The sequence below is a fragment of the Phyllostomus discolor genome, chromosome 12 (assembly GCF_004126475.2).
Source record: "Phyllostomus discolor isolate MPI-MPIP mPhyDis1 chromosome 12, mPhyDis1.pri.v3, whole genome shotgun sequence".
NCBI classification, from domain to species: domain Eukaryota; kingdom Metazoa; phylum Chordata; class Mammalia; order Chiroptera; family Phyllostomidae; genus Phyllostomus; species Phyllostomus discolor.
In genome coordinates, this window is record NC_040914.2 from 11517830 (window position 1) to 11589918 (window position 72089).

A 72089-nucleotide genomic window follows, 5' to 3' on the forward strand; every position below is an offset into this window, starting at 1 on the left:
ATCTTTCTATGTGTCTTTTCTTATGCTGGTACCAGAGCTTTTGATTACAATGGCCAATTTGATTTCAGGTATTGTGATCCCTCCCACTTTGTTCTTTCTTCTCAAAATTACTGAGGCCATTCAGGGCTATTTATGACTCCATGTAAATTCTTGAAACATTTGTTCTCTATCTGTGAAATATGTCATTGGTATTTTCATATGAATTGCATTAAATCTATAGATTGCCTTTAGTAGTATGAACATTTAATGATGATAATTATTCCAGTCCATAAACATGGTGTATGCTTCCAGTTGTGTCTTCCTTAATTTCTTTCTTCAGTGTTGTATAGACCTCTGAGTACTGGTTTTTACTTCTCTGGTTAACTTTATTCCTTAGTATGTTATTTTTCTTATTGCTCTAGTAAATGGAATAATTTTCCTGATTTCTATTTCTGATATTTCATTGTTGTACAAAAATGCCTTTGATTTCTGAATGTTGACTTTGCATCCTGATATTCCGATGAATTTGTTTATTAGATATAGTAATTTATTGGTAAAGTTCAAATGATTTTCTATGTAAACTATGAGGCTATCTGCAAACAGTGACAGATTTATTCCCTCCTTTCCTACATGGATGCTTTTTATTTCTTCTTCTTGTATGAACACTGTGGCTAGAATTCCAACACTTTGTTGGATAAAAATATTTAAAACATACTCCCTGGTCCCTGATCTTAGTGGGAAAGCTTTTGTCCATTGTATTTTCATATGACTCTCTGTATTCCTGTATTGGCTGTAATTTCACCAGTTTTATTTCTGGTTTTATTTATTTGGGGCATATGTCTTTTTTTGTTGATGAGCCTGGTTAAAGGCTTGTTGAAATTGTTTGTATTTTGAAAGAACCAGCTTCTGGATTTATTGATCCTTTGGACTGGTCTTTTAGTTTCTATGCCATTTAATTTTGCTCGGATCTTTATTATTTTCTTCCTTCTGCTTGCTTAGGGATAGGATGGGAATTTGAACAGCCACTAGATGTTAGGAAGCTTCAGCGTCATACCACACCTGCATTCTCCCTAGGTTTGCGTGGTTTTCTGTTCCACTTTGTTGCTGGACTTCCATAGACTCTGATTTTTTGGCAGTTCTGGTTGTTTTTTGTTTTGTTTTGTTTTTGGATTGCTTGTTACCCTTCTAATGTTTGTGTGAGGAGACAACATGAGACTATCTACATATCCCTCTTGGCCAGAAGCCAAAACGGAAGCTTTTTAATAAGATTGGCTAAAAAGTTTAGTGATGGGAGATACAACTGCCCTTCCATCTTTTTAAAAGTTTTTTGTCCTGGCAAATACAAACTTTAAAATTCTTCTCTAAAAACTAATGAAAAGTTTACTGCTTGAATGAATAAATTTATTACAACAGTTATATTAATAGTTTTTTTCATTTTTATATCCATATCATTGGAAAATTTTTATTTATTTAAAATATATTATTATGGTTTATTTAATGAAATATCCTCTGCATCAAGCTATGGTTTAAAAGCAGGTAGTTACATGTGTGTGATTTGAGAAAAATGATGTGCATTCAATAAGACACCCCTGAAACATTTTTTTCATGGACTTTCCCTGTCTTTCTGCTTAGCAATACAAGACAGTTTTTAGTTTACATGAAAAGCATCTTCACAACTGTGTAAACAGAAAGTTAATATATAAATAGTGCTAGGCATTTACTAAATAAGTCACAGGGCAGTAAGTTCAATTGTGTAGTTGTAAAATATAATGTGAAAGAGGTTTTGAAAGACTGGGTAATTTGATGTGTTTCCAACATGTCTTTTGACTGCCTTAAGAGAGTGTTTGGTTTCCTTCTTACCTGCAAAATGGTAGGCTGTGCTTATTTTACTAGATGTCCAATTAGCATATTTTACAATGTACCTTTTGCTTTTGCACTTGCTTTTAAATTAGGAGCAATATGGCTTGCCTGTATGTGAAGTCCAAACAAAGTCCTCAGATTACTGTTGTTCAGTTTTAATGTTTGTGAAAAATACTTTCTTAAAAGTTTAATGTTTCTGAGTCCACCTAGGGTATATTTAACCTCATTACACTGCTAACAGTATAAGTGGTTGTGCCCAAAATTCATCATAAGCTTCTGTAAACAAAAGGTTGTTTTAACAGAGTCACATTCAGTAATATAAAGCCCTGCAAGTTCATGCTAGGCTTCTTGTTCTCCAACAAATTGTCCCAGACCCTTATTCAGTTGCTGACTGGTCTCCAGTCTTTTCCCCCAATCATTTCAAATAGCAATTTAAAGTCTTTTTTTTTTCCAACCATGTTAGTTTGATTTTCAAGAACAATTTGGCCCTGTAGCTGTACAGTTTCAACTTATCTTTCCATTTTCTGAAATTCATGCCACTTGGTTAGTTGACTTGGGGCTTCCAGAGAACTCTGTTCTCAAATCCTGCACACAAAAGAATGCTAAATTATCCAGACACAGATTGAGCCTACAATTACCACTTATCCATATGTGATCCAAGCTTAGCCACATATTCCTAAATTGATTTCTTAATGGCTTTCACAATTTGCTCACTATTTCATGAAATTTCTTTTCTCTATATTTTAACTTTTTCTTGAATTTTTTTCCTGAGACATTGAAAAGCCCTGAAACCTTCCTAATATTTTTAGAATGTTAATTAGTTTTACAATGCAACAATCAGGTCATTGGTTCTGTCTCTCTGTACACATGTCTGTATGTCCACACTGTCTGGAAATAATTAGAAATGGTTTAAAATAATTCCTCTGCTCAATTGGTTCATATAAATTAAAATATGACAAAAACTAACCCAATTTCTAGTCCATTAATGGGCAATATTTTTTCAAGAATAAAATTGTGCTAAATTTGTTAATAACATACCTAAAGGATGAGTCAATGACATACACAATATTTCTGTGCACATATATGATTGGAGTACTTGTATGTTTCTAATGAGAATGATTTTGGCCGCCTTGGAATACACTTTATTGTTCACTTGGTAAAAATATCAAATACACCCCTGGCTGGCATACCTCAGTGAATTGAGTGTGGGCTGTGAACCAAAGAGTCACAGGTTCAATTCCCAGTCAGGGCACATGCCTGGGTTGCGGGCCAGGTCCCCAATAGGGAACACATGAGAGGCAACCACACATTGATGTTACCCTCTCTCTCTTTCTCCCTCCCTCCCCCTCTCTAAAAATAAAAAAAAAATAAATATATATATAAAATACCAAGTACTTCTTTAAGAAGAAGAAGCTTGGTGAACCAAGTGTGGACATGTGGTTTATAAAAAATAAATATGCATAATTGATGAATGCTTGCCTTTCTCCATATTAATTGATGGAAATACCTTTATATATTCAAATATTTATATTTCAAAAATAATTTCTTCACACAGTCTATTTACATAGCATCCAATGCAGTAGATAGATGAATAAATAAGAACATAAAATTAAAAAAATATATCTTCAAAGCCACAGTAGTCCACCACCTGTTTCTCTGAAGAAGTCTGTGTGAAGTCCTGCCCAGGGTCTGTGCTCTGGGCCCTACAGGATAGCTAGGGTGGTTGAAGAAAGCCCACCAAATGTAGTGGAATTGGGAAGAGGATCTCCCTGCAATAGAATAGTTACCTGGCCAGGCACTCTAGTTTGCATTGATATTAGAGTAGGGGAAGGGTGGGTGAAAGTACATGTCAAAGGCTAAAATTGTAAAGTTAAGAGCTTGAGTGGCTTTGCTGACCACATGCCATGATAAGACAAGCTCCGGAGAGGTTGAGTCCTCACTGTGAATGGTTTGAGGGGACAATGACTCACCTGAAGGAGGGACATGAAAAGAAATCAGAGTAGAAATGAGAGTATAGTGGCTAAAGCAGTTGAATGATTAAATCCAAGAAAGTCCTCCCAAAGCTTCCCTGATGGTGGTAAGCCCTCTAAAGAAGAACAATTTGGGATGTAGTAGAGAAAGTGGATGGGTTGGGGAGGTTACTTTCTTATGGTCAGGGGAAACATCCATGTCTCTGTGACATTTGAGTGAGACCTAGAAAGGAGCAAATGGAGTTATGGAGGACTTGGCTGGTGACACCTGATTTCACCTGATTAGGTACCTAAGTGCAGAACTGACTTTCACCACATATTTTTCTCTGATGGAGTTTTTTTTTTTTTTCTATAAAACATAAGATGAAAGTTTTAACAATCACCTTAGGTTAGAAAGCTTCATCCTGAGAATTCACCTGCATTCTCTCTAGCTCTGGGTTGTGTCCTTTTCTCCAAGAGATACCAAAGACTAAGAAGATCAGGCTTAGCTTCAGAAGGCATGAGTTCATTTCTAATTCCATGGTCATTGATCTGAACTAGGGCATATGAGCTAAAGTGTTGGTTTTATTACCAAAGATTCTAAATAGATATTACTAACAACAACAACAACAACAAAACAGAAATGTGTTGAAGTTATCAAAATAATTTTATTTATATAAACATAAGAATACTCAAGGTTTTGGAAGTCTTTTGAAAGAAAGATAAAGACAAAAGTCAGTGGTGTTACTCACAAGATTGTCCTGTTGTTCATTCCCATTGTCTACAACAGTGTCAAGGTAAACTCCACGTTTACGTGGAGAAGGACAGAGCTCAGATTCTATGAGCTCATCACCTGTTCCCACTGATTATCACAGCACTAGTGCTCATCCTCTTAAGGACACAATGTCACCTCCAAAGTGGACATGGAACAAATGACCAACCCAAGATGAGAGTTGTTTGGAATATGACCTTAATTCAGCAATAATGACAATGTCTGTTCACATTTTTGAGTATTTATTGATTCAATGCAAATATTTCAAGAACTATACAATTTACAAAAATCTATTATAATGCTGCAAAATATTTTACTTAGAATTTAATAACTTATGTCAGCAAATGGCTGTCACCCAGTTTGCACATGCAACACTACTGACAAACTTGCAGTAGACCGGATGAGGTTGGAAACTTCACACTGGTAAATCCCGGCATCTTCCCTCTTCACAGGGTCTATGGTGAGGCTTTGGTGGACCGTTGACACATTCATGCGCTCATTGAGCTGCAGATTCATGCCATTGAACAACCACTGAATGAAGAGTGCATTTGTGTTGCAGGTGAAGACCACAGTATTCTTATTCTCTGTGACTGTGCTGTTACTGACATTGAGGGAGACCACTAATTCAGGTTCTATGGAAAAACAGGAAATGTGACTGATTAAGAATGAACATGAGATATGGAATCATGCTACTTACTCAGATCTCCACCACTTACAGCCCACAGTGAGCTATGTAAGGGTTACCAGAGTATGTTCCCTATATTTGCAGAAGGATAACTGTCTAAGTTCAGGTGAAATTATGTAAGGGGACAGCTGCAGCTCCACTCTGACCATATATAACCCCAAGGTTATTTCATTCATATTCCATCAGTCATCTGATTTAACAACTCATAAAATCTATTCCCAGCCCATAGGTCCTCATCATCAGATAGAACTTTTCTCTCTTGAGCTTTTACAGACCTTTTACTAAGACTTTTTTATTCCACAAAACATTAGATCCCACTCATTATGTAAACTTTTATCAATGTTGTGAAAAGCAGGCTTACACTTTTGTCCATCTCTGGAGCCAGGGAAGTTTACAGTAAGCAGGAAAGCATTTAGCTTTTGTTAAATAATTTATTAGGCAGTAAAGACTGTTCAATGGAGAAAAGACAGTCTTTTCAACAAGTGGTGTTGCACAGTGATAGTCACATGCAGACAGGTGACATGAGTCATTGTCTGATTCCACAGACAAAAATTCAGTCAAACAGATCAAATTCTAAAGGTTAGACCCCAAACCATAAAATACTTAGAAAAGTATAGAGAGAAGTCCTATGACATTGGTTTGGCAATGATTTTATGACTATAACACTAAGAACAAAGGTAAGAAAAGGACAATTTGGATTTTGTTAAAATGAAAAATTCCCCTTTGCCAAAAAACACAACAGGTTGTAAGGTGACCTATAAAATGTGAGAAAATGCTTTGCAAATTATATGGAAAATAAAAGGTTAATATCTAGAATACACAAAAACAGCCACAACAAAACCACATGCAAACTGACTTAAAAATGAATAAAACACTTGAATAGACATTTCTCCAGAGAATATATGCAACAGTCCAAAAGTCACAGAAAAAAAAATGCTCAACACCAGTATTATTTACAAAAGTGAAAGTCAAAACCCTCCAGATTGACTTAGTTGTATGGGATGTTGGGTGTGGTTGACTTTACTGTGCAGGGAAGAAAATAAAACTTGCCCTGTATATTACCTTTCCTTTCTCCAAAAGCTTCTTCAACTAGATTTGGCACCTCTCACATCTCAGTCAACCTGAGTCTTTGAAAGAAACCAGAAGATCTGCACATCACTAGAAAATGCATGGGAATCTGGTTGCTCAGAGAATTTATGGCCTCCAGCTATGTGTGTGGTGGAAAGTACAGACTTTCTCAGGTGTCCTTTACATATCAGTGTTCAGTTATGGAAAGACATAAGATTGGGAGTCAGATATACCTCTGCAATTTTGGTTCTTCACTGACCATCTTACTGCCTGGTTAACAAGAAATGTTTCCTTGCAGCTATACAGACTTCTATCACCCAGCTGATTTGTGTTTCTATAAGCCACAATTTCCTGGGACATTCTAGAGTATGGGGTTTGTGCAGAAATAACACATAGAGTCCAGGGGCAAGCCAGTGGTAAATTAACTATTAACTTAAATGTGGGTTAGGTCTTTTGAGTTGAGTGAGACCCAAATTAGTCAGTGAGCCAAAAATGATAGAGCAAAATCCAAGAAGTGATTTAGGAAAGACGAAAAAGTACAGGCAGAATTTTATTAAGGCAGCAGAACCAAGTGCTCTGTGTTTGACCATTAAAAACATTTTCTCTACCCTGAGGGCAGGTAAGGACTGGTACAAATGTAGAACAAGTGTCTTATATAGCAAATGGTGTCATAGACTTGCTGAAGTTCTGGACGATGTGGGCAATTTGTGTTGGATGTCTATGACAAAGAAATTTGGGAAAAACTTAGAATTCTTCTGTATTTGAAAGTTATTAACAGCCCAGGCCCTAAGAGCAATTGCAGAAAGAATTTTATTAGAAAACAGAAACTGATTTGAAATGATGGTATGGTTCCTGCAAGCAAAGAAAGCCTGTCCCATATGGCATGAATTGAAAGGATTCTGAACCTAGGATCCAGGCTCAGAAATGATTTTGGATCATTCATTCATTCATTTATTCATTCACCATTTCTTTCTTCCTAATTGATCAAAACAGTGGATTATTTTTTAATATTGGTCCCTGAGTTTGTTTCAGGCAGAGTGGGGAGTGAGAAGTCATAGTCCTTCCTTTATAAAGGCTTGGGATGATTCTATCAAAAACAAGGATCAAATAAGTAAGTGATGTGAAGTCCACTGCCCAGAGGTGTGGATAGGCCATTTGACGGGAAGGTTGTACAATGATTCTGATTGTTACTGCAGATAAGTTGTTCTAGAGTGAAAATACATTATTTCTCCTTTTTGTCATTATACAGGCCAAAAGGAATTCCTGTGAGATGAGCATGCCTAAGACAAAAGAATCTGCACCAATTTGTTGGTTTAAAAATCCAAGGACACCATCCTATCATCTGTAAAGTAGAAGAATTAAATCTAAGGCTACAGACCTTAAGAGGCTCTGATCAGTTTCTCGTGGTCTATGTGACTCTGCTGTAGTGACTGTATGTTTAGGAGCCACAATTTATTCTCAAGGAGTATTTGGCTGCTAAGTTGTGAGTGTACAAACTGTACAACATTTAAAGCATCAGAGCTTACCCAGGGACAGAAAAGCTGTTCATATAAGGGCCTTCTGTTATTGATCAACTCCAAGAGAGAATCCCCTAGGCTGATACCTGGTGAATAAGGAGCTTCCAAGAGCACCTCTTTTTCTGTTTCTTTTTGGGGATGCTAACCTTCTTCTGAAACCTCCAGAACAGGTGGTTACACACAAATACATTGTTTAACTGTGCTCTTCACACACAGTCTCAGGTGATACCAAACTCCATTTTTTACAAAATGTGGTTCTTGGGCCTGAGTCCTGACTGGTAATGAGCTCAGGATCTTTGTGTCTTGGGCACCCATTGAACTGTTTCACACTCAGCTTTTCCCAGGAGCTCAAACACAACTTGTCACAGGTCCACCACTGTCCCTGGACTCAAGATGCCTGGGAAAATTTTCTGGGGAGGAATTTCTGAGCTGAGCTCTATTAGAATTGCAGGGGGCCTCCCAGAGCATGATGTGAGCTAGAACATTAAAGTCATTCTCAAGGTCAAGTTCATAGGTAGGTGCTCATGAGGCTGAATTGAGATGGCATTAGCTCTGCAGAGTAACTTCCATCACAGTGATCCTTCTGTCTACAGTGACAGTCCACGGGGGTGCAAGTTGGGAAGGGAACTGATAGCTTAGGAAATTTGTCTACACAAAATCTAACCTTAAAATGTAGAGAGAAATGGAAGCAGAATTCACGTATGTCTTTCCTGTGTATGAAGTAGAATCCACCCCACCCAGCACCCAGTGGTCAGAAAGCAATCACTCACCGTATACGATAAGCCGCACCAATCCATTTTTTTTAATTACATTTGTAATGTAGAATACCACGGTGTACATTCCTGTATCATTCATTGTCACATTGTCTATCAGCAAAGATCCATCAGGGTTTATTTTCTCTCGTCCACTGTATTCAGGACCTTTTATATCATCTCTTAAGTGTGGTGGTATAAGAAATGCAATCATACAATTTCTGTCAGTGCTTTGCCCCCTGTACCATACAATGGCTAAAACATCATTAGACGTATTGTGGAGACGTAGAAGTGCAGCCTCCCCTTCAGCAGTATAGGTGGACACAACAAGTTGAGCTGTGGTGGGCTGGCACCAGAAGTTGAAGAGTGAGACTGGGAAAGAAGGAAAAAAAAAAGATCTATGTTTATAGGTATATATTGTGATGGAAAGATGAGGCTCTGAATCCTGAGAAGGTCTCTTTATTTCTCAGCCTTGGTCTACAGGTGAGTGTGTGTCTCCCACAGTCAAGGTCCACAGCATGGCCCCCATTATTTCAGCAACCCTGAAACTGTTACTTTTTCGGTTCCAAGCAATCTTCTCTAGGTGTTATCTTGCCCACTACTGTATTATGCTCAGACTTCTTACACTCAGAGACATTTTTTGGAAGACACTTTGCTGACCACCTTCTCTAAAGATTCTCTGTCTTGAATTCTTTTTTCCAAAGGGCCTTGTTCATACCTCATATAGCATCTAGTTCTTTACTTTTCTTTCTCTCCTCCTGAACATGGGCTCAAATAAAGCAGGGCCTTGTTGGGCATTGTACCTCCAGGGACTTCAGCAGGCTAGAAGTACATGGAGCAGAATGAATGAGTATTCCCAGGGCTATATCACATAGGGTACATTTCAGCATTTCTCAGGGTGGTGGTAAAGACAATGCCTAGTACCCCTTGTTAATTTTTTCTAGTGTTTCTAGAAAATAATGATATACATCATTATTATTATTACCAGAATTTGTCATTCATACTCAATGATGAATAACAGGAAAAGAGCACCAATTGAGGTTTTCCTACCTCTCACCACTTCCAGTTTATGAGATTTTCCTTTTTCTGGCCCATTTCCTGATCCTACTCTGTTACTTTCTCCTTCACCCTCAGGTCCAAACAGAAGCCTTCCCTCTTTTCTCAAAGCACTGGTCTCTTCAGAAGATCCCAGCCAGTCTCTGTGCCAGATCCTTAGTCTACCCCAAGGAAATGTCTCCTACTTACCAGCCACCAGGAGCTTTTGCCAGTGGACAAGTCCTCTCTGGGTAGTGATTGACAGGGATCCCATGGCATATGTTGTCAGCTCTGTGGTGGCCACTTTAAAGAAAGTCTGAGGTTCTGTAAGACTCACAGGTATCTCTTTACTGAATGATGGAATCTGCTGTATGTCCTCCCTGTGTGCTGAGCTGTATTCTGGGGAATTGTTACTATTCTTCTCATATGGACTGGGGGTGGAGTCAATGCCCAGACCCTCCCACTCCCTGCCCTCATTCTGCCACATCAGTCCCTACTGACCAGTAATTCTCTCCTACATTTTGGTTCCCTGGTAATTCCTGAAGTTTCTTAACACCAGACACATGCACACATGCATGTAAACACACACACAAACATACACTCTCATGCTGTGTTTGGAAAGCACTAGACAGAGTTGTCTGGATTTCAGACATTCCCAAGAACTTCCTGTCAGTGGCACACTAGCCTTTCCCACAGCCCTCTCTCTGTTACATTTGAACTTTTCCTACAGAGCAGGTGAAGCCAAGTCAGAGAAACCTGTCACAAGGATATCAACCCAGCTGTGCATCAGTTCACCTGTAAAACTTAGTTAATATCTCAATGCCAGGTGAAACCTAAAAAATAAATCTTCAGCAGCTGTCCTGTTAATGTGGTTGTCCATTCAAAATGAGATATCTTGATGTGAAGTTTGAACCAAGGAAAATTCTCCAGATTCTGTTAAATTGCAGATTCTGAAGGGCCTACAGTGGGTCAGAGACAGTGCATCTCACAAGTTCTCAGGAGAAGTAAACCTTCCTGCCCTGTAGGATGCACTTGTATTAGCAAGGCTAATGGAGGCACATTTACCCCTGAGAGGAGGACCCACTTAGGCCAACATTGACCTGTACTGTGTCTTGGTCTGTGGTCTCTCTGCAGAGCACAGGGAGTCCTGGCTGCCCTCACAATATGGGGATCATTTCTGTTTGTGACACAGAAACTCAAGAGGGAGCCCAGTCTTCTTCATGTTTTCAAATACTCTGAGAAGGCTTTATTCCCATCCAGCAGGAAGGTCACAGAGATGAATGTGGCAGTGAAAGGGGCCAAGCATTCTGATACTTGCACAGAGGACCCTTCCTCTATCTCACGTTGTCACCAGACTAAAGCTTGCTTCCAGGGACAAAGATTCAAAGCCAGAAGTGTCAGTAGTCCTGCTGTTTTATGGTGTGAAGTGGGATGTTTCCTGTGTGTCCCAGGAAGGAAGGACTTTGGGGAAAGGTTAAGTGCCTGTGGGTTTCCTGGTCGTCCAAGGAGTTCCATGTGTCCCTATGTCTGTTTATTGGACCTGATCTTGTGATTCTGACTGTGGGACAACCTCTGATTTCTTCCTGAGAGGCTTTCTTGTGGTCACTAGACTTGCCCATGGATGATGCCAGACAGAGGGTAGAGAGCAGCACTGAAACCCCTGAGGTTGGAGGTGCTCCCATGTCCTGTCAAAGTAAGAAACTTTCAAACCTGAAAGCAATGCAATAAGTTTATCTGAGCTAACCTGACCCCATATGCGTGGGAGAAAGGACCCATATCCTTTGAAGAAAGGCAATTTTGCAGCTTGTTTTATGTATGATAATCAAAGTGCAAAGTGAAAATATTGCACAGAATCCATTAGAAGGTGAGAGATAAAATAGCAGGGAAATCTCCAGGATCAGAAAAAAAGACAAAAGGGACAAACATACTTTCTACATCGATGGGTACAGGATTACTCAGATTTACAAGATAAAGAGAAGGTGTTCAGAGGACCAGATAACATAAAGGGTTCTGTGTTATTATACACTAGCCCCAGATTCTGTGCATTCAGTTGGTCCAGCAAAATAAATCATTGTGATCTGTCAAAGTTATCCTCTCCAAGATGCAGAAAAAAAGGGATCAGGGCTCACTCAAGCAGAAAATGGAACTTTCCTAAAGAAAATATAGTCCTGAGATGTGGCAACCAGCCATCACCTGCCCAGCTAGGAATTTCTCATCAGAACATCCTGAGAGGCTTGTCAGGCCTGCCATGTGGCCCCCTAAGCTTCTCATGGTTGCTGCACAGCCCCCTTTTGTTAACAGTCTCTAGAAGTAGCAGGTGGGACAGAGCTGTCAAGAGGGAGTGCCTAAGAGAAGCCCACTGAAGGAGGGGATGAAAATCCAGCTTCTTCTACATCTTAACCAAAGCCAGGTTCCTCTATTTATTTCCTTTGTGTCTCAATGTTGTCCCCTAGAGGGCATAAGTAGAACTGCAGTCAATGTCAGAGGCTTTCCTGTGACCCTGACCAGTGAACCTTGAGCTCAGTGAAAAGGCAGGCATTATTGAGTCTACTGTGAGCCCAGTGTCAGCAGAACTGTCCCACCAGGGGAATGTGCTGTTTCAGACAAAGCTCTCTGTTTTGAAGTGTTCAAAGAAAGGTCCTGGTGACAGTTCACCTAAGACCTTTTGAGAGGGTGATGGCCTGGAGGGTTGAGCAAAAAATGTGCTGTGTGTCCTCCATCACTACATTGGGATGTTGCATGTGAGTCGTTTCTGTGTCTCTGCCTTTCTGCAGGGCCTAGGAACTGGAGCACCTCAATGTGAATGCTCAGCTGTGGCCCCGTGTGTTGTTTTGTTAGGAGAAGAGAGGTTCTTGTAGAACCCCCAGCCCCTCTGAGATGGAAGCAAGCACAGATTCAGGGTCCTCCTGTCCTATTATGTACGGGAAGTTTTTCTCATTCCCTGGGACATCATGACACAGACAGATGTTTTCAGGAACAACAGACAGGTGCCCCACAGACAAGAATTTTGGGAACGAAAAGTCTTCCCTGATTCTTATAAGATCCGTGTATGTTCTTCCATCCACTGGCAGTAACAATTCCAGGAGTAGAGGATCCTGAGTTTCTGTCAGGTCAGGTATCTGTGAAAACAGGAAAAACACAGTCCCTGGGTGATGAGACAAGTTCTCCCACTTGTCCCAGTGTCAGCAAACTACTCTGAGTTTTCAAAACATTATCCTTTTTCCCAGTTGTGTCTTACACTCATGCTCATCATAGTCTGGGAGAATGGCACCCTCACTTCACTGCAGGAGCTCCAGTGGCTCCTCCCTCAACAGGTAGGTCAGACCCTCACTCATATTATTCACCTTTATCCTGAGCCTCCAAAACAAACCCTCCCATATGGCACCAGTAGGGTCCCTTAAAACATAAATGCCTAACATCCTCTCACCTCCCAGACTTCACAATTTCTTATGTGACTTTGGGCAGACTCCATTTTTCCATGAATTCGCTCTGTGTTCACCTCTGCTTATGCACAATCCACCTCTGGACAGGTTCCCAAGGATCTCGGTACAACACACCAGAGGTAACAGGGAGTAGAAAATGAATAGAACCAGTGCAGAGATTTATTTACTATTTCCTAATTCTGGATGCAGGCTCTTTAAGGACAGGCATGTGGAAATTGAAAAAAAGAACACAGAAAACAAAGAATGAGGACAGTAATGTTTGCCCAGAGCTGCACCTTTAAGAGGGCTTGAGAGAGGCTCATTCAGTACATGCCTATGGGTGGCTGACGTCACAGAGACCTGCATATTTACTAGAGTTGTTGAGGTTAAATGACAGAATATCTTTTATAGTCTCTGTGATCTTGTTTCTTGATGATGCAGGGAAAATATATGTGTGTTGGGAACCACCCTGACTGGTTTCAGAAGCCGTAACCCCTGCCAAGGCTAAGGCTGAGGGAGTGACCTTGAACCACCTTAAGCCACCAAGGAGACAAAAGCTTATCTCCCTGGCAGGAGCCTTGCTTCTGCTCCTTTTACTTCACCCATAACTGGCCACTGATGCTTGGTCGGTTAGCCAATGATGGGTAAGATTCCCCAAGGGGGAAATAACATAAGACAGTCAGGGTCACCTGGAAGGTCCCCGAGGACAGACTTTGAGGGGTACAGCAAAAAGCGGTGATGGGCCCTTGCCCCTTGGCTTTGACAAAGCCTGAGTCCTCATTCTGTTTGTGAGAAATCTCCTGATTTCCTGGCTGCCTTACTTCCCTTGCTCCACCTAAGCCTGATACAATGACAGAGGGTGGTGCAGCCCTGTGCTGGAAAGGGCAGGTTCCCCGGGCAATCAGGCCTAAGAAAGAAGATGTAAAATCTTGTGAAACCTGCTTTGTTTAGAATGCTCTCAATTAAATAAGGATTGAAGCAAGAAGTAAGTTTGTTCCTCAAAGTCTTATAGCTCTTCAGCTATCTGACTCTGTCTCAAAATAGGCCCTCAGAGTTCTTTGTTACCTATTGTTTGATCCTTACTTTCTGGCAATGATTAATGAGGTTAACCTGAATTCCTATGCAAATGAACCCAATAAAAGCCCATTGAGGAACAAGCACTTGGTCCTTCTCCTTTGAGAGATTGGTCGCCTTTCCTCCCCAAGCAGATCATGTCTTGGGAGACTTATTCTTATCCATGGGAGCCAGGGGGCCCTGTGGGTGGAGCCCCCCACATATGTGAAATGAGTACACTGGTGATGGTCAGTGTGCTGTTGAAATGTGCCCTTGCATGCTGGTATGTTTTCATGAAACATTGTTTATCAAAACTCTCAATATGGAAAGGTAGCTGTAGAAGGGAGTTTTTAGAGCCCCACCATAGCCGATATGCTCCAATTAACACCCCTTGATGACTCTTCCCCTGACCATGGGATCCTGTGTATAAAAGTGGTTCTTGTGTTTCCAAAGTATTACATGAAACTAATTTTTAATGTGAGATTATTGTTTATTTTCTCATGTTATGAGGTTTTTAAGTAAGAATTCAGGTAAAAAAAATATAATAAGGTTTTTGTAAGAACCTTCTCCCCACCCCCATTTTCAGCTCTGAGAGAGAACCGAGCTGCCACCCAGCAAAGCCATTACTCTGTCTTGGCTGGAACTCCCCTCCCCCCCCAACAATTTCTCACTTTTATGCATTATGTATACAAGTTCATCCTTCTTGAAAGATGAGGACTCAGCTACTTTCATTTCCATCATCAACACACACACACAGATGTGTGCACACACACACACCAAATTTCTCCTCTCATCTTTCTAGTATTTTTCTAAAAAAACAATTTTTAGACATCCAGCCAAGGTAGAGGCATAGGTGGACACACTGTGCCTCCTCACACAACCAAAAGAAGGGGAACAACAATTTAAAAACAAAAACAACCAGAACTGACAGAAAATCAAACTGTATGGGAGTCTGACGACCAAGGAGTTAAAGGAGAACCATCTATCCAGACTGGTAGGAGGGGCATAGATGAGGTGCCAGGCACAGAGTAGTGGTGACAAAGCATCCTTGAAGGACCTAGGTGAGCAAGGTGGCTACTGGCAGACCAAGTGAAGCCCGAAGCTCCTGGAGCTAGCAGTCCCACATTCACAAGCTGATAAACTGGGAGGAACACCCAGGGAGCAAGTCAAAAGTCACAACCTGGGGACCTAAAGCGGAGAAATAAAGCCTCAAGCCACTGATTGAAAATACCAGTGGGGGTTGCAGCTGTGGGAGTAACTCCCAGCTTCACAGGAGAGTTTCATTGGAGAGTTCCACAGAGTCCTGGAACATACACAAACCAACCTACCTGGGAATCAGCACCAGAAGGGCTCACATGGCTTGTAGATAGTGGAAGAAGTGACTAAAATCTGGCAGAGAGCAAAGCAAGCACCATTGTTCCCTCTTGGATCACTTTCCCACATACAGCCTCACAAAGCAGTGATGTGGGTTGACCCACATTGGTGAAAAACTAAGGCTCTGCCCATTATACATAGCAGGAACTCCAAGACCAAAAATAATGGCCCAAATGAAAGAACAGATCAGAGCTCCAGAAAAAATACAACTAAGTGACAAAAAGGTAGCTAACTTATTTGATGCACAGTTCAAAACACTGGTAATCAGGATGCTCACAGAATTGGTTGAATTTGGTTACAAATTGGATGAAAAAATGAAGACAATGCTAAGGGAAATATAGGAAAATGTACAGGGAACCAATAGTGATGTGAAGGAAACTGGGAATCAAATGAACTGTGTGGACCAGAAGGAAGAAAGAAATATTCCACCAGAACAGAATGAAGAAACAAGAATTCAGAAAACTTAGGTGAAGCTTAGGAACCTCCAGGTCATCTTTAAATGTTTCAACATCTGAATTATAGGAGTACCAGAAGGAGAAGAGGAAGAGCAACAAAGTGAAAACTTATTTGAACAAATAGTGAAGGAGAACTTTCCCAATCTGGCAAAGGAAATAGACGTCCAGAAGTCCAGGAAGCTCAGAGAGTCCCAAATAAGTTGGACTTAAGGAGGAAAACACCAAGGCACATCATAATTACATTACCCAAGATTACAAATAAGGAGAGAATCTTAGAAGCAGCAAGAGAATAGAAGACAGTTACCTACAAAGGAGTTCCCATAAGTCTCTGAGCTCATTTCTCAAAAGAGACCTTGTAGGGGAGAAGGGGCTGGAAAGAAGTATCAAAGTCATGAAAGGCAAGGACCTATATTTAAGATTACTCTATCCAGCAAAGCTTTCATTTAGAATGGAAGGGCAGATAGGTGCTTCTCAGATGTGATAAAGTTAAAGGAGTTCATCATCACCAAGCCCTTATTATATGAAATGTTAAAAGGATTTATCTAAGAAAAAGAAGACAAAAAAATACAACAGTAAAATGACAGCAAACTCACAGTTATTAACAACCACACCTAAAAAAAAAAAAAAAAAAAAAAAAAAAAAAAACAAAACCACGAGCAAACCAAGCAAACAACTAGAAGAGGAATGGAACTACAGAAATGGAGATCACATGGAAGGCTATCAACAGTGGAGTGGGAGGGGGAGAAAGGGGGAAAAGGCTCAGAAAATAAGTAGCATAAAAGGTAGGTAGAAAATAGAAAGGGGAGGTTAAGAATAGTATAGGAAATGTAGAAGCCAAAGAACTTATAGGTATGACCCATGGACATGAACTAAAGGGGAGGAATGTGGGTGAGAGGGGGTGTTAAGGGCAGAGGGGAATAAAAGGGTGAAATGAGACTACTGAAATAGCATAATCAATAAAATATATATTTTTAAAAGACCACTATTTAGCGTAGACTTTATTATGTCTGTTTAATTTTATTCACATTTGAGCCACCAACATAATTTTCTTTAAATTTGAATCTTGAAATATATCAGAGATGAAGAACTTACTTTCTGGGAGCAGGAGAGGTGAGGGTGAAATAGTTCTGCTCATTAGACACTTGTAGTGGCACAAATAGTGTAGATAAAGCCCCAAATTCCTCTGATCCCTCCATAGCCCCTCCTGGTTACATAGCATTGGTGCTGTCCTCTGGTGATCACATTTCAAATGGCAACCCTCAAGGGGTCAAACTACTTTTTTCCAACCCTAGGTCATGCCTAGGAGCCAAACCAGAAAAAAAAAAAAAATAAGTGTCAAGTGAATATGGAGCTCCTTGTTGAAAAGTCAATAAGTTTTTCAGGATGGTGAAGGCAGAGTATTAAACCTACATGCAGCCCTTAGTGACTGCACAAAGTGGGGACCCATGAAGCTTAACATCCCTAGCAGGGCAAATGAATGTGTTCATTCTCCAAGTCAATTTCACACCAAACTCAAGGGATAAAAAACATACAGACTCACTACTAGTGTCATCCTTAATGGTTTGAACTACAGGCTTTCTTGCTAGAAATGATCCAAAGGGCAAGTTTTCTAAATGCCTCAGTAGACCCCTGGGCTTTGAAGGGTGGAAGTGAATGCCTACCACGGTTGATACTTTTCAGACAATGACATTAGTGATACCAGTGACACCAGGGAAAAGATCACCTATAAGGATGGGCAGTTTAGGCAAAGCATTGCATCCACATCTGTGACCATTCAGGGATCTGCCACACATTCTGGGCTATGCTGGACATACCCTCCAGAGTAAAAGACACGTTGTTGTGTTTCTACCTCCATTTAGTTAATGTTAGAAGAAAGAAAGGCAATTTATGAACCCTCTGGTTTGATCTAATAAGATAATGACATTCAGAATTCTAGTCTTCAGGGCAAGGCCATACCTTCTACAGCAATACTGCAATAGCTCCTGATTGGCTTTTTACCTCCCAGAGGAATCAGATTGTCTAAATATGGGTTGTATTGTGAAAAGGTAACCAGTCCTCCTCAGATTTGGGTTCTATTGCATGCATAGATGGTAAGGTCAAGTAGAAAGAGCAGCATCCATCACAAATAGAAGTGATAGATCCGGATTAGACAAGAGCAGGTAACCCAGACCATTAGCACCTACTGTTTCAGCAAGTGGCCTGTCACATAGCTCTGGCCATGGAATCAGAGGAAGTTGACTGTCTTTTTTTAGAAAGAAGTCAACAACTCCAATCTGAGTTCATTTTTGCCTTCAATTACCACTCGTAACCACACACATCATCAGCCACTATTTTTGCCTCTCCCCAGGCACCTAGTCAAACTATTTACACACAAATCCCGTAAAACATACCTAACTTGTTGACTCAGCTGAGGCACGTCTCATGTTTTGGGATTGAGTTTTAGTTATTCTCAGTTTTCCAAGGCCATGGGGAAACGGTGGGCCTCAGACCACACTTTGAGAGCCTGCTCCACATGTTTCCACTGGGTTGAAAGAGAGACTGGGCACCATTGGCCTTCAATCTTGTCCTCACCTTCTAGCCTGCCCTGCATTCCACACCTTTGCGAGTCTCCATTGCAACTCCTTTGATAGTCTGATTACCACACACTCCAAAACCCCTCCTGACTAAAATTTCTGTACTCATGATGTCCCCAGTCTTACAAACTTTCATGGCTCCTTAGAATCCTAGTCCCCAACAGGATTCTAATCTCATCTCTCCCTTGATTCTCATCCTATGTCTCCAGTTTCATAATATTTGTTGCCTAGTACATCTGGTTTTCCCTCTTATACTAATCTTAGAACACTAATCTGAGTCTTCAAAATCTCACTCTTTCTGCCAACTCTGTGTTTCTCCCCACATACCCATTCCAGTTTGGGAGAATGGCTCCCCTCTCTTAACTGCACCAGCTCCAGCAGTCCCTCCCTCATCACTAGGTCAGACCCTTAGTTGTATGCCTCAGCCCCATCCTGAGCTTCCTTAACAAAACCCTCCTCCGTTACCTTCTTATGTCCTCTTTAATCCACACAATGACTAATACTGAAATCCCATATGTTTTATTCTTTCTCATCAGGAGTCTGAGCTGATCCTGTTTCTTTTACACCCTCTGTATGCAAACCTGTGCCTACCCACAATCCACATCTGACCAGAGGATTCAGCCAAATGCCACAGAGGACCCAAGTAAGATTAAAAAGTAGATCAGAAAAGAGATTTATTTCCCATTTCCCAAGTTCTGAGTGTAGACACTAAATGTAGACAAGTGGACTTTGTAAATGTAGCAGAAATCAAAGAAAAATTGATTTGTACCCTGAGGTCCAGGTCACAGGAAGCACAAAACAGGGTCTCCCAGTGCAGGCCTATGGGAGCTGATGTCACAGGTACATGCACATTTACTAGACTTTCTAGGGTTTATGACAGAATAATTTTCAAACTTCTGTAATCTTTTACTTGAAGGTGAGTGAAAATGTATGTACAATGCAAACACTGTTAATGGGTAGACCACTGCAAAGGTGAAAAGACTCACACCTGCACTTTCTATCAGATTCTAAGACAAAGGCCACTTGAAGGCAAACTCATCCTGAGAGAAATCTGGGCAGTCAGGTCATCTTTGGTTGTGGACACCAATTCAGAAGGAAGGCAGGGCAACTGAGAACAGTTACTTGGAAAATTGCGGCCAGAGTTTTAAAAAATTGGATGATTTGAAAATAAGGTAAGGATGGGCACTGGAGGAGAGGTGAAAAAATCTGCTAATTAGAAGGAGATGCTGTCAGAGTGGAAGATGAATCAAACAAATTTAACGAAGCAAGAGAGACTTTCTTAAAGACCATGTGTTAGTTTAGTGAGTCAGAATGCAACACCCTTGAAAGAGAAGGCTGAAAAGATTTTAAGAACAAGAGAAAGGATCAAAGAAACCTGTGTTTGCTATTTGGCTTTACACAAAAGAAATGTAAAGACAAACATTTTATGAAATCTTCCCAGTTTGTCTTTTTACCTCATGCTTTCAAAGGTCCTCACACAAGTTAATCTTCTACCCTCTTAGAGAGATGAAATGCAGACACTAGGAGGATTAAATTTAAAGTCAGGAGCTGATGAGGTCCTGGTCAGCATAATCCAGGTGTGTTGTGGCTGCCATGAACAAATACACATGGACTATAGAAATCCTATGGAGAAAAAGGATGGCATGATTGTTCTCTAAGTGAGAGAGAGGGCCCTGAAACCCCACCTGGACAGACTTTTATTGCTTTTCTGGGTACATTGCATTGAGGATGGTCCTTAATTACTATGCACAGGTTTGCTGTAGGTGATTACCTTTTACATATAAGAAAGAAAAGAATGTTGTTAGTTACTTGGAAGAGAAGGATGTTACAGATCAGAGGGAAAAGTGGTTGAAAAGGTTATACTCTATACTTGGGAAGTTTAGCTCAGATTTTAGGAAGTTACAGTAAGCACTTTCTGCCTCAATTCAGGGTGAGGGATTTTTAGCAAAAACAAGTCTCATAGTGGCCTAGGTACAATGCAGGCCTGATTCCCCACTTAGGGAACCTATCTGTGGGCTTCCATGTGCCTGACCTCACTTTCTACTGGCCTTTCTGTGTGTGAGCTGGGCTACATTCCCATGCCAAGTAAAACAGCTCCCTACAAGGGGCATATACCTTTTGTGACATATGCAGTGTGAATAATAAAAGTGACAAGAAGATTTTAAGGAGAGTAATGTGTATTTCAAATGGGCAATAAAAGAATCTGAAATTACAAATTGCAATTCGGTTTCAGAAGAAAACGCTCTACAAGTGTGAAGATCAGAGGCCTGAAGTGAGGAAGACACTGTGTAAGGGTCAGTGATTCTGAGGAACAGGAAGGCCTCTGGTTCATAACAAAACTGCTTTCTGCACAATGGAGGGGAACACAATTACATCTCTTTCAGCCAAGACCCTGTTTTCATCTCCGTAAGTTATTGCAATTTATAGAGGTGCAAAACTACTGAGAGTTCCTGAACAGATCCAGAATCTGATCTCCCAGAAGGCTGTGCTTGTTGAGATTTCCATTTAGACACTACATATTTCTCTACAGTAACATCCCCTCTCTTCAAAACTACTCCCTATGGGAAAAGTGTGTACTTGATCCTACAACATGGATGGAGTCACATGATTTGACCTCACTGGCTACCCAAGAGCAGAGGAACTGACTTTCACCACTTGGTTTTCTCTGATGAAGGTTTTTCTACAGAACACTTGGTAGTTTTGTCACTTGAGGTTAAGGAGCTTCACCCTTACACTTCACCTGCAGTTTCTCTAGCACTGTGTGATATACCCTTCTCCAGGAGATACCAAAAGACCAAGAAATCAAATTTAGCTTCATAAACTATGGGTTCTTTCCTAATTCCATGGGCATTGGTCTGAACTAAGACAATTGAGCTAAAGTCCTCACTTTATTGGCAAAGTTTCCAATTACATCTTATTAACAGAAAGAACAGAAATGGACTAATCAGATAGTTTTATTGACATATAAATAACAATAGTGGTGACTTTAGAAATCTTTTGAAAGCTATCTAAAAGAAAGACTAAGATCAGTGTCGCTACTCACAGCAGTGTCCTCTTGTCCATTCCTGTTGTCTACAATTGTGACCAGGTGCATTCTCATCTTGGTGTGGAAAAGTGACAGAGCTCAGATTCTGTGAGCTCATCACCTGCTCCCATTGGTTATCACAGGACCAGTGTTCATCCTCTGATACACACAATGTTAACTCCACTGTGGGCATGGTACCAATGAGACTAAACCAAGGCAGGGATTGGTTTGAAATGTGACCTTAAGTCAACAACAATGACAATGACAGCTCACATTTTTGAGTGTTTATTGACTTAATGTAAATTTTTTAAGAACTATTCACTTGCAGACAAATGTTTATAATAATGCAAAAAGACTTAATTTAGAGATCAATAACAATGGGGAAGAAAGGAAGGTCACGTATATCCCACACACAGTTCAACAGGTGGACTTTCAACCCTCATGACGGGGTTTGATGCTATACACTTGTAAACTCCAGCATCTTCCCTCTTGACTGGGTCTATGGTGAGTCTTCTGCCATTTGCGGTCAGCTCATGTCTGTTTGTGAATTTCAGATTCATGTCATTTAACAGCCACTGGATGGAGAGTCCATTTGTGTAGCAGGTCAAGACCACATCATCATCATTCTCTATGACCAAATAGCTGCTCAATCGGAGGACGGGCACTCTCAGAAGCTCTGTAAAGAAGCAGTGAATGTTACTCTTTGAGACTGTGCTTGAGACATGGAGCCATGCTGCTTCCTCAGAGATCTCCACCTCTCACAGTCCACAGAGAGCTTTGAATATATAACCATGGTATGCTTTTGACTTTTGCAGGAAGAAAATTGTCTAAGTTCAGAAGACAGTATATAAAGTGAAAGATGCACCTCCTCTCTGAGTCCATATAACCTCAGGGAGATTCTATACCTGTTCTCTCACTCTTCTCTGTAGTAGCAGCACACAAAACCCCTTCCCAGTGCATAAGGCTCATAACCTCATTATCAGGTACAATTTGTCTCTCATGAGTTTTATTGATCTGGCCCTTGAACTTTTTCTTTGACTTCACAAAACTTCAGGTCACACTCCTTGTGAAAACATTTATATACTTTGGGGAATGCAAGGTTAGCACCATAGACCATCTCTGGAGTCAAGGGAAGTTTACAGGAAGTGGAAAAATTATTAAGTTTTTGTTAAAAAAAATTATTAGGCATTAAGGATGGTCCAAGCCAGTGTTCATGACTTCCACCTTGAGGATTTCTATCTAAAAGGCTTCTCACTCTGAACAAGACTTTATTTCCTTGTCAACTGAGTCAATATCATGGTATAATTAATCTCTAGAGGAAAGTAGTTAAGGTTTTAACAAAAGACATTAACTTGAGGAATAGAAGAAAACTACTCATATAAAAAAGGACATACATAACAGCCCAGAGCTAACACAATATTCCCCAGACCCCCTGACTTCCTGGTTGACTAGAAGCCTGTCCTTGCAGCTGCACAGACTTCTGTCACCCAGCTGGGGTCTGTTTCCATGGGGCACCATTTCCCAGGACATCCTACAGACTGGGGTTAGAGAGAAACAACAAATAAAGTCCAGAAGCAAGTAAGCAGTAAGTTGACCACTCAGGCATGTGACCCAAGACGTGGGTCAGTTTTTCCCAGGTAGTGTGACTGAAATGAGCCATTGAGGCAATGAGTGATAGAGCAGGGTCCAAGAAATGATTTAGCAAAGAAAAAAAAACAGGACAGGCACAAGCTGATAATGGAAGCAGAATCATGTACTCTGCCCTTGACCATTAAAGTTTTTCTCTCTCCCCTGATAGCAGGTGAGGACTTGTGTAAATGGAAAATGAGTGACTTACAGCTAATGGGGAGCACTGACTTCCTCAAATTCTGGTGCTTGTTCAATTTGTGTTAGGTGGACATGAGACAGAAATGTGGGAAAACTTAAAATTATTCTGTTTGTAAAATGATGATTAATGGCCTAGGGCCTTAAACTAATTGCAAGAAAGACTATTTTCTTAGAAAAAGAAGAAAAGAATCTGAGATGATGATCTTAGTTCCTGGAAGCACAGAAAGCCTGTCCCTTATGGCCAGAATTAGAAGAACTCTGTGTCCAGATTCCAGATTCAGAAGTGATTTTGGATTATTTATTCATTTCATTCATTCCCCATTTATTTCTTCCTAATTCATCAACAGCAACTCAGTGTTTGTTAGTTATTGGTTCATGAGCTGGTTTCAGGGGTAGAGTGAGGAAAGAAAAGACAAAGTCCTTTCATTTATATATGCTGGGAGAGACTGCACCAAAATAGGAAGCAAATAAGTGATGTCAAATCCAGTGTAGAGAGGTGTGAACAGGCCCCCTGAGGGAGATGCATGGGTAATCTACCCAGTGAATCTGATTGTTACTGCAGATACTTTGGTTCTACAGTGAGAATAGACTATGTCTTCATTTTTTCACTCCACAGAGCAAAAAGTGCTCCAATGAGCTGAGGACATGTATTAAGAAATGTCTCTGAACCAGCTTTATTGTTTAGAATCCAACTATCTTCTTCTATATTCCCCAAGGTAGAGAAATTCAGCCTATGGTTACAGAGAGCCCAAAAGTGACTCTGATGTGTTGTTTTTTATTCTGTGTGATTCTGCTGCAGTTACTGTATCTATCTGTTCCTTAGTTTATTCTCATGGAAGAAGGCTGTCAGTGTGTTAACTGTAAAATACTGTCAGTGAGTGACCTAAATCCTGAAGTAGAAGATCTGCTCACACAAAGAATCTCTTATTGATTGACTCTGAGATCTCTTATTGGTCTGGACCGATCCCTGGTGAATGAGGACCTTCCAGGGGCATCTGTTATTCTCAGTTTCTTTCTGGAGATCCTTACATTTTACTGAACCTTCCTAAGCCCCCCAGGACAGTCTGCTATATCCACAGACATTGTCTGACTGTGCCTCCACACACAGACTCAGGTGATATCAAACTTCATTTTTACCAAGAAGTGACTCTTGGGCCTGAGCCAGGACTGGTGACTGCCTCAGGAACCTTGTGATTCAGGGGCCCATTAAACTGTTACACACTAAGCCCTTCGAGGACACCGAACCAAAAATGGCACAAGCTGCCTAGTGTCCCTGGAGTCACGAATCCTGGCACAGGGTTCTTGGGATGAGTTCTAAGCTGAGATCTGTATGAATATCAAGAGGCCAATCAGACCATGCTCTAACCTAGTATAGCAGGGTCAGCTTGTGGTCAAGGTCATAGGAACATGCTCAGGGTGCTGAACTGAGATGGGTTTCCCTTTGCTGAGTTACTCTCATCAGGCTGACCCTTCTGTGTGCAGTGACTGTCTGCAGGGCTTCAAGTTGGGAAGGGAACTGAGATCTTAAGAAATTTGTCTACACTCTGTGTATCCTGCATTAAATATCAAAACCAAACCTGAAACAAAATGCAGAGGGGAATGGAGATAGTGCCCAGATCTGTCAGTCCTGTGTGTGAAGTAGCAGTCACTGCACCAAACCCCCAGTCATCAGAAAATAATCACTCACCACATACATGAAGCAACCCAGATCCTATCTCTATTTTTGAACCTGGAAGCTCAACCGCTACACTGTACGGTCCTTCGTCCTCCTTGGTGGCGTACTTCAAAACCAAGGATCCATCATTGAATGCCTGAGCTCTTCCATTGTCATCAGGACCAGTTATAAGGGCAGTTGATGTCTTCACAGCATATGCAACTATAATATTGTCCAAGCCATCCCCCTTGAACCATATGATGCCTCTAGCATCAGGGGGCATATTGCGGATACGCAGAATCGCATGTTTCCCTTCAGGAACATAGGCTGATACAACACTGATTTTAGCTGTGATGGGCAGGCTCCAGAAGGTTAAGAGTGAAACTAGGAAATAAGAAAAAAATGCATCAATATTTGCATATTTGCATGTATGTACTGGGACAAAAAGATGAGGCCCTGAATCCTGAGTGGGTCTCTTTATCACTCAGTCTTGGTCTGCAGGTGAGTGTGTGTATCCTATGGTCAAGGTCAACTGCATGGCCCCCATTACATCAGCACATCTGAAGCTGTTATTTTTTCTGTTTCAAATACTATTCTCTAGGTGTTTGTCTTGGTTACCTCATCACTGTGCTTAGATCACTGCTGACACTCAAGGGCAGTTATAAAAGACACATTTGCTGACCAACTTCTCTAAAGAGTCACTGCCTTCACTTTCTGACCTGTCCTGCTCTGTTTTTTTTTTTTTCATGGCACTTCTGACCTCACATCTACACCTTTCCTTGTTCCTCTCTCCTCCATAGAACGTGGACTTTCTGAGAGCAGGTCTTGTCTAATCTTTTATCTCCAGTGACTGCAATAGCTTGAAAATTGATGGGGATGAATGAATGACTGCTGTACCTCCTGGGGTTTATTTGCCCATTTCTGGGTTTTGTGGTGATGACAATGTTTAGCACCCCAGGTTAAATTTTCCTGGTGTTTTCTGGCATAAATCATCATTATTATTACCAGTTTTCATAATTCAATACTCAGTGATGAATAACAGGAAATGAACAGTAATCCACATTTACCTGCCTTCCAGCACTTCCAGATTATATTTTCCTTTTGTTGAGCTCCCTTCCTGATAATACTCTGCTTCTTATCCTTCACCCTCAGGTCCAAACAGCAGCTTTCCCTCCTTTCTCAGAGCTCTGGTCTCTTCACCAGACTTCAGCCAGTCTCTGTGCCAGATCCTTAGTCTACCCCAAGGAATTGTCTCCTACTCACCAAGCAGCAGGAGCCTTTGCCAGTGGACAAGTCCTCTGTGGGTAGAGACTGACAGGGATCCCATGGTGTATGTTGTCTGCTCTGTGGTGTCCTTTTTGAGAGAAGCTGGAGGTTCTGTGATGCTCACAAGCACCTTTGTCCAAAATGGTGCAATCAGCTTTGTGTCCTACCTGAGCACTGAGCTTTATTCTGGGGTATTGTTACCAATCTTGTCATGTGGGCTAGGGGCAGGGCATATGCATATCACCATCCCACTCACTGCTCTAGTTTTTGCCACCCTTGGCCCTTCTAACCAGTACTGCCCTCCTATAATTTGGTTCCTTGGGAAGGCCTAAGGCCTCTCAACACCACACACACACACCAAAACACATACACACATGTTCTACAAGATGCACAAAAATGGATCAGGGCACACTTAAATTAAAGAACAACTTTTTCTTAAGGAAAATACAAGCGTGGGATTTGACAACCTGCCAAAGTAGAAAGTTGTGAATGAAATATTTTGTGAGTATTGTAAGCCCTGCTATGTGGCCCCTTGAGCTTGTCAGGGTTACTACATTGCCTCTTTCTGTTAACAGTCTCTGGAAGTAGCAAGTGGGACACAGCTGTCAAGAGGGAGGACCCCAGAAAAGCCTGCTGAAGCAGGGGATGAAAATCAGGCTATTTCCTCATCTTAGCCAAAGCCATGTTCCTGGCCTATTCCCTTGTGTCTCAGTGTTGTACCCTAGATGACATAAACAGACCTACAGGCAATGTCAGATGGTCAGATGCTATACAGTTTTTCTGACCAGTACATCGTGAGCCTAGTGAAAAGACAGGCATTGTCCCAAATATTATGAGTCCAGTGTCAGGATGATTGTCCCACCAGGAACATGTGCTGACCAATACAGAGCTTTCTGCTTTCAAGTATCTAAAAACAGGGCCTGGTGAAGGTTATCCTGAGGCTTTTGGAAAAGGGTACTGGCCTGGTGGGTCAATGCAAAAATATGTCCTGTGTGTCCATCATCACTACATTGAAATATTGCATATAAGTCATTCCTGTGTCCCTGTCTGCCCACATGGCCCAGGAACAGAACCATCTCCAGGTGAATACTCAGTTAGGACCCCTCTGTGTTCTTTTATTAGGAGGTAAGAGGTTTTTTCAGAACCCTCAGCACCTCTGAGGTAGAAGCAGCCACAAATTCTGGTTCCCTGCACCATTCAGCACAGGAAGCTTCCCTTGTTCCCCAGGACTTCATGAAGTGGAGACATGTCTTCAGAGACAATAGGCAGGTGTCCCACAGACCAAGTATTTGGGGAATGAAGTCTTCCCTCATGCCTACAAGGTCAGGGTGTATTTTTTCTTCCCCTGGCAGGAACTCTTCCAGGGGTTAAGAATCAAGTGTTTTTGTCTGGTCAGCTATCTGTGAGAACAGGAAAAACACAGGCCTGGGGTGGTGAAATATAACTCACAAGGTGGCACTGAGGAAGACTGTGACTTTGGAGGAATAACTTCAGTCCCACCCCTCACTATTAGGAAATTCCTTTCATTCCTCCTTAGTGTATGAGAAATAAAATCCTGACCCTAGGATGTTCCCAAGCAGGCACCATCCTCCTGTCATGCTGACATGGGTGCCTTTGTGTGTATAAGAACATAATTTGACTGCAAGTGTCATACAGAGTGACAGGCTTCCACTGGGCAGTTTCCCTTATTGATTTAACATGTGTTTATTGAATATCTGTCTTGTGTCAGGCTTCTGGCTTGGCCCTGGAAACTCCAAACAGAGTAAGACAAGTGTGGGCCCTGTGCTCATTGACTTTACCTTGTGACACAGACAGGCTGTCAGGTAAATCATGGCTCTAGGAACTTAATTAGAATCCAGTGAAGGTCCTCAAAAGAAACGTCTGGTTCCTCCAGTGGATGTAATTGAGTCTCAGCTGGTCTGGGGAACATGGAGAGCACTCTGAGAAAGTATCCACTGGGCCGAAACCTGTAGAGTTAATGGATATTTACTCCATAACAAACAGAGGGTGTTAAAAAAAATCTTTCTCAGAATATTGACCTTTGTAGGGGAGATGCATGGCTGGATAGAAGAGTAGACAGAGAGCATTGTGGGAGCTTGAAGAGTTAGAAAAACTGTGTAATGAGAGATGATGTTGAAGTTGGTCCCCTGCTGCACTATGGGTGCTGCTGAGGTAGAGTCAGCAGTGTTCCAGAAAGGCTCCATCTGCATAGTAATTCTGCTGCACCCTTTGGATAAGTAGAAGCATGGGCAAGAAAATGTCATGTTGCAGCTGGGTATCTTCTTTTTTTTTTTTTTTTAGTTTTGGATTTTGTATTCAGCTTATACTTTAGGCAGTATTTCATAGATCTGTATATAATTCTAATATAGTCATTGAATTATACTTGAAAATAATGAGCTTAAGGTATTGAAAGTATGCAATTTATGAAGGGTCTTCAGATGCATGCACCAGAGAAGTTGTGCAATGAAAATAAAGACCATGTCCCTCACTATTAAAGTCTTCTCATGCCCTCTTGTAATCTCCTTTTTCTTCACCTCTCCACCTCCTTTTTTTTTAGTGTTAAGGGAAACTCTCTTTAGTCTTTTTCATTATAAATTCATTGGCACTTTCTAAAATTTTCACAATTTTTATCATGAATTATGTAATTTGAGGCCACATTTAGCTATTTTTACATAGTTTTCTCTTTTTATTCTGTACTTATATCTCATTCCAGGGATGCATTTATATTGATTATCTATTCACCCTTCATGGACACTTGTGTTGTTTCCAGTATGGGGCTCTTACAAGCACACCTGCCATGAACTTGTGTGTAGAAAAGTCTTTAACACAAAGAATCAGCACTTGTAAAACCACTGAATAGCTATAGGAATAGAAGTTAGGGAGTTACACCTGGAAGTCTGGTCTCAAGGTCGCACTAGTCTCTGGTCTGAATAACCATGTTCAGAGGTTACAAAATGTGTGCTTCTTTACATAAAGCTGTGTTTGCCACAGTCCATCCATCAGTCACCACAGTATCAGAAACAATAGCCCCATCTTTCTTCCAGTTTCTAAATTATGAACCAGTGCACCTCAGAAACTGCATTTAATTCACATCTGGATTCCCAATCTCTAGGAGTAGGGGAAAGGTAGTGTTTAAATTTTGAATCTCTGTGATATAAGGAGAAACCCCCTACCCCCCCCAAAAAGAAGCATTGTATGCCAAGTGCTCACTGATAATACAGAGTCCACCTGCAGGCTGTGTGACTCTGGGTGAGTCACCCACCACGAGAAGGATCAGTACTCTCATGTGATGTAACAAACATATGTTTGGTCTTCTTTCTTGGATTTTAGAAAATAGCAGCTAACTCTTTGGGAATTATAAGGGATGAGGGTGATAAGAGAGTCTTTTGTTGTGATGACACCACTCCTGACCTGCCTCTGGATAGTTGTTGAGTGAGGGCAGGTCACCAGAAAGACCAAGCTCTGATCAGAAGCTTGGAGTTTTCAGCTGTCGACGTAAGGAATGTTTCAACCTGACAGGAATTTTTATGAGTGTACTTAAGCCAAACATGATGATAATTGTGGGAAGCAAATCCACAATGGACTGAGAGAATATTCTTGAACATAGCAGTGTCGCCCCTAATTTTATACAGTACAGGGAAAGCCAGAGGCCTAAGGGGTTACACAAAATCCATGGGTTGTCCATTAAGGAGTTAGAGGATGCAAAGTGCAGAAATGTCTGAGACTGGGTAAAAAGTAAAACAAATGGACACAACTGTGAGTCTGTTTGGTACAGGAAAGATAGCAGTTAAGAATAAATACAGTAACAATAGTAATGAGAGGGTATGTGGTTTTTCCTATGGTGCAGGGAGGGATCTGCAATAAGGAAAACTACACTGATATTTTAAAGGTATGTTATGTTAAAGGAAAAAAATAAAAATAAAATAAACACCTTATTTAAGGAAAAGATTGACTTTTGTCCAGAAAGAGATTGGCCTTTGACATGACTACTCACCATGACTCACTTTTGGTTAAAATTTTAATTTCAGACCATCCTCTGTGGTTACTTCAGGTCTCTGAGTTTGTAAGCCCCACCACACAGGCCTCTCCTGTGCTCATCAGGTTTATTATGTGGTCCCAATTTTGTCCACACTGCCCTCTTTGGCTATAAATCAACCTAAAAGTTGCATTGATAACCAATCCTTTGGTTAGATAATATTGTTTCCAGTACTAGGAAGGGATTCTTAGGAAGTCTTAGAGTTTGTCTTTCTGAACTATAAACCAAGGTGATGCAGCAAGACCTTCACCTTGGACGTAAGTCAAGGCTGAATGTTGTCAAAAGAAACAAGCAGGTAAATGGGAGCAGTCAGTTCCACAGGACTTTATTAGCAAAATACTATGGATCATTTTGAAACTAGAAGCTTTCATGATCTAAATTGTGCTGTCTTTGTTTCCCTGTATTTTGCATCCTGTATTATATTTACTCATAATTTGAGGGCACATTGTATGCCTATCCCATTTTACCCATTTGACCACGAGATGGGGTCATATTTATTATGCCCATCTATAATTAATTATTCATTATTAATCTTAGTTTTCTAGTTGTACACTAGGAATCTGTGACCTTAAAGTTTATTTGGGGAGCAGGCTGTAGGAACACCATGCTGTGAAGTACAATTACCATCTACAATTTCCACAGGTTAGGATAGTAAGAGTTTCATAAGTACATTTCCTCTGCTTCAGTAGCAGGCATGGAGGGTCGTGTTATATAGCCACTTCAGCTTCCATTTGAATAATATAGTTAGCAGTCCTATTGAGCTAGAGTATGAGGATATTCATATAATTAGGTTCTAGCATTTATTCATAAAATTATTTTCTCAGTATTTTTATTCAAGTAACCTTCAACACCTTCTTTGATCTTAGTTATTTTTTTTTTCACTCAGAAATAACCAACTTAGTAGGAGAAACTACTTTTTTTTTTAAAGGATTTTATAAATTCTGGCTGGCGTAGCTCAGTGGATTGAGCACGGGCTGGGAACCAAAGTGTCCCAGGTTCGATTCCCAGCCAGGGTACATTCCTGGGTTGCAGGCCAGAACCCCCAGCAACCGCACATTGATGTTTCTCTCTCTCTCTCTCTCTCTCTCTCTCTCTCAAAATAAATAAATAAAATCTTTAAAAAAAGGGATTTTATAAATTTATTTTTAAACAGAAGGGACAGGAGAGAAAAAGGGAAATATCAAAGTATGTTTGTCTCTCATAAAGCTCCCATGAACATTCAGTCACTGTCATTGCTTTATGGGTTTGGTAGGGACAGGTTTCGTTTGGGGCTCTTCAGTAAATCTGGGTATTTGGCAGTGTGTCTCATTGGCTCCTTGGGCTGAGAGGCCTTGGGAATTTGGATTCTGAGAATCCCAAGCAGCTGCCAAGTGATTTCACTTGGGAGTCTTGCCCCTTGCTCCTGGCTCTTCTTGTCCTTTATCACATTTGTTTGAATCATTGCACTTTTGGGTTCAGTTTAAAATCCTGGGTCATGACTTAGGTTGTCTGGTAAAGGTACTTTCTGGGTTACAGAACTCTGTCTGTTTCAGGTACCCTCTGTTTAGAGCTCCATCTGGTAGAATGGGGAGAAAGCTTCTGTTCCATGAAATGGTCATTTGGGGGTCAGTTACCTCTGAGCATATATATATATACCTATAGCATATGTTGTTTCATTGTAGAACCCTTCTGTTTGTGTCCTGTATAATCTAGACTCAGGGGAGTGCTGGTCACTGAATGGGTGTTTAAATTACTCTATTATTTTTTTTTAAGGTGTTGAGCTTTTAGCAGGGACTCAGGTTTTTTTTTTTTAAAGATTTTACTTATTTATTTTTAGGGAGGGAAGGGAGAGAGAGAGGGAGAGAGAGAGAGAGAGAGAGAGAGAGAGAGAGAGAGAAACATCAATGTGCGGTTGCTGGGGGTTCTGGCCTGCAACCCAGGAATGTACCCTGGCTGGGAATCGAACCTGGGACACTTTGGTTCCCAGTCCGTGCTCAATCCACTGAGCTACGCCAGCCAGGGCTAAATTACTCTATTATATTTTAACTAGAGTTGTTATGTCAAAAAAAAAAAAAAATCAGGGAACTGAGACAAAATGTCTTATCTAGAAGATTTTTTGAGTTTACATGATAAAGATGCATGCAGAGTTAAAAAAATAAGAAAATAAGTTAATGGCTCAGAGAAAAGGGAATTTGCATGTGAAAGGTAAAAACTCAGAGGAGAGGGGCCAAGAAGATCTAGATACTATGACAGGTGCAAGCTGGTGGGAGTTCCCTCAGCCTCAGGGGATCCATTCTGATGAGTGAAATGGAGAGAGTGCACCTGAACTGTAATCACAGCCTTCAATCTGTCAAGGAACCAAATTAGGTGGGGAAAAAGCCCCTACAGGACAATATCCTTTTCAGAGAGTTTCAGTGAGAGTAGGGCCAGAGAGCCAGCCTGCTGGATATTATTGGGCACATACTCAGTTTCTCTACTATGAATCTGTTTAACTGGGAAAGCTCAAACCCTTCTTATGGACATGATCCTGCTAAAATGAATGATTTGGTTGCATCAGCTTTTGCCACTTATTATCTCAATTGGGCAGACATACAAACCCTATAGAATTCTTTGCTTCAGTAAGAGGGATGAACAGAGGCTGGTGTTGGATAAAACAAATGAAGAGGCTCAGTGGTTACATACACCAAGAATATCCAAATGGGGCTCTGGGCCTTCCCAGGGCAATACATGTAACTGAGCCCAACTGGGACCTGAATGGGGATGGCCTTCCTCTCTTAGAGCATTATAAGAGATGCCACCCTGAGGGAATAGGGAAAGAAGACCCTGAGCAGAAAAGTCTGAGTATGGTGCAGGTGGTGAAACAAAAGTCCGCAGGGGACCTCTTCCAACACCAGGAAACAGTTAAGGAGATTCCTGCGGATGGCAAGTGACTGCTGCATTTGGATTCCAAACTTTAGGCTTATTGCTAAACCACTGTATGAGGCTCTGAAAAGACCAGAAGATAGCCCTTTAGAGTGAACAAATAAATGTACTCAGGCTTTTGAGTCCCCGAAGGTGCACCTGGTTTTTGCACTGGCCTTGGAGCTTTCAAACCTACTGAAGCCATTTCAGTGACATGTGTGTGAGAGACAGGGCAATGCCTTAGAATTCCTCACCCACATGCTTAGTGACATTTGCAGAGGATCACATAATCGTCAGGGAAATTCGATCACACTGTCCAGGGGTGGCCAGCCTGCTTGGGAATGGCAGCCACCTGGGAGCTCTTGCAGGAAGCCAAAAAAGTTTTCCTTGGGACAGCCTATCACCTTTTGTGCACCTCCTCAAGTGTTGAGCCTGCTGGAACAAAAGGGAAATATGTGGCTTACTGATGAAAGAATAAGCAGGTCCCAGGCCCTTCTCTCCACAATCCAAACACCTCCCTCAAAACTGTAAGGAAGGTAAATCCTGCCTTCTCCCAGACTCTGAGCTGGCTGTGCTAATACACGACTGTGCTGAAATAACTAATGAAGTATATTTTAGCAGAATTGGCTTAGAGGACCATTCTTGAGAAGAAGCAGACTGGACTCTCTATACAGATGGCAGTGGTTATATGGACAAAGGAAGCAGAAGGTCTGGGTATGCAGTTGTGACTCTTCAAGTAGTGGAGGCCAAGGCCTTGATGCCAGGAATGTCTGCTCAGAAAACTGAACTGACTACATTAACCAGGGTACTAGGATTGTTGCATGGGAAGATAGTGAATGTGTGTATCAACTTAAGGTAAGTTTTCCTGATTTTGCATGCACATGGTTCAATCTGGAAGGATAGAGGACTGTTAACCTCCAACAAAAAAGAGAGTAAGCATGCAGTAGAAATTCTTAAATTCTTGGAGGCTCTTCAGGTACATTTACAGGTAGCAGTTATACACTTCCTGGGGCATCAGAAAGAGGACACTAAAGTGGCTAGAGGAAGCAGTCTGGTTGAAAGGGCAGCACAAGAGTCTGTTAAAGTAATGTCTATAATAATTTCAGTACCTGTTTTGGACTTGCCAAAATTTCACCCTGAATATTTGACTACAAACTTAGAGAAAGCTAAGGGCTGGTGTTTTGATGAAGAAGGTCCTCGTAGTGGACAAATTATAAGACAGGAGCTATACTGTTTCCTGAACATTTAGTAGAACCAGTCGTGAAGCATTTGCATGAGGCCACACACATTGGAAGAGACTCATTAACAACCTATGTCAAACTGTGGCTCACAGGTCCTGGAATTTCTAAAGCCATAAGACAAGTAATTGCTAGATGTGTTATGTGCTGGAAGAACAACCCCAAAACAGAACTCCATCAAAGGAAAAAAGAAAGCAATACCAAGGACAGTGTCCACTTGAGGACTGGCAAATAGAATATACTCAGATGCCAAGGGCCCGAGAGTGGAAATATTTGTTAGCCTTTGTTGACATCTTTTTCAGGGTGGGTAGAAGCTTATCCTACTAGAATAGAGAAATCCTTGGAGACAGTGAAAGCTTTATTGAAGGAAATAATCCCTCGCTTTGGCCTCTGTGCCAGCATCCAGGGTGATAACAGACCTGTTTTTATTTATTTTTTTTTAATTACACAAGATGTGAGTAAATTTTAGGAATCAAATGAATACTTTACATAGTATGGACACCTAAGTCTTCTGGAAAGGAGAGAAGATGAATCAACTTAAAAAAAATATAGCCAAGCTATGACAAGAAACTCATCTCCATCAAGCTTTGCCTATTGCCCTGCTCAGGATAAGGGTGGCTCCTCGAAGTGGGATTCAGTTGAGCCCCTGTAAACTTGTGTACAAGTGGCCATTTCAGGTCACAATTGGAGTGTGAGATATGTATATAGATAAAAGCTGAAGATTAAGGAAATGTATATTTAAGTCAGGCCTTAGCTGTGATGAATGACCTTGTCTGTATTAGAGACTTCTCTCCCACTGGTTTGCTGCATTTCTGTGAGCCTGCAGACAAAATGCTACTCAAGATTTCGGTGACAGAATCTCCAAAACCAAACTAAGAGGAAAGTGGACTGGACCTTGGGACACACTACTCACCACCCCCACCATGGTGAAACTGGCGGAAATAAAACCTTGGACTCATCATTCCAGAATAAAGAAAGAGCTGGAAGAAGATCTCAAAGTCATCTTTGGAAAACAATTACTTATGTTCTCTTCTTTACCTTTTGTTTAAGCTCTTATTATAAACAGCTTATTCCATTCAAACAAAATGAAAATATCTGAGTATACTTAATAAAAATTGTTCTAAGTGTTTCTGACTTTTGCTTTACAGGAGGGATTTATGTTGAACAAACTTTCACTTCATGTCTTATAGGTGTCTGTACTGCTTTGGAAAGCCTTAGAAATTATATAGTGTTTAAACATACCAAAAAGAAAATGACTCACTCTGATATTTATAATTAGGGACCAGTGGTGACTATAAAGGACAGGGAAATGTTTTCCTTAAAGATCACTAATATACCCCAGCTAGAGAGTGTGCACCTTTTTCAACTGTACTAAAACTGTCTTGTGCTCTCAGAAGGTGTGAAGATGAAATGCACCACCACCACTCATGTATCTTATGTTTATTCTCATGTTAAACTGCCAACAGGATGGTTTCTGATATGTGAAAGGACTGTCTATTCCTATGTTCCAGCAAACAGCTCTGGGGGCGCATGCTGTCTGGGAAGACTGGCAGTGTTTATGCCCCAGAAGCCCCGCTTACCCGGGGATGACTGGATCTCTCCCTTACACCTGATAGTATCAGTGACATACCTTTTAGCCCTGCTGAGTATGTGTCTTTAAATATATTTGTAATGTCAACCATGGTAACTTGTTTGAATGTAGAAATAAGTGGATTAGCCTATGCTGTGGCAAAAGCTTTGCATGCCACCTCGAAAGTCATCAGTGCTATTAGTCAAGAACTACGACAAGCCAGAGAAGCAGTACTGGAAAATCGTGTAGCTATAGACTACCTTCTTTTATGGCATAATCATGGATGTGAAACATTTAAAGAACTCTGCTGTTTTAATTTAACTGATGATAGTTCACAGCTCATAGAACAAAAAGTAAAGCAAATAAATAATACATTGTATAACATAAAACAGAGAGAGAGAGATTCTTTGGCATTGCCTTGTCTAAACTAACCTCTGGGATGCCTAGTATACCTGGTCTTTGAGACACTTATTGTTTTTATCCTTGTCATTTTCTCCATTATTACAGTTGTTGCATACAATGTGCCTCCTTATATAGGTCTGCAATTAGGTGTATTCCTAACCACCCCCTCTTGCCACTGGATCCAATGCTAAGTTCTGATCTCACAGAAATCAGATAGTTTAATACTAATGGTAGAGAATGATAAGGGATTCAAGACATGGAAAATTTTAGCCTAATATAAATTTGTCAGTCTAGCAAGTAATGCGTATGTTAAAGCTTTTGTTTCAGAAAGTACAGATAAGGCCTCTCTTGGGTCTTGGAAAAACAGCCTACCTCCTGCAGGATTGTGAAAGATTACCATCTGGGGACAACTGGAGGCATCTGGACATTTGTTGCAGGGAGAGGCAGATGACCACTGCCCCTGGGAACAGCTAACTGCCAGGACAACAATGTTGCAGCTTCTATCACCTAAACCTCCCCGAATCTCAAAGCCCTGACCACACCTTGTTTATTCCCTGATAGAAAAAGTCTGGCCTAGAAAGAGAAGGCAAGATGATCTGTGAGGATATGAACCTACCATCTTTTCAGATCACCCATCATCTGAATAAAGCATCCATAAAGATTCAAATGCTATCATTGCTTATTGGGTTTGGTGTGACAGGCAGCCTGAATGACGGTGTCTTTTCTGGTTACAAGACGACACAAAGTTCTGCCACCAGTTTTGGGGCTGTGTTGACCATGTCAATTTAAGAGGAGAAAAGAGATCTATCTACCTGATATTTAGCAGGCTACATCCTTCTCTTATCTTCAGGAGGATATCTCTTGCAACCTGTTTTCCTGACAAGTTTCCACTTTTTACTTACAGGTACCAGGTTGTTTTTCTTTTACCTTATATTCTTTAATTGATTGAGTGATTGATTTATAGAAAGGTGAAGTGATGGAGAAAGAGAGGATGAGAAACACTGATGTGGGGGATAAATATGGATGGGTTGCATCCTTTGTGGAGCCTGACAGGGGAACAAACCTGCAACATAGGCATGTGCCCTGACCTCTAATTAAACCAGGGACATTTTTGCTCAGTGGCACAATACCCAACAAACTGAGCCATGCCAGTCAAGTTCCTACTTATTCTTCAGCTGGAGATCATGATAGCCAGCTGTGGGAGCAAAGATATTTTTTCCTTCATCATTTCAATCCCTTTATTTTAGCTGTTAATCAAATTAGCAGAGACAGAATAACAGAAGACAATGTATGAAGTGTATTATACTAATGCATATTCTGAAGTGAAAAATATAGAAACCCAAAGAAGTATTGGATAGTTAAGACTTATATGCTATTCTAAAGTGAAAGAACAGAAAGCATTGTGAACAGGCTTCAAATTGAAAAAAGAAAATTCATTACCATGGAGATTCTAAAGTAAATAAATGCTAAATATATATATTGGCTTGACATTTGCATGTGAATATTTCCTTCAACTGGTCCTCCATCTAAATACTTTTTAGGCACTTAAAAGGGGAGTTAAAAGTTTATTTTATTTTTTTCTGAGCCTTCTGTTTCCCTATAACAATATCATAATCAATATTTTAAAAAAGACATCTGGGGTGTCAACTATGCTTCCCTTCACAGCTGAGCCATGACCCTTAAGCTGGTTTAACATGAGCAACTGAAAACTTAATTCTACTACACATAGTCATTTAATTACATTCATTGAGTCCCTAAATTATTACCAAACAAGATAAAATACTGAAGCATAGTTCATCAAACTAAGTGTATCAACTTTTGACTTCTTATTACAGAAAATTTAAAACATATGTTTCAATCTGCAAATCAAAAAATCTATGCTCTGGTGTTCACATCTTCCCTTTGTGGGCACTTTAATTCCTGGAAAGTAACTCAATGTGTGCTTTGATAGTATTCACAGATGTTCAGGAAGAATTAGGAGTCCTGTTGAAACCGGGAAAGACAACATCATTCCAGCTGCCTGTCACTACCCAACCCAATAAGAAATGACAGCTATTGAATCTTTATGGTCACTTTACTCAGATGGCTTGAGATCTGAAAAGATGGCGGGTTCATACCCTAACAGACCATCTTGCCCTTCCTTCCAGGCCAACGATTTTACACCAGGGAATACACAAGGTGAGGTGAGGGGTTTTGAAATTCAGGGAGGATTAGGTAGAAGAAACATCAACAATACTGTCTTAATCAGTTAACTGTTCCCAGGTGCAGGTGGTCTTCTGTCTGTCCCTGAAACACAAAGGCCTGGATGCCTCCACTTGTCCCCAAGCACAAAGTGCAATGAGAGGTTTTGAAATTCAGGAAAAATTAGATTAAATAACTGCAGTATTCTTGTCCAGGGCAGTTAGAAATTCCCAGGGGTGGTGTTCCTCAGTCTCTCCCTGGAACACAATGGCAGGGATGTCTTCACTTGTCCCGCAGGCAGTAATCTTTGGCAGTGTCAGAAGAGGTCACCTGTCACTCCCAGGATCCAGGATGGGCCTTATCTTTACTTTTGGACACAAAACAACAGTTTTAACATAGGGATTACTTACCAGGCTTAAAACTATTTATGTTAAACTAAAATTTTCCACCTGTTTAGTTCCCTATCAATATCATACATTATTATTGTTGCTGTTGTTTGCATTATACTGTGACCCACCACCTGACAAGTCAGGTCTATGAGGACTGAGATTATGTCTGTTTTCTTTCTAGTGATTAGAAGAGAGTCAAGTAGATGGTGAACACAGGGCTAGTGTTTTATGATAAATTAATTAAACAACTAGAAATGTGATCATGGTTAAAAGGGTAAAATATGGAGCATTATGACCTCACATAACTGGAATTCTGATGGAGATGAAGGACCAGTTAGTTTTTTTAAAGTGAAACATCTGATAGAGAATGAGCCCAGGCTAACATAGAGCTTATGAGGGGGAAGGAATGACAGGTCCAGAAAAAGGACACAGCATGTGCAAAGGACAGAAAACAGGGCTGTTTATTGAAGTAATGAATTTTACTGACTCATTTTGGTGATGAAGTGAGCTAATATGCCTGAGGTACCCAATACACAGTCAGTACTAAACAGTGGCCAGTATTATCATTATTGCATTCCTCTGGGTACCCATTTCAGCTCTACCCACTTGGAAACAGCAGTAATAGGAAAACAATATCTTCTCATCCTGACCACACAAGCAATTCATGACATTAAACATTGACTATAGTTTGACTGATGTATTAGTGACATGCAATAAAATACACATATGAACAGTGTACAGTCTGAGGAGTGTTGACATGTGCACACTCCATGTGAATCCATTTCATCCAAAAGTTTCTCACATGCCTTCATAATCTCTTTCTCTTCTCCCCACCCAACCCCCAGAGTTGCAGGCAATTACATATTTTCCTTGTTTCTCCATAGATACATTTGCATTTTCTGAAGTTTTACACAAATAAAATAATGTAGTATGTTCTCTTTTTATCTGGTTTCTTTAATTCACCATAATTGTTTTATGAGGTAAAATTTACACAATGAATTTAATCATTTTAAAGTGAACAGTTCAATTTCATTTACTGTAGTCAAAATGTTGTGTAACCATCATGTCTACCCAATACTGGTTTTAATCACATACAACACTATACTCATTGAGAGATTGCTCCTGATTACTTCATATCTTAACTCATGGAAAGTACCAACCTTAATTCTGTCTTTGCCCACTCTTTGTTTTCTGTTCCATATACCTTGTGTCAGGACCCCTGCCAGTTTGCACATCTGGTGCTCCCACTCATTCCAAAACCAGGAAACTAATCTGAGTATTCAAAACATTATCCTTTTTCCCAACTCTGTGTCTTACACTCATGCTCATTTTAGTCTTAGACAAAGTCATCCTCCCTTTACTGTTTGAATTCCAGTGTCTCTCCCTCAGGAGGTAGGTCAGACCCTCACTGATTTCACTCAGCTTCATTCTGTGCTTCTAAAACAAACCCTCCTGTATGGCACCATTAGGGCCCCTTGAAACCTTAAAATGCCTAACACTGTAACACATCCCAGGTTTTACATTTCTCATCCTGACTCTGAGCAGACTCCAATCCTCCATGACTTTGCTCTGTCTTCTTCTCTGCTTATAAACAGCTCACTTCTGGACAGGTCCCCAAGGATCTCTCAAATACACCAGAGTCCACCAGGAGCAAGAAAGGAATTAAAAACAGAAAAGAGACTTATTCCCCCTCTCCTGATTCTCCTTATAGGCTCTTTAAGGACAGGCATGTGGAATTTGTAAAAACAACAAAGAAAACAAAGAAGAGAGGACAATGATGCCTGCCCTGAGCTGCACATCAAAGTGGGCTTGAAAGAGTCTCATTCAATACATGCCTGTGGGTAGCTGACATAACAGAGACCCGCATGCTCACTAGAGTAGTTGAGGCTAGGGGCAGAATATCTGTTAAAGTCTCTGTGATCTTCTTTCTTGAAGGTGCAGGGGAAATGTATATGGAATGAGAACACTGTTGATGGTAAGAGTGCTGTGTAATTTTGCCCTTTCATGCTTGCACGTCTTCGTGGATTCTGAAGCAAGGCTGCATTGTGGCAACATGGGGCCACAGGAGGATCTGGGAAGTCAGGTCATCTCCTGTTGGGAATATCAAGTTAGAAGAGAAAAGCACAATGCAAACCTTTTTTTTTTTTTTTTTTTTTTTTTGTTGTTGTTGTTTTGTAATTACAAGAAGAGGAAAAATGGGAAGATTTAAAATATATTAAGGATCAACACTTTAAGTAAGATGACATGATTAGCTACTTACTGGGAACTTATCTTAAAGTAAAACATGAATCAAAGAAATTTAAAAATAAAAGTAAGAGTATATTAGAAATCATGCATTAGGGCAATGAGACAGAACTCAACACCCCTGATTGAAAGGCTGCAGAGATTTTAGAACAGAAGGATCCATGGGCATCTTTGTTTGCTAATTGACTTTATACAAAAGAAAAACAAAACTTTTAATAGAATCCTGACAGGAGGTCATTACACTTTGTATGAAAAGGCCCCTGAACAAGGTGGGCTTCTACTCTTCCTCCAGATAGGGCAGAGATACACCAGGAAGATTAAAATTCAAATGAATGAGTCCAGTATTTGAAACAGATAGCCTTTGGTGCTTAACACTGTCAAAAAGTGTTGATAAAGACTTGCGTATGTTCCACAACACCAGGTAAAGAATCCAGAATTGCAAATTGCAATCATATTTCCAAAGCAATTATCTGAAAAATAGATGTCAGAAGCCTGTAGTCAGAAAGAAACTATCTAAAGGTTTCTGACTCTGGGAACTTTAAGGCATCTAAGTCATAACAAAAATGTTTTCTTCACAGTGAAGGAACCACAACTAAATCTCTATCAGTGAAGACCCACTTTGCATCTCCATCAATTCCTGAAGTAATGGAGGGGAAAGGGGGAAGGGTTTTCAGGAACAAGAATAAAGGACACATGGACAAAACCAAAGAGGGGTAGGAACAAGGGTGGGGTGTGGAATGTCTGGAGTGGGGGAGGTGAAATGGAGAAATTGGACTTGAGGAACAATAAAAAATGTGGAAAAAAACAGGTGTCAGTTCCTAGCAATGTAGGCACAAGTGCAAACTTGCTGAGAGTCCTTGAACTTAGCCAGGATTTCATCTCCCAAGAGGCTGTGCTTTCATCTCTCTCTATAGTCACTTTTCATTTTTTCCCTCAAGCATCATATCAACCAAACAAGGATATTATAACCTAAACCATTGCTGCTCACATTTGCATTCTCCTGATTAGTTACTGAAGTGAAAAGAAACTGACATGCAGCAATAGTTTGGTCTGATGAACATTTAAAAAAAAATACAACCTAAGATGGGAGTTTTAACAGCCTCTTGAAGTTAGTAGGCTTCACCTTAGCACTTTAACAACAGCCTTCCTAGATTTGGGTGATTCCCTCTTCACCAAGAAATACCAAAATAACCTGCAGGTCAAACTTAGCTTCATAAAGACTGTGGTTATTTCCAATTGTGTGGGCACCAGTCTGAAGAAGGACATTTGATCCAAAACTGTGTTAGTATTACCAAGAATTCCAATTATATTCTATTAAGAAAAGGGACAAAGTCATGCTAAACTTATGCAAATAAGCCTACTTTCATGAAACTAAGATACTTAAGAAGACATTAGAATTTATGGAAAGAAGTCAAATAGAGAGAAAGAGATCAGAATTACTACCCACATAGGTGTCTTTTAGCTGCTTTTTGTAGTCCACAACAGTGTCCAGGTGCCTTCCACATGACCCCTGGAAAAAGAACAGAAATTGAATTTTTATAAATCTATCACTTGTTTCCACTGGTAACCACATGACAACTGCCCATACTTGAGAAACACTCTGTCAACCTCACTGTGGAGATGGTGCATGTGAGACCAACCAATGGTGGGATCTGGTGTAAAATGCAACCCTAAGTCAACAACAATGACAATGTCAGCTTTCATTATTGATCATTTGTGACTCAGTGAAAGTCCTCTAACAATTTTCCACTTTCACAGCATATCTACTTGAAAAACAAAAAGGATTTATTCAGAGTTTAATGGCAGGTGAGGAAAAAAGTGTCACTCATATTTTACACCCATATTGGGGGTCTCACACTTTCAAAGATACTACGGTTTTCATGGCATCACACTGAGAATTCCCACATCCTTTGTCCTGACAAAGTCCATGGTGAAAGTTCTGGAGCCACAGGGGAACTTCATCTTCTAAAAGAGCTTCAGGCTCTCCCTGTTGTACAACCACTGAGTGGAGGTCACACTTGTATAGCAGCCAGCACCTCAGTGGTCTTATGATGTGTGACTGGTGCTGTTGACTGGAAAGTTAGCACGTTCACAAGTTCTGTGCGAAACAGAAGATGTGACAGACAGAGAGCGGGCTTTGTACCTAGAGCCACTATGTGCCTCCAGAAATATCAGCCACTCACTGAGTGGCTGATATTATTTAAGTTTATAAAGGTCACCTGAGGATGGTTTCTATCTCTGAAGAAAAATAATTGCCTTTGTTGACATGGCGATGTGTAAAGGGAGGGCTGGACATCTTTGCTGACCCCAGATTACTCCAGAGGGAGCCCTGAAATGTTCTCATGGTCATCTCAGTTTTATCAGCATGGAGAACCTATTCTCAGCTCCTGTGTCCTATAACCTAATCATTAGGTGAAATTTTCCTCTCTCATGAACCTGGCAGGCTTATATCCCCTGTACAACTCTGGGGCCAAGGAAGTTATATAGTTAGAAAGAAGCATTTACTTGGTGTTAAATATTTTATTATTTCATAAAGATAACCCAACTTGGTTGTTCTGATCTTGTATTTGAAGGAGTTTTTTGTAAATATTTTGACAGTTTGAACAAGACTTACTTTCTGGCCTGAGAGTTGAATAGCATGCTGAAATAATTCTCTAGGGAGACAAATTTATGGTTTTAACAAAAGACAGGGACTGCAGGAATAAAAGGAAACTACTCAAGGCAGTAAAGGCCACACAGAAAAACCTATGGCTAACCCAATATTCCATGAAGAAAGACCAAAATGTTAATAAAATATAGAACAAGGTGAGAATTACTTTTTCCTCACCTATCCAACATAGTACTAGAATCACTGGATGGAACAATTTGTCAAGAAGATGACATATTTGGTATTCAAATTGGAAAAAAAAAAGGAAGACAATTGATCTTTTCAACAGAAAACTTAACCTTGTATGTAGGAAACACTAGAGATTATGCCCTCCACACACAAAAGACCTGAAAAGTAGTAAATTCAGTCAAGTTGGAAAGGACAAAATCAACAGTCAGCATCATTCCCATTTCTTTGTAACAATAATGAACAAACCCAAAGTGGATTTAAGAAATATTTTCATTTCAAACAGCTACTGAAAGAATGAAATAATTAGAGAAAAATGATCTGAGTATATGGAAAATGTATGTACTGAAACTACCAAATTATCTGAGAAACAATTAAAAGTTTACAAAATAAATAGAAAAACATCCATGTTTATGTATTGAAAGGCTTCCAAACATATACATATTTGATGCAATTTGTATCGAAAACTTAACACAGCAAGCTCCAAAGACAACCTGCCTCTACCCCCTTCCAACTGGGACCCCAACAACAACTTCTCCTCAGCCCCATTCAATGGAATTTGGTTGGCACTGACTGCCTGTAGCAGACTCAGGACAAGAAGACTTGAGGTACTGAGGAAACCACATTTTGCATTTCTATGGAGCTTCTGGGCAAAGCCCTATCTGCCTGAACCAGACTCACATTGGGAGAAGAGCACCAACAAGGCAAACCAGGTCTTGGCTGAAAGAGATTTAGTTGTGTGTCCTTCCACTGCTAAGAAAGCAGTTTTGTTATGACGTGGAGGGCTAATGTTCCCTCAGAATCAGGAACCTTTACACAGGTTCTTTCTGAATCCAGGCCACTGACATCTATTTTTTTACATCAGTGTATTAAAAACGAAATTGCAATTTGGTAATTGCTGATCCTTTATCTGGTCTGTTGAAACGCACATAAGTGTTTTTGAAAGGTTCCTGCCAGTGACAAGAACCAAAGAATATCTGTCTCAAATACCAGGTCCCATTACTTAGAATTTTAACCATCTTGGTCTTGCTATGTCCCAATAAAAGCATACCTTTGTTATTGACCATGAGAGAAAACATGAAAGAGGACCTCCTAGAATTTCATGAAAAGTTTTGCTTTGGTTTAGTACAAACTGAATTAGCCAACACAGATGCCCATAGTTCCTTCTAAAATCTCTCCAGCCTTCCAGTCAAGGGTATTGTGTTCTGATTCACTGCCCTATGGCATCATCTTTAATAAAGTCTTACATTTATTTTTAAAAGTATTTAATGTATGTTTTACCTTCACATAACATCCCTGTAAGTAGCTAAGCATGTTTTCTTACTCAACAGCATCTATAAATCTTTGAAATGTTTCCTCATCTCATTAATTGTTAAAAAAAATTTTCCAATAGATATGCCTCTCTTATACTTGGTTTTCACAGCAGGAAATGTCCTGGCTTCCCAGGTCCTCTTGTGAAACCAAAAACCTCAAAGCAGCCTTTGCTCAGAATCCATGAAGATGTGCCATCATAAATGGGCACACTTCCACAGTGCCCTAAGCATTAACAGTGTACTCAATCCACATCCATTTTCACAGCAACTTCAAGAAACAAGACCACAGAGATTATAAAATTCATCCTATCCTGAAAATCAACAACTGAAGTAAACTTGCAGGTCTCTATTAGGCCAGCCACCCTCAGGCATGTACTGAATGATCCTCTCTCAAGCCCTATTTAACTTGCAGCTCAGGGCAGACATCACTGTCTTTGTTCTTTGCTTTCTTTGTTCTGTTGACAAATTACATATGCCTGTCCTTAAAGAGCCTGCATCCAGAACCTAGGAAATGGGAAGTAAATCTCTTCTCTTGTTCCATTTTCTCTCCTGCCCCCTGTGGCATCTGGTGTGTTTGGCTGACATTTCTGAGCACCCGTCCAGAGGTGGATTGTGTGTGAGCAGAGGCGAACACAGATTGAAGTCATGGAGGAATGGGGTCTGCTCAGTGTTAGTTGAGAAATTTTAAAGCCTTGGAGTTGGCAGGTGTTAGGCATTGCATGGTTTGAAGGGACTCTAAAGGTGCCATATGAGAGGGTTTATTTTGGAGCCTCAGAATGAAGCTGAATCATATGAGTGAGCATCCGACCTACTTGTTGAGAGAGGAGCCCCTGGAGCTTGTGTGGTGAAGTGGAAGTGTCATTCTCCATAATTAGGATGGGTATGATGGTCATTCACAGGGTTAGGAGAAAGAATAATGTTTTGAAGACTCAGATTAGCTTCCTGAAGTTGAGACATGTGGTAAAACCAGATGTACAAACAAGCAGGGGATATGAGACAGTATACGTGAGCCAGAAAACCAAGAGGGGATGAAGACAGAATTAAAGTTGGCACTTTGCACAAGTTAAGGTATGGGGTTATGGGCAGCAATCTCTCAAAATGTAGTGTTTTCTGTGATTAAAATATTTTAGTACTAAGTACACATGATGGCTACAAGTATTGTGACTTCAATAACTGCCACTGAATTGTTCACTTTATAATGATTAATTTTATTATGTAAATTTTATCTCATAAAATAATTATCCTGAATTAAAGAAGCCAGATTAAAAAGAGAACATACTACATGATTTTACATATATAAAACTTTAGTATATGCAAACTTACCTATAGAAAAGAAAAGAAGAAAATTAGTAATTTCCTACAAACACTGGGGGTTGGGTAAGGAACAGAGGAAGGGATTTCAAAGGGATGTGAAGAACTTTTGGATGAAATTGATACACGTGGAGTTTGTAGGCATGCCAACACCCATCAGATTGTAAACTTTACATAATCGTGGTTTATTGTCGGACACTTATACATCAGTGAAGCTGCAATCAATGCATGATGACATTACCTGCTTGTGTGGTCAAGACAGGAGCATATTGTTTTCCTAATAATGTTGTTTCCAAGTTGGCAGACCCACAGTGGTTACCCAGAGGAATGCAATAATGACAACACTAGTCATTTTTTAGCACTGACTGTGTATTGGGTACCTCAGGCATATTAGCTCACTGAATCACCAAAATTAATCAGCAAAATTCATTTTCTTCACTCAGTGTTCCTACCTCCTCACTTTTGCACGTGCTGTGTCCTCTTTCTGGAATTCTCATTCCTGCCACCAACATGAGCTCTAGTTTACTTGAGCTCGTTCTCTATTAGATGTTTCTTTATCAAAAAAAAAAAATTAACTGGTCTTCACAAGGTCAGAATCACAGTTCTGTCAGGTCATAATGCTCTATATTTAACCTTTTAACTATTATCATATTGGTAATTTTTTAATTCATTTACCAAAGAACACTGACACTCTCCTCACCATCCCCCTGACACTCTTGTAATCACCAAAAAGAAAATGGACAAAATCTCAGACCTCATAGACCTGACTTGGCAGTGAGGGAGTCACACAATAATCCAAACAACAGTGACAACAATATCATATGACAGTGTGTTAGAATAAAGTAAGGCATACTTGGGGTGATTTTCTTTGTTCATTTCAAATGTGTTGACTCAGCACAGTGGATGAGAACTTGTTGAAGCAGAGAGGTCAGAAGATGAAAGTAGATGAAGGCCGAAAAAAGAATCCATCAGCCAGAAACTTGGCTTTGCTCTGAGTGAACTGGGGAGACACTGGAAGTTTGAAAGAAAAGAAAAACAGATGTGAGGAATCTGTTTTATGGAAGACACCAACACTTTGCCACCCTGAAATTTTAGTTTAAGGATATTGCTTTTAAGCTTTTTATTAGTAAACAAAACTTAGAAACAACTGGTGGCCATCTACATATTTCTGCCAAAAGATTCAGATAGAAAGTATTTCAGGAGAAAAATTGAGACATTCACTTTAGGTTAATTTGATTACATATGGGAAATAAATGAGCTTTGGAAAGGCACCTGTTGGCTAGGTAGCCCCTGTGCCCTACTGACTCTGAGTTACCCAGAAAATATTCTGTTCCATGTAAGATCTGGCCTTCTCAACTACCTGCAAAACACTCATTCTGCCTTCTGAAACAAAAGACCCCATTTTCCTTTTTTTTCTCCTTTGTCCACAAGGTTTATAACCCAATGTTTCTTCCCATTCATTGGATTTTTATGCTTCTGTGAATTCTGTCTGATTATGTATTAAAAACTTTGTTTCCTTCTTCTAATTGGTCTCTCTTAGTTTGACGATTAGCCAAGCCAAAAAATTTTAAAAGGTGAGAGGGACAATATTCCTATTTTTATCCTACTCATTATCAAGGATCTGTGAGATTGCTGGGTTGCAAGCAGGGGTTTGGTTACAAGGCAAATATAGTCATCCAGGTAGCAGATGACGATAGTTGGAGCAGTGTGAATTAAAAGTGTCAGTTTCTGGATTTGTCCTGAGCACGGAGTCAAAGACATTTCTGAAGAATTTAATGTGAGGTGTAAGACAAAGTGAGGACTTGAAAAAATACAAAGAGATTAAGAAAAATTCTACAGGAAAACATTCAGGTCAAATATTTGCCTGGGATTACAAACCTTAAGGCATCCTGAAGTGCCTTTGAAATATTAGTTGTCAAGTAAATAGTTGGCCATCAACAGTCATGTCCAATGCATCTCTTTCATCCACTACCATGCCCCCAGTGCCTCAGACAGTGCCTAATAGATTTAAAGTATGAGTTCATTACATGTTTACAGAATCTACAAAGCAATGAGTAATGAACAATCAAAAGGTCTCCTGAACAACCATACACAATATTTCTTATTCATAAGGGAAATACTTCAATACCACAGATTTACCATGAGAACAGTTGGTCCTTATAAATCCATTTGTTGTTGTCAATCACATGAAGACTTTCCTCGAGCATTTGTGCTGTACGTATTTTTGGAAATAAATTAAGTTGAACATAAAAGTACTTGAATGATACTGAAACTGAACAGGGACTCTTTTGTGGGAAATGTCCTGGGCCCAGTTTCTCAACAATAGATATGGGACTGGAGTCTTTCAGGCAACAATAAGCTCAGCAAACATTAAATGAAATTAGGGACCTGTAGAAACAACAGTACCAATGATTAAGTAGTAGTTAATTGTAGGCGGTTTTACTTCCTTTTTATTCAATGTGAATATGTTTTATTTCTTTTCCTTGTCTGATTGCTGTGGCTAGGAGTTCCTATAGTATGCTGAATAGAAATGTTGAAAGCCCCCACTCTTGTCTTGTTCCTGTATTTAGGGGGAAATCTTTTAGTTGTTGCCCATTGCGTATGATGTTGGCTGTAAGTTTCTTGTGCATGGCCTTTATTTTGTTGTGGTGCTCCCTCTAATACAACTTTGCTGAGTGTCTTTTTTTTTTCTTTTTTTACTATAAATCAGTGATGTACTGTAACAAATGCTTTTTCAGCCTTTGTTGATAAGATTATGTGATCTGTGTCTTTCCTTTCGTTTTTGTGATATATTACATTTATTGATTTGCAAATATTGTATCATCCTTGCATTCCTGGGATGAATCCCTAATGATTATAGTACATGATCTTTTTATTGTATTTCTAGTTGTGGCTTGCCAATATTTTGTTTAGGATTTTAGCATCTATGTTCATAAGCAATACTGGCCAGTGGGTCTTTTTCTTTGTTGTGTTCATATTTGGTTTGGGGATTAGACTGATGCTGGCTTCATAAAAAGACCTTCGGAGTTCTCCCTCATTTGGAACTTTTAGAATAGTGTGAGAAGAATAGGTGTTAGCTCTTCCTTAATTTTTTTTTTTTTTTTGTAAAATTCTATGAAACTATGATCTAGGGCTTTTCTGTGCAAGACATTTTTTGCTTACTGCTTCAATTTCAGTTGCTGCTTTCGGCCTGTTCAGGCTTTCTGTTTCTTTTTGATTCAGTTATGGAAGATTTTGTGTTTCTAGAAATGTCTCCATTTCACCCAGGTTTTCAAATTCTTGGCATATTGTGTTCATCGAAATTTCTTACAATCCATTGAATTTCTGTGTATCAGGTATAATCTCTTTTCTGATTGTGTTTATTTGGGTTCTCTCTCTTTTTATCTTGATGAGTCTGCTTAAAGGCTTGTCAATTTTTTCATCTTTGGAAAGAACCAACTCCTGCATTTATTTATCCTTTGAATTGTTCCCTTAGATGCTATGTCATTTAATTCTGATCTGATCTTGACCCTTTCCTCACTTTTATGGGCTCTGGGCTTTGTTTGTTGTTATTCCTCCAGTTCTTGTAGATGAAGGTCAGGTTGTTTATGTGAAATGTTTCTGTCTTTTTTATATATGCCTGGCTTGCTATGAAGTTCCCCCACAAGACTGACTGCCTTTGGTATGTCCCATAGGTATTGAGGCTGTTATGTCCTGGTTTTCATTTGTTTCCAGAAACTTTTTGATTTCTTAACTGATGTCATTTTAACCTATTCATGGTTGAGTAACATGTTATTCAGTTTCCATGAATTTGACTGTTTTTGAGTTTTTCCTGTAGTTATTTTCTAGTTTGAAGTCATTGTGCTCCAAGAAAATATTTGATGTGATTTCAAATTTCTTGAATTTGTAGAGACTTCTTTATTGAGTTATCATGTGGTCTATCTTTGAAAATCTTCCATATATATTTGAAAAGAATGTGAATTTTGCTTCTTTGGGGTGAGAGGTTCTGCATATATATTTTAAGTCCATATCCAGGGCCAAAATATTCTTGTTGATTCTTTATTTTGAAGATCTAGTCATTGTTGACAATTGGGTGTTAAAAAAACCCAGTATAAATGTGTGACTGTCTATATCTTTCTTGGAGCCCTCCAAGATTTTTGTAAGAAATTTGGATACTCCAAACTTTAGTGCATACATCTTTACAATATTTATTGTCTTCTTAATGGATTCTGCCTTTGAGTAGTTTGAAATACCCTTCTGTGACTCTTATTATTGCCTTTGTTTTAATGTCTATTTTTTCTGATTCAGGTATTGCTACCCTGCCTTATTTTTCCTGTCTATTTGCTTGGAATGTCTTCTTCAACCCTTCACTTTCAGACTGGTAAGTCTTTTCTTCTCAGGTAGGTCTCTTGTAGAGATGCAGTGTTGTAGGCAGCATAAGTGGGAGTCCTGTTCTCTTATCCATTCAGCTACCCTATGCCTTTTGATTGGTGCAGTTATTCCATTTATATTTAAGTTTATTATTGATAGGTACTCATTCATTTCATTTACCCTCTCTGTACCTTTGTTCCTCTCTCACTCTTTTTCTTCATTTTCTTTTTTGTAAGCTTTTTTTAAATCTATATTTAGAGAGAGGAGGAGAAAAGAGAAAGAGAGGGAGAGAAACATAAATGTGTGGTCACCTTTTGCACGCCTCCTACTGTAGATCTTGCTGGCAACCCAGGTATGTGTCCTAGACTGGGAAGCAAAGTGGTGACCCTTTGATTTGAAGCCAGTACTCAACTACTGAGCCACACCCACCAGGGCTTTCTTCATCTTTTTAAAGCAATCCCTATGCATGTCTTGCCATGCTGGTTTGGTGGAGTTATATTCTTTTAGCCGTTTTTCTTTCCTGGGAAAGGCCTCATTTCACCTTCCTCTTTAAATGAGAGCCTTGCTGAATAGAGTAGTGTTGGTTCCAGACCTTTGCTTTCCATTACTTGCAATATTTCTTGCCATTCCCTTCTGGCTTTTAGTTTTTCTGTTAAAAAGTCAGATGCTAAGCTTATCAGAGTGCCTGGCATGTTACTTCCTGTTTCTCCCCTGCTGCCTTTAAGATTCTCTCTTGTCTTTCAATTTTGCCATTTTCATTATGATGTGTCTTAGAAAGGGCCTTTTTGGGTTCCTCTTGATTGGGACCCTCTATGCTTCCTGGACTTGTTTAGCTTTTTCTTTCATCAAGTTAGGTAAGTTTTCCATGATTGCTTTTTCAAATAGTTTTTCTATTTCATGCTCTTCTTCTTCTCCATCTAGTAACCTTATTCTATGGATATGATTATGTTACATGTTGTCCAGCAGTTCCCTTAGTCCCTCTTTATTCTTCTGAAGTCTTTTTTTTTTTTTCCTTTTCTTGCTTTTTCTGGGAGTTGTTTTGTACTTTGTTCTTCAGCTTGCTGACTTGACCCTGTGCTTCATCTAGGCTGCTTTTGGCACCTTCTACTGTATTCTTCAATTCAGAAATTATATTCTTCATTTCTTCTTGGCCCCTGTTGATTGTTTTTATTTCCTTTTTCATGCTGATACAGTTTGCAGTAAGTTACTTGTAGTTTCCCTGTAGTTGTTGGTAATTGTCTGTGAGCTCATTGAGCTTCCTTATAACCAGTGTTTTGAACTCAACATATGATCATTAACTTGCGCCTATTTCATTTAGCACTCCTTCTGAGCATTCTCCCTTTCCTTTCAACTGGGGGTTGTTTCTTTGTCTTTCCATTATTTGTTTGACTCTTCTTGTTTGCTTCTGTTTCTTAAATTGATCTGTTTTGATTTTCTGCCTTTGTGATGAGAAGTTCTATGTTAGAGGGCCTGTGCCATTCAGTGGTACAGTATCCTTGGATAACCTGAACTAGATGCTCTCAGGATGCTCTTTATGCCTTTTATGTTGGTTCTCTGGATGTAATTGGGTTTTGATTGTTTTGAGGTGTTTTTGGTTGGTCCTTCCCTCCAGCTGGTTGACTGAGGGTCATTCCTTCTACCATGTGTTATGTGCTGTTGTGAAGGTACTACCAGAAGAAAACTGCAAAGAACAGTAAACAAACCCACACCAACAAAAATAACTTCCCCCCATCATCCCACTACCAACAGCAAATGAACTAGTATATAATAAGGGTGTAAATATATGAAGACTATTATAAGAAATGAGAGGGGGTATGGGATGACTTACTGAAAGAAAAATGACTTTGAGAGGGTAGAGGGGGTAGTGTTAATAAGAAATGGGAGTTGGAGCAATGCAAAGACAGAAAAGAAAAAGCTCACCATAAATTAAAAAGGGAATGAAGAATGTGCAATGAAATATGAGGAAGAAAACATATAGTATCAGGTTTAAATAAAAATTAAAATAATATAAAATAAAATAAAGTCAGGGGAAAAACAAAGAAAAATATTAAGTAATTAAAAAAATACATAGAACCAAATTGAAGAGAAAGATCCATCACAGTACTGTCAACAAGAAATTAGGTAAAATTAATATAGGTGGTAGGGGAATAAGAGGGAAAAAAGAAACAAAAAAAGTTCACTACATGTCTAGAGGAATGGGAAATGATTTTGAAATGATGGAAGGAAAGGGCATACTAAGAATGAGGAACAAAACCAGTCTAATACAAGGAAAAATTAAAATTTGGGCTGTATGAAAAAGAAAAAAAAGGAGAATAAGGAAAATAAAAAGGCAGGGTAAAAGAGAATTAGAAGACAGACAAAAACAGGTTAAGACAGGGCAAATTTTAAAATTTTATAAGAAAAAAAAGAGAAGGAGAGGAGACCAGTAAAATTTGAAATTTGAACCACAAATTTAGTGAAGATCTCAAGATAAAATTGGAAAAAAAAATGCAACAACTACCCTACTTATCACCAACTAGCAAATATTGCTAAGGTGGAGAGAGAATGGGGGTATTTTAAGAGCTGGGTAAAAAGGAAGTGAGATGACCATTGACAAGATAATTGGTTTCCTGTGTCTGAATGGGGGAGAAATAGCAAGAGTGCATGATGAAAACAAGTGGTAGCAAGAGAAGAAACAAAATTTGAAATGAAAATAATGTGAGGAAAAAAAAGGTAAAATGGGGTGAGAGAAAGGAGGGGAAATATGTGAATTGAAATATACTGTAGTGTAAAACCTAGTAACTTCATATGCACAATCTTACAAACCTTCATCTCCCTTCAGACTCCTAGACCCCAAAGGGATTCTTATGTCCTTCTTTCCCTTGATTTTTATCCCATGTGTCATGTTTCATAACTTTTCTTGCCTAGTCTACCTGGTTACCAGGACACTGATATCTACAAAATCCATGAGATCCATGGATCCGTGTCACAGGGGGCACAAAACAGGGTCTTCCAGTGCAGACCTGTGGGGGGCTCATGTGACAGAGACCTGCATGTTTACAAGAGTTTCTGAGTTTCACGACAGAATATGTTTACAATTTCTGTAAACTTGTTCCTTGAGAGTGAGTGAAAACATATGTAGAATGAGAACACTGTTGTTGTTTAGACTGCTGCAGAAGTGCAGTGTTTTATTTCTACCCTTTTTCTCAGATACTAAGACAAAGGTCATTTTAATAAATGCCATTCACAGAAAAATCTAGGTAGTCAGGTCACCTTATGCTATTGACACTAATTCAGGATGGAGGCATGACAACAGGAAATATGTATTGAATAATTTCAGCCAGATTAAAAATATTTGAAATATTTGCTACTATAATAAGGATGGACAACTGTGAGCAAGATGACAGGATCAGATAATTATAACTAGGTGATGTCAGGGTGAAACATGCATCAAACAAGTTTAAGAGGAAAGAAACTCTTTATTAAACACCATGCATTAACATAGTGAACCAGAAGTCAGCACCCATGGAACAGAAGGCTGTGAAGATTTTACGAACTGGAGAAAGAATCAAAGGCATCTCTGTTTGCTAATTGGATTTACAAAAAAGAAAATTGAAACTTTTCATGAACTCTTTACAGGAGGTCATTTTAGCTCCTGGTTTAAAGGTTCTTATCCAAGTTAGTCTTCCAACCCCCACAGAGACTGATACACAGACACTCAGGACAATTAAATTTTAAGAGATGGATACAGGACTTTGTGAAATATACTCGCTGAATCATAATACTGGCAAGAAAATGTTAAGGACTCTTGTATATCTGAAGTGGGAAAAAAAGAGAAGATTCTGTAATTACAAGTTGAAATTACATTTCTAAAGAGAATGCTCTAAAATATGGAGGTCCAAGGCCTGTGATCAGAAATGATCTCTCTAAAGGTTGATGACTCTGAGGGAATATTAAGGCCTCTAGGTCATAACAAACCTGCTTGTGCACAGTGGATGGAAACATAACTGAATCTTTTTCAGCCAAGGTCTGTTTTGCATCTACATCACTTCCTGCAGTTTATAAACAGGTGAAAAATAACTGAGACTCCCTGAACAGAGCCAGGATTTGATCTCCCAGAAGGCTGTGCTTCTAAAGTGTTCCTTTCAGATGTTATATTTATTTCTACTCTCACTTTCCTGTTCATCAAAGTTAATCACCAAGGAAGAACTGTGTTCTTGATCCTACAACATGGCTGGTGTCACCTCATTTAGCCTGATCAGTTACATGAGGGCAGAGGAACTGACCCTTACTGAATAGTTTGGTTTGATAAATGTTTTTCTATAAAACATAACGGGGATTTTAATATGCACTTGAGTTTAGGAAGCCTCACCCTCACACTTCACCTCCATTTATCTAGCTTTAGGTGATGTCCTCTTCTCCAAGAGGTACCAAAACACCAAAGAGGTCAAACTTAGCTCTATAAAGTGTGAAGTCTTTTCCAATTCCATGCACAAGTTTCTGAACTAGGACATTTGAACTAGAGCTGTGGTATTTTATAAAAGTTTCCAATTATGTCTTTTTAACAAAAAGAAAAGAAATGTACTGGACTCATAACAATAATTTTATTGAAATATTAGCAACAGAGAGTTTTAGACACAAACAAAAATCAGTGTTGTTACTCACATGAATATCCTCACGTCCATTCCCATTGTCTACAACAGTGTCCTGGTTCCTCCACATGTTTGCATGGAGAAGAGACATGGTTCAGATTCTCTAAACATTTCACCTGATTCCATTGGTTATCACGAGACCACTGTTCTTCCTCTGAGGACACAGTGTCAGATACACTGTGGACATGGTACACAGGAGACCAAACTGAGGTGGGGTTTGGTCTGAAATGTGACTTTCAGTCAATGTTAGCTCAGATTTTTAACTGTTTATTGACTCAATGAAATTTTTTAAGGACTATTCACCTTCAGAATAAATCTATTTTAATAATTCAAGAAAACCTTTTATTTAGAGTTTAACAGCATAGAAGGGGAAAGGAGAGTCATTCAAATTTCACATCCAGCTCAAGAGCCACACTTGCAACAGAACTGATGGGGTTGGAGGCTTCACACTGGTGATTCCCAGCATCATTCCTCTTCACAGGGTCTATGGTGAGGCTTCAATGGTCCTTGGCAGCTTCTTTCACTCTGTGGGCTGCCATTTTGTGCCATTGAACAACCACTAGATGGTGAGCATATTTGAGTAGCAGGTCAAGACCACAGCATACTTATTCTCTGTGACTGTGGTGTTGCTGGTCTGGAGGGTGGGCACTCTCACATGCCCTGTGGAGAAACAGAGAATGTGATTCATTGAGAATGGGCTTGAGCCATGGAGCCATGCTGCTTCCTCAGAGATCTCAGCCACTCACAGTCCAGAGTGAGCTTTGTAAAGGCCACCAGAGTAAGGTTCTGACATTTGCAGAAGTACACTTGTGTATATTCAGGTGACAATATGTAAGGAGAGAGCTACACCTCCTCGCTGACCCCATAGAACTTTCAGGTTATTCCTTAACTGTCCCTGCAGACATCTGTGTCATAGCAGCACACAGAACCCCTTCCCAGCCCTTGTGTCCTATAACCTCATCATCAGGTATAATTTTCTCTCATGAGCTTTTCTTGATCTTTTTTCTAGAACATTTTTGACTTCAAAAGGCCAACTTACATAAAATTGTATATGTGTTGGCGAAGGAAGACTTAACACCTTTGTCCACCTAGGGAGGTTTACAGTAAGTGGAAAAGAATTTAGCTTTTGTTAAATAATTCATTAGGCAATAAAAATAGCCCAGTCCAGTCTTCATGACTGTAAACCTGAATGACTTCTGTCTAAAACTCTTTTAAGTGTGAACAAGATTTAATTTCCTGAACCATTGATTCAAAGTCATGTTGAAATTAATCTCTACAGGGAAGTGGTTATGGCTTTAGCAAAAAAGACATTGACTGTAGGAATAGAAGAAAACTATACACTATGATAAAGGTCATACATAGAAGCCCAGGGTTAACACAATATTCCACAGAGATACTCAAAAAATTCTAGTGATATCATGAACAAGAAATAGATGCTATTCTTTCACATATTCAACAGAGTACTGGAAGTTTTGACTGCAACATTTTTGCAAGAAGGTGAAACAAGTTGTATTCAAATTGGTGAAAGAGAAAAAAATCCTTTTTCAAAAGACAACATAGTCTTATATAAAGAAAACCGTAAAGTTTCTGACACCTACAAACTTAGAATTAATAAATACACACTTAGAACTAATAAATAAGGGAAAGTAGCAGGAGATAAAATCAACACTTAAGATCACTTTCTTTTCTTACAACAACAATATAGAATTCCAAAAGAAAATTAAGAAAAATGTTCCATTTCCAATAGCATCAAAAGACTAGAAAACAAAGGAATGCACTTAATTAATAAGGTAGAAATTGTATTCGCTTAAAACTACCAAACATTTTTGAAAGAAATTAGACACAAATAAATGAAAAACATACATGTTAATTTATTGGAAGACCCCAAACTATCTACATATTTGACACAATCACTATCAGAAGCTCAAGGTTTTCCTGGAAGAAATAAAAAAAAAAAAATCCATCCTACATTTCATAAGAAAAGTCAATGAATCCCAAATTTTTGAAATGGTGTTTAAAAAAGAATACAGGAGAAGGTCTCATGTTTCCTAAGCTCAAAACTTACAGCAGAGCTAAAGTAACTGAAACAGTGTGACACTGGCAAGAAAACTTCTGTTCATCAAAGACACGATCAAATGGTGTCAATGAAAAGGCCTAGACTATTCAATGGAGAAAAGATAGACTTTGTAAAAACGATGTTGAAAAGGAATATCCATATGCAACAATTGGCATGGATTGTTGTCTTATACTATGCAAATGGTAAAAGATGAAAATAGAATAAATTGTAAAGGTTAGACATAAAATTTTAAAAAGCTTAGAAAAAGTATAGAGAAAGGCATTATGACATTAAGTTATCAATGATTTTATGAATATGACACTAAGAATACAGGCAAAAATAGACAATTTGGATTTTGTCCAAATAAAAAATTATCTTCATCAATAAGCACAACAGATTGAAAGGTGACCTACGAAATGTAGAAAATATTTTGCAAATGCAGTGGAAAATAAAAGGTTAATGTCTAGAATATACAAAAGATATACAACTCTACAACAAGGACAAAACAAATAATCTGATTTATAAAGGGGCAAAGCACTTGAGTAAAATTTTCTCCAGACTATATCCAAATGGCCATTAGTCACCAAAAAAGATGCCCAACACCACAATTATTATTAAATGACATGAAAATCAAATCTCTCAAGGTCAAATTTGTTGCTAGCTGTGTTGGGTGTGGTTAACTTTACTCTACATGTAAGAGCAAAAACTGGCCCTGTGTGGTACCTTTGATTTCTCCCAAAGCTTCTTCAATCATAGTTGGCACTTCTCACATCTCAGTAACCTGAGTCTTTGAAATAATAAAGTAGGTTGGTGTACAAAAAAAAAAAAAAAAATTGGGAATCCAAGTGCTCTGTGAAAATATGGTCTCCAGCTATTGGTCTGAGGAAAATACAGACTTCCTCAGGTGTTAGTTTAGTATCAGTGTTTAGTTATGGAAAGCCATGGGAATGGAAGTCAGAGACATCCCTGCACTTCTCCCTGTTCTTCACTGATCACCCAACTGCCTGGCTGAGCAGAAACGTTTTCTTCCAGCTGCACAGACTTCTATCACCCAGATGAGGTGTGTTTCCATGAGGCACTATTTCCCAGGACATCCTGGAAACTGGGATTGGAGTAGGAATAACATGTAAGGACTTGAAGCAAGACCGGTGATAATTTCACTATTCAGGCCTCTGGGTAAAGAGGTGGGTCAGGTTTTTCCAGGTGAAGGTGAATGAAATGAGCCAGTGAGCCAATAAATAATAGAGAGTATTTCAATAAATGCTTTAGGAAAGTGGAAAATGGACAGACAGAAGCTGATTATGGCAGCAGAATCATGAGCTCTGCCCTTGATCATTAAAGTCATTCTCTCTCCTCTGAGGGCAGGTGAGGACTTGGGCAAATGCAAACTGTGTAAGTTCCAGCAAATGTGGAGCATTGACTTCCTGAAATCCTGGTGCTAGTTGGTAATTTGTGTTAGGTGGCCATGAGATAGAAATTTGGAAAAAAATTAAAATCCTTCTGTATGTAAATTGGGACTCAAGATGAATTGCAAAAAGAACTATTTTATTAGAGAAATGAAAAGGATGTGAGATGATGGTCTTAGTTCCTGGAGGCACAGAAAGCTTGTTCTTTATGGTGAGCATTCCAAGGACTCTCAATCCAGGTTTCAGCTATGAAAAAATTTTGGATCATTCATTCATTCAATCAATCACCATTTATTTCCTCCTAATATATCAAAAGCAACTGAATATTTTTTTATACATTGGTCCTAAACTGGTATCAGGGGTAAAGTGGGGAATGAAAAGGCAAAGTCCTTTTTTTTTTTTTTTTTTAATCTGGTGGGAGTGACTACACCACAATGGGAATCAAATAAGTGATGTCAAGCCCAGTGCAGGGTGGTGTGGCTGGGCCACCTGAAGAGGAGGCCTGGTTAATCTAGGCAGTGATTCTGTCTGTTACTGCAGGTAATGGGATTCTGGAGTAAAATAGAATGTTTCTCCATTTTGCTCACTCCACAAAACAAAGTATATTCCTATGAACTGAGGAAGCCTAGAGAAAAAGTATCTGAACCAATTCATTGGTTTAAGAACCCAAAGAGCCCCTCATATGTCCCCTGAGATAGAGAAATCAAGTCTATGACTACAGACAGTACTCAAGTGACTCTGATCAGATGCTCATGAATTGTGTGCCTGATTAACTGACAGTATCTTCCTGTTTCTCAGTTTATTCTCAATGAATATTTGGCTGCCAGGTTTTCAAGGCAGCAACTGTAAAATACTTAGAGGATATGACCTAAATCTTCAAATAGAAAAGTGCTCAAATAAGAGGTACCTCTTACTGATCGACTCCAAGAGATGATTCCCTGGGCTGATTCCTGGTGAATGAGGACCTTCCAGGAGCATTTTATTTTCTCAGTTTCTTTCTGGGAATGCTGACCATTTTCTGAACCTTCCTAAGTCCCCCAGAACAGTTGGCTCCTATCCAGAGACATTGTCTGACTGTGCTCTCCACACACAGACTCAGGTGATACCAAACTCGATTTCTGCTAAGATGTGACTCTTGGGCCTGATCCAGGACTGGTTAACTGTCTCAGGAGCCTTGTGATTCAGGGGCCCATTAAACTATTACACACTCAGCCCTTTCAAGGATGCCAAAACCAAACTGGCACAGGCTGCCTTGGGTCCCTGGATTGAAGAACCCTGGCACAGTGTTCTGGGGAGAAGTTTCTGAGCTGAGCTCTGTATGAATGTCAAGAAGCTTCTCAGACCATGCTGTGACCTAGTATAACAAAGTGAGCCTCAGAACAAATTCATAAGAACATGTTCAGGGGGCTGAACTGAGAATGGTTTTCCTCTGCTTAGTTACTCACATCAGACTGATCCTTCTGTTTGCAGTGACTATCTGTAGGACTTCAACTGGGAAGGGAACCGAGATCTTAGAACATTTGTCTACACTCTGTTAATCCTGCAATAGATACCAAAATCCATCCTGAAACAAAATGCAGAGGGCAAAGGAGGCAGAGTCAAGAATTATCAGTTCTGTGCTCGAAGTAGAATTCACCCCACCTGACATCTAGAGGTCAGAGAGCGATCACTCACGGTATACACTGAGCTGTTGATATCCTATTAATATATTGAAATTTTGTTGTTCCACTGCTATGGTGTAGATTCCTGCATCTTTCATGGTGACCTTCTTTAACAGCAAAGACCCATCATAGTTTATTGTCACCCATCCATTTGGAGGACCTCTTATATGGTAGTTTGCAGTTTGTGCAAGAAATGCAATTATCTGATTATTGTCTGAGAATTCCCCTCTGTACCATACCAGACGTGTAGCATCTGGAGGCTTGTTCTGAATACTTAAAAGCACATTCTCCCATTCAGCAGCATTTCCTACCACATATCCTATTGGGCTCAGGTGAGCAGGCACCAGAAATTTAAGACTGAGACTAGAAAATAGGAAAATGAAATTATTCAATATTTGTATTTTTGTATTTGGTTGGAAAGATGGGGCCCTGGATCCTGAGCAGGTCTCTTTATCTCTCAGCCTTGGTCTGCCTAAGAGTGTTTGTCTCCCATGGTCAAGGTCAAGAGCATAGCTCCCAATACTTCTGAAAGGAACTTCTAGCATCTCTGAAATGGTTACTTTTTCTGTTTCAAGTGCTCTTCTCCAGGTGTTTGTTTTACTCACCCCTTCACTGTACTTAGACCCCTTCTGACACTCAGGAGCATTTTTGAAAGACACCTTTGCTGACCACCTTCTCTAAAGATTCTCTGCCTTCATTTTCTGACCTGTGCTCCTGTTTCTTACCTTTTTTTTTTTTTCATGGCTGTTGTGGGTAACTGACCTCACATTTGGACTTTTCTTTCTCTCTCTCTCTCCTCCATAGAACATGGACCTGATGAGAGCAGGGCTTCTCGGATCTAGTACTTCCAGTGACTCCAACCACCTAGAAATACATGGGGTTGAATCAGTAAATTTTCCTAGGGTCCTCTAAATCATGGGATGCATTTACTGATTTCTGAGGTTTATGGTAAAGACAATGCCTACCACCTCTGGATGATTGGTTTCTGCTGTTTCCTGACATAAATCATGATTATTATTACCAGTTTCATAATTCAATACTCAGTGATGAATTGAATAGGAAATGAACATCAATCCAGGTTTTCCTGGCTCCCACGACTTCCAGATTATGAGATTTTCTTCTTGCTGAGCCCCCTTCCCTATGCTACTCCTTCCTTTTGTCCTTTACACTCAGTCCCAGACAGAAGCCTTCCCTCTTTTCTCAGACCACTGGTTTCTCCAGCAGAACCCAGCCAGTCTCTGTGTCAGATCCCTAGTCTCCCCACAAGGAATTGTCTCCTACTTACCAACCAGCAGCACCCCTTGCCAGTGGACAAGTCCTCTGAGGGTAGAGACTAAAAGGGATGCCATAGTGTCTGCTGCCTCCTCTGTGGCTGTGTCTTTCAGAAAAGCCTGAGGCTCTGTAAGGCTCACAGGCACCTCTGTCTAGAATGGAGCCATCTGCTGTGTGTCCTACCTGTGTGCTGAGCTTTATTCTGGGGCATGTTTACTATTCTTGTCATGTGGGCTAGGGTCAGAGTTTGTACACAGGACCCTCCAACACTCTCCCTTCAGTTTTTTCTACCCTTGTCCCTTCTGACCAGTGTAGATCCCCTATATTCTGCCTCCTTGAGAACTCCTGAGGCTTCTCAAAACCACACAGAAACCCACAAGCACACATGCATATAATCACACACACACACACACACACACACACACACCCTCATGCTGTGGTAGGAAAAGCAGAAACCTGAGTTGTCTGGCTTTCAGGGTTTAAACACAGCTTCCTTTCTGGTGCCCAGTAGTCTTTCCCACAGCCTCTATCTTTCACACTTGACTTTCCCTTTCAGAGCAGGAGTTCTTGAGCTAAATAAAATAATAATAATAATAATAAAAACTAAAACAGGGCTATCACACCTGCTGTGTACTGGACTACCTGTGAGACATTTTAAACATTGTAATGCCCAGGTGACACCTTACAAATGCAGCTTCAGCAGCTGTCCAGCTAATTTGGTTGCCCTATCAAAATGAGATCTTTTCATGGAAAGGTAGAATCACTTCTATTGCTCTCCTGTGTAGAGGGGATGTCTTCAGATCCCATTAAACTGCCCAATTCTGACTGGGCTGCAGTGGGTCAGAGACTTTGTATCTGACGAGCTTTCAGGAGAGGTTGACCCTGCTGAGCTGTAGTGTACACTTGGGTTAGCAAGGCTGATGGAGCACATATATCCCCAAAATGGTGAGACATCCATGTCATGCCAGCATTGGACACTGCGGTGTCTTGGTCTTTGCTTTCTCAGTACCACACAGAGAGGCTCTGGTGTCCTGAAAATATCTATAATATTTTTGTTTGTGACACAGAAACTTAGCTGGGCATCTGGTCCTCCCCATGTTGTCAAATGCTCTGAGAAACTTTTATTTCCTCCCAGCAAAAATGTCTCAGAGATGAATCTGTCAGTGAGAAAGATCAGACTTGTGAAAATTTCAGTGGGGACACTTCTTATACCTCAGGGTGTAACCACACAGGATTTTGGATCCAGGGACAAAGACTTAAAACAAGAACTCTCAGCCAGATGTGAAGATTTTGTGTGTGAACTAGGAGATGTCCTGAGTGTTCCAGGAAGAATAGCCCTTGGTCAAGGAGAGATGCCTGTGGGCTTCCTGGTTCTCAGGGATCAGCTTAATGTAGACCACCCTCTCCACATGTGTTTTTTGGACATCTCCTTGTGCTCTCTGGCTATTGGGACAATGTTTGGTTCTGTCTGGGTGGCTTTCTTGTGGTCACTAGATTCCCATGGATGAGGCCAGACATGAGGAGCAGCACAGAAACCACTAAAGGAGGGGGTCCTCCCAGGCCCTGTCAAAATATAAAAAATTCCAAACCATTAGAGCAATTTAATGGGATTACTTGAGCTTTAATGATCATATATGCTGGTATGTAGGTCTGAAATCCCATGAAGAAAGGAAGTTTTGCAGCATATTTTTATACATTATAATCAAAGTAGAAGTTGAAAAAACTTGCATATACTTCCTTAGTAGGTGAGACAAAACATAGCAGGAAAATCTCTACAATTGGGGAAAAAGGCAAAATAAAGAAACATATATTTTTATGTTGGTGGGTACAGGAAAATTCACATTTACAGGACAGAGAAGGTGTGCAGGGGACCATATAACATAAAGGATGTTATGTGAAAGAATGAAAAGTCATCCCTGATTCCTATAAGGTCAGGGTATGTTCTTTCTTCCCCTCATAGTAACTCCATCAAGGACTGGGGATTCAGAGTTTCTGTCAAATCAGGTACCAGTGAGAACAGGAAGAACACAGGCCTTGGGTGATGAGACATAACTCACAAGGTGGGTCTGTTGAGGGCTGTGATTTTAAGGGGAATAAAATGGAGTCCAGGCCCTACTGTTAGGAGGATTCTGCCCTTTCTTCAGACTGTATGAGAAGTAAAAGCCTGAACCTAGCATGTCCCCAAGCAGGCAATGACCTCCTGTCATACTGACACCAATGACTTTGTGTCTATGAAAACATAATTTGACAGCAAGAGTCACATACAGAGACAGCCTTCCATTGTGTGCTTCCCCTTATCAATTTAATGAACATTCACAGAGCTTCTGTGATGTGTCAGTCTCTTGGCTTGGCCCTGGAAACTCCAAGGAGAATAAAACATGTGTGGGCCTTGTGCTTATCAAGTTTGCCTTGTAACAGAGACAGGGTCTCTGTTACATAAATCATGGCTGTAGGGGATTAGTTATATTTCAGTGAAGGGGCATGAAAGAAAACTTTGGGTGCACACACAGCATGTATTTGAAACTTAGCTGGTTTGGGGATCATAGAGAGAACTTTTGACAAAGTTAACTGTTTGCTGACATCTGAAGAATTTGTGGGCATTTTACCCTTGAGGAACAGAAGCTGTTAAGAATAAACAGCTGCTTGCAGAAGCCTGACCTTTGGTGGGCTGATGTTTTGCTAGATGGAGGAGTGAACAGAGTCTGCTCCCCTGGATGAGGAGCTTGAAGAGTTAGGAAGAATGTGTAATGATTGACATTTTTGAGGCTGGGCTCTGTTGGGCTGTGGGTGCTGCTCTGTTGGTGTCAGCAATGCCCCAGAAAGTATCCAGCCTGCAGAGTAATTCTGCCACACCCTGGTGGACAAGCAGAAAAATGGGCAAGGAGATATCATATTACAGTTAATCTTCTTTTAATTTTGTACTTCCTATTTAACTATACTTTAGACAATATTTCACAAGTATATACAATTTAATATATTTTTGAATTACAGTTTAATATAATTAGCTTAACATATTGAAAGCATATGATTTATGATATTTTTCCTTATGCATGCAGCAGATAATTTGTAAAAATTAAAGGACCATGTCCCTTATTATTAAAGTCTTTTCATGCTCTCTGGCGATCTCTTTATTCTTCATCTCTCCACCACCTTTTGTAGTATTAATGAAACTCTCATCATCTTCTTTTATTAAAACTTCATATACATTTTGAGGATTTTCCAAATTTTTTGTAATGAAGTATGTAATTTTAAGCTGAGGTTGGCTTCTTGACTCAACAGGATTATTTTGACATAGCTCTTTCTTTTTCAACTCTAGTTATCTGTCATTCTAAGGATGCATTAATTTTGATTAACTATTCACACTTTATGTACATTTGCCTGTTTTCAATTTCGGGCTTTTCCAAGTAAACCTGCCATGAACATGAATGCAGAAAATTCTATAAGGCAAAGAATTAGTATTTATTTTTTTTAATTTTTATTTATTTTTAGAGAGGGGAGAGAGAGAGAGAGAGAGAGAGAGAGAGAGAGAGAGAGAGATTCAATGTGTGGTTGCTGGGGGTTCTGGCCTGCAACCCAGGAATGTACCCTGGCTGGGAATCGAACCTGGGACACTTTGGTTCCCAGCCCACGCTCAATCCACTGAGCTATACCAGCCAGGGCTGAATTAGTATTTATTAAACAAAGGGATAACTAGAGAAATAGAAGATAGGGAGCTACCCCTAGGAGTCTGTTTTCAAGGGCCCACTTCCACAGCTCCACCCAGAGGTAAAGAGACACCTGCTTCCTGACATAAAACTGTGTCTGCCACAGCCTGCCCATCAGTCAACACAGTAACAGAAATAGTGGTTCCATCTCAGTTCCACCTTCTAAATTGTGAACCAGTGCACCTCAGAAACTGCATTTAATTCACATCTGGATTGTCAATCACTAAGAGTAGGGGGAAGGTAGTGTTTAACTTTTAGTCCCTCTGATATAAAAGGAAACCTAATAAAGTGAAGGGTATATGCCAAGTGCCACATGACATTTCTGAGCCCAGCTGCAGGCTGTGTGACTCTGGGTGAGTGACCCCACCTTGATAAGAGTCACTTCTCTCATGTGATGTCATAAAAATATGTTGGGTCTTTTTTCTTGGATTTTAGAAAAAGATATCTAAAACTCCTGGAATTTTGTAAGTGATGTGGGTGGTAATTGTACTTTTGTTGTGATGACGCAACCCCTGGCTGGCCTCTGGATAGTTGCAGAGTGAGGGCAGGTCACCAGAAAGACCAAGTTCTGACAAGAAGTTTGGAAATTTCAGCTATCAACGTAAGAAATGTTTCAACCTGAACAGAATTTTTAATAGTCTTTTGGAGCCAAACATGATGACACTTGCAGGAAGCAAAATCACAATGGACTATGAAAATGTTCTGAAGAATGGCAATTTGCCCCTCAATTCATACAGTACCTTCAAATGCCAGAGCCTGAGGGGTTATATGAAATCCATTGGTAGTAGATTAGAGATGTTGGAAGAAGAAAAAGTGCAAGAATCTCTGAGATCGTTAAAGACTAGAACAAAGAAACACAGTTTTGAGGTTGGTTTGTCCAGGAAAGTCAGCAGTTAACAATGAACACAATAGCGATAGTAATGAGAAGGTATGTTGCCTGTGCTGTGGTGCAGTGAGGTGTCCAGAAAACAGAGAATTAGGCATTTAAAAGTATGTTATGTTTGAGGCAAAAAGACAATGAACACTCTCGGTTGAGGTAAAGATTGACATTTGTCAGGAAAGATACCAGCCTAGGACATGACTACTAATCATGGCTTACTTTGGTTCAGTTTTAATTTCTGACCATCCTCTGTGGTTGCTTAAGTTCATGTCTTTTACATCCCATCATGTAGGACTCCCCTGAGTTTGTCAGGTTTAGGATGTGTCCCCCTTTTTATCCACACTGCTTTGGTGATAAATCAACCTAAACAATGCATTGGTGACTAAACTATCAGTTAGTCAATATTGTCTCAAATGCTAGGAAGGGATTCTTAGGAAGTCTTACTGTCAGTGTTTGTCTTGCTGAACAATAAGCCATTCGTGATTCAGCAAGCCCTTAACTTTGGATGGAAGTCAAAGCTGAATGATCTCAAAAGAGAAAAGCACATAAATGGGAGCAGTCAGTAACATAGGCCTTTATTAGACAAACACTCTGGATCATTTCTAACCTGTAAGCTACCATGATCTTAGTTTTTCTGTCTCATTTCTCTGTATTTTGTACCTTGTGTAACATTTACTTACAGTGTGAGGGCACATTATAGACCAAAGCACTGTTCACAATCTGACCATGTGATTGGTTCTTATTTACTATTGCCCACCTGTTATTAATTATTAATTAGTCAATATAAATTTGATTTCTGCTAGTTTTGCACTTGGAAGCTGTAACCTTAAGGTTTTTGGGGGGACCAGGTTGTGAGACATATTTGTATTTTTGAGAGGGTGGCATTTAACTATAATTCAATTACCATATTTTAAGCAGATCTGAAGAAAGTGGGAAATGTATATGGGTCTAGTTGAATGACTTTCCAGTGTCATATTTGGACAGACAGAACATCTGCTACAGACTTTATGAGCTATTGGAAGAGGCTTCTGGTAACATTGTTTACTTTCTGGAATTATATTTTTAGAAACCCAATGTGTTAGCTCATGTACTTGTGAAAATATCAATGATTGAGTTCCCTCAGGTAAGACTGGTTTCTCTTTGACAACATATATGTTTCTCTAGTTCTAACTTGCACCATTAGCTGTCAGACCCCCTTTTCTTTTTCTGCAGTGGTCCACTAGAACTGTAAAAGAGAGTCTTTCATTGGTTTAATAGGAAGCAACAAGCATTCTCAGGTCAAAATAATTTAGCTGTTTAATACTCCTTGCCTAGGTGCAGCATCAGATGCTTTGCTGCAAAGCAAATTCCATTTGCTTTCATGGTAGCAGCTTTAGAAGTCTTCAAATTCTGATAATTGACAATTGTTTCAATATCTGTATAACATCAAATAATTGTTCAACATATTTTATATCTTTAATCACCTTCCTGGTGTAAATTCAGAAGGCTTTCTGCTTCCACAACATCGAGAGTTTTGAGCTACACCAAGGGCATACTTACTATTAGTGAAAATATGGAGTATTTGACTTTTTCAAAATTGACAAGTGTGAGTAAGAACAATTATTTCAGATTGTTGGGAGTTTCTTACTTGGGTGAATAAAAACCTTTAGTTGTGACCATCATACAAGTTATTGCCTATCGGGCTTGTCAATAGTACTGTTCCTCATTCACAGATTCATATGTAAAGCACATTAAGTCAGCATCAGCAAGGAGTTTCCTGTGAACCATCCCAGAAACAAAGAGATGGTCAGTGGGCAAAAGGCAGCCATGGATGTCTTTATTCTGCAAAGAAAGCAGTGAACTTACTGTGATAAGACTGTTACATCAAGTTGAAACCAGTAGGTGCAGAAAGTGAGACACAGAAGTGTTGCGTATGATGAGAATTCAGTGGAGATTCCAAAGAATGAAAATAATAAAAAAGGTGAGCCCATAGCTATCTTTTCTGTTTGTTCGCATAACATGTCTACAGCAGAAATGATTGTCATGCAGGGAGCGAACCCTTTGGCTTCTGAGTCTAATTGCTGATGATAATAAGATCACATGGCTCAAAGGTAATGTCTCCTTTCAAGTTAAATCTTCCTAGGTAATTTTGTATGAAAAGTTAGAGAATTTTTACTTAATATGTGTCAAAATGAGGACTTTTGATAAAATTTTAGAGATTTGGCATTTCATTTTTTTGAGGAAGGGGGCAGGTTCCATGAATTTGACTTTAATAAAACATAAAAACTGGAAAAAAATTTAATGTAATTGTTACAATAGCCAATAAAAACCAGTATCATCTAAGTTTCTTTCTCTATTTTTAAAGAGGATAAAATAAGATTCCATTGAGTCTTGCAAAGCTAATTAATACCCATGTTTAGTAGATATGAGATGCCAATGTATTTTATTGAGGTAAGCAAAATGGAACCTTAATCTTGAGACCTGATGTTTTTTTTCTTACTAGCTGTCCTGAAAAGTAAATTGTGTCTTTTTATGTCTAGTAATATCATAGAGCATAAAAGTAAATCAAATCTTAATCTCTGGGAGAAATAGGTGGGGCTCTCTGTATCTACCTGGAACATGTTAGTCCAAGTAAATTGGCAATCTTCCCAAGTGAAGGCAAAGACATATTGACTGTGCACTATTTTGTATTGAAGTTCTGAGCAATGTACTACATAAATTTATTACTGAAAAATATTCACAGTCTACAGATGTGGATGATCATAAAGTACGTGGATTTGGAATCATAGGATATGTAGAAATAACTATTTTATTTATAGCTCAGATTATGTATAAGTCTTCATCCTTTTTATCTGGTTTCTTTACCAGCAAGTTGGAAGAATTACAGAAGTTTCTATATAGATTATGTCTCCTTTTAAAATAATTTTATATACTGAGTTTCATTCCAACTAGTGCATCAGGTCTTCAAGTAAAATGTTAAATATTAGGCAGAGGCAAAGTATCATCAATAGTTAACCATAATAGGAGTGGCTGATTGATCTCAACAATATCCGTACTGCAACGAGCTAGAAGTTTCATTGGAACATCCTGTATGAAATGTTTAGTCTCAAGATGTGCTTTTTATTCTTGTGGAAATTTCTTTACAATTATTATTTTCCCAAGTGTTTTAGTATTCAAATACATTTCACCCTTCCAGGAAAAGAATATGTGGGTGCCATGAGTTTAAACAAAATCTCTCCCTGTCAGGTAAACTGAGGCTGATTGGACCAGTAAAAATGTATGTTACCTCATGACATTTTATAGTTGAAGGGACAGGTTGTGACTTAAGAACATTCATTAGTTGGTTAAATGTCCCTACAATCTGCACCAAAGTTTTACTCTTAGTTGGGTGTTGTAAAGAACAGATCAAGTAACCCCAGTACCTACAAGGGCCTTTGGAATTTCCCTTATCATAGTAATTTAATTTCTTTTTAACTATAAGTAAGGAGAAAAGGAAACACCTCTGTGTTCCACTGAGCAACCATATGCTTGCTTTTGTATTTTTTCTTGTTTTCAATATTTTTCAAGTTTTCTAAATCCTCTTTTAAAGTGAACACACCTCTCTACAGGAGTTTCCCAGTGAACATTATTTGGTGAACCTGTGGCTTTACTCCCAGGAACCCATAGGTGCATTCACTAGTGGAGGTGAGAATAGCAATGACCATGTGTCCCAACAGTTCGATTAGAATTTTTTTGCAAGCCTATCAGAGTCTTGGAGACAGCCTTTGAAATTTTTAGGTAGATTTTTATATTCTGTTTTAGTTTTAGAAATATATATATAACTGCTCATTGCCCTCTTCATAAAACAAGGTTTTTGTTTGTTTTGTTTTTTTGTTTGTCTAAATTTCTATTGTCATTTTCTTTAAGACTGTTAGGGAGTGGAAGTGGAACAGATATAAAAGAGATAAAAAAAGGAAAGAAAGAAAGAAAGAAAGAAAGAAAGAAAGAAAGAAAGAAAGAAAGAAATTCCAACTAAATAAAAAAAAGTAAATCACAGGCAAATAATACAGTGAAGGAACTATGGAAATAGGAGGTTATGTGGTGCTAGTGTTTATTACGTATAGGAGCCTTCTTTAGTTCAGATAGAGTCCCTGAAAGTTGTTATCATTTTTAAGAGAGGATTTATCTGTGCTTCTCCTAGAAGCTTCTAACTTCCAATAAAAAATATACTTGCTACTTATTCAGTTAAAATTTAGAGCCATAAGTTTTTAAAATTTTGAATGTCTAGATTAATTAGATGTCAAAAGATTTCTACTTTGGCTCTCCTAAATTGACACCTCTTCTAATAAAATCTTTACATTTCTCTAAGCACTTGCAAATAAAGTCTTTTTATTTATTGTCTATCTGTCAGAGTAGTGATAAGGGGGTTGGGGCTGAAAGTTTGTAGTGTTGGTGGCTTGGTTTCCCACATCCATCTTACTATTTTTATTATCTTTGAAATCTAAATTATTTCTCAAATGGCATCATTCTTTGGGGGTTATTGATTACTAGAGTCCAAAGGTCTTCTTGCTTTCAGATAACACCAAGTCCTGTACCCAGTTATGGGATTGTGCTGGTGATGTTAATTTAAGAGCAGAAAACAGATCTATCCACCTTGTGTTTAGCAGGCTACATTCTTCTCTTACTTGTCAGTGTATCTCTTGCAACCTGTTTTCCCAACAAGTTTCCACATTTTTATTTATAGTTTCCAGGTGTTTCCTTTTACCTTTTATTCTTTTCATAAATCTCTGTCTGTCTGTCTCTCTCTCTCTCTCTCTCTCTCTCTCTCTCACACACACACACACACACACACACACACACTTCTAGAATGGGGAGGAATGGGCAAAGAGATGGAAGGAAACATTGATGTAAAAGAGAAACATCAACCAATTGTGTCTCCTGTGTGTGGACCCTGACAAAGGACCAAGCCTGAAATACATGCATGTGCCTTGACCTCTAAACAAACCAGAGACTTTTTTCTTTTTCTTTTTTTTTTTTTGCTCTGTGGGGCAACCCACTGAGCTACAAAAGTCCGATTTTCATTTATTATTTAACTAGAGATCATGACAGCCAGCATATTAAGAGGAGAGAATATATAGAGTCCATTTTACCAATGAATATTCTGAAGTAAAAAACAGAGATCTAAAGAAGTTTTGATTAGTTAAGACACATGCTCTTTTCAAGATAAAAAAAAAAAATGTGGTTTGAAGCTCCAGGAAACACACACAAACATGCCATAACATGGAGATTCCAAAACAAATAAATGAATAGTAAATAGTGACTTGGCATTTCAATGTGAATGTTCCTCCTTCAGCTCCTCCTCCTTCCAAATACTTGCTAGGCCATTAAGAGCCGAATCCATATTCTAAAAGGCATATCTGGGGTGGCAACTATGCTTCCCTTCAGAGCCCAGCCACTACCTTCCAGCTGCCTTCACAAATCTAACTGAAAGTTCAATCCCACTACACC

The 72089-nt window shown here is 39.6% G+C and overlaps 1 pseudogene; it reads right to left on the bottom strand.

Annotated features, from left to right (window-relative positions):
- Window positions 1–1671: 1671 nt before the first annotated feature.
- On the bottom strand, window positions 1672–10104 carry LOC118497653 (annotated as a pseudogene).
- Window positions 10105–72089: the final 61985 nt, after the last annotated feature.